Below are 70,667 nucleotides of genomic sequence, written 5' to 3' on the forward strand. Positions count from 1 at the left end.
GTTAAAAGTTCATTAGTAACAACTTTAGTTGACAAAGAACATAATGTTAAAAGTTGTGAAATAAAACAATCGGGTTTTTGTATTTGATAAAATATTGGTTTTGTTTTGGACGTAATCTCATTTCAAAATCCTTTTTGGGATTCAGTTAAACCTCATATAGTTTTGTGACTTATGTCTAAATTTCATTTTGATGGTTATGAACTTGTAAATTGTAATTTTTTATTTATTGATGTGGAAGTAGTGTTCACAATTTCGTTACGGGTACGGAAATTAATTGTTTTGATTAGTTTGCAACCAAAACGAAAGGTACATTAGATTATTTACACACAAAATAATGAAAGCATTTTTGCTCACCACTTTAATCCAAGGTGTACCCTCATCACCTTTCTCAACACATGATACGTGTCTATGAGCATAATCATGATTCCATAAATACAAAGCAGAAAGTTAACTATGATTAGGTCCATACCTTAGGTTAAAGTTATGAGCAAAAATATTTCCCAAAATAATTATATTGATTTTAAAAGTCACAACTGAAAACCACCAAACTTCTCACAATTGAATATCACCGGACTTTTATAAACTCTTTAAAAATCTAAATTGAATATCTCCAAACCATTTTTTTTTGGGGTAAAATATCTCCCAACTTTTAAATTCTATAAAAGTCGTTAAAATTTTGAATTGGATACACCCATTGAACTTTTTTTTTTCTTTCTATGAATAGACCATCGCTTGTATTCATTAAACTAACAACTATAAGCTTAAGTCGTTTTCTTATGCCCGGTAATCCAATACATGAATTCTTTTGAACCATTTCTAACGTTGATATTTATTAATTTAGGGACCAATTTATCACTCATCTAAATTCTCAGAATATAAACCTACAAAAATGTTGAAAGCTGTCTATTTTTTTCTATTTTGCTACATTTATTAGTATTCACAAATGTATTGATTGATCACCCAATTGCCTCATCCTTGAAGTTAAGAAATTAGAGTCAATATTGCTCTGCCCACTTGACCACAACTCCTCAAAGCTTCTACACTCACATCACACAGTCACTGAAAACCCTGTTTCACCTAACAGAAACTCATTATTATTTTGTGCATCATGAAAAGAAAATAGAAAATGCAAAAAAATAAAATAAAAAATACCCCAAGAAAATAGGCAAGCTATACCCAGAAGAGCATGTAATTTAATTACAGAGAAAATGAACAAACCCAATTCAAAAAGATAGAAAAAAAATATATGAAATCAATGTGACAAAACTGGTATCTCCTATACTGCTGGTGGTGGTGGAGAAGGTGTGGGATTATTATTATTATTATTATTATTATTATTATTATTTCCATTGTTCCAGTTCCAGGGCTTCAAGCTCAGAATAACAATCAACGCAATAACCAGCAGCAAAATGATCAAGAAGCAAGTCCACTTGCGGGTGTTTTTCTGGTAAAACCTGGCCTTGTTCAGCTGCTGGGTCCCGCCCCTCACGAACGAGTTGGCCCTCGCCACGTGGCTCTCGATGTCGTCCAGCTGCTCCCCCTGCGCCTGCACCAGCACCGCCATGTCCAGGAACACCTGGTGCAGCTCCTGCAGATTCTTCTCCATGTCCTTTACGGCGTCGTGCCGCTCCTGGATCTCATGGATCGTGTCCAGAACCTGGCCCCTCCCCTGCTCCTGTATAGCCTTCTGCAGAAACGTTTCGCTCTCTCCTGCAAAATTAATTAAAATTCAATCATAAATCAAGCAAGAAAATTTTAAAAAGGGGCAGACGTGGATTAGGCCGGTTGGCAACCGCCGTGAATCCGCCCACTTGCATCAAAGAAATTGTGGAAAGAGCAAAAAACAAGTGACGGATTGCCCTTACCGGTGGAGATGAGGCGGTCGAGGGTTTTCTCATCGGGATTTTCGCCGGAGACGGTGAAGTACCTGCGCTGCACCGTCTCTCTGTACTCGGACGAGATCTTCTGCCTGAGGGAGTTGAAGCTGTCCATGGAGTCCTTGAGCTTCTTGCGGAGGCCGTTGACGACGGAGACCCGGGTCCGATCCGAGGACGAACCGGGTCCGCAGCCGGGGAGGCTTCTGTTGGCGGCGTTGGAGCGGTCAAGAGCCTCGAGGCGGACCTTGAGGACCTTGGCCTTCTTGAGGGCGAGGGTGACGTCGGCGTCCATGCGAGATCGGAGGTCCTTGACAGCCTTGGCGTTGTGGAGCGTTTTGCTGTGCTCGTGAGAGGACTGGAGGTTCTGGTGGAGGCGCTCCAGCTCCTTGAGCTCGTCCTTAACGGACTCCACGTCGCCGAAGAACTTATCGAGGTTGACGCCTCCGGTGCTCGGCGCCGCCGACGACATCTCGATCACGTGATCGTCATTCGTGTTCTGCTCGCTCCGGAACCGCGAAAACGAGCCCGAGAACAAGTCGTTCATGGCTGCTGCTTCTCAAATCCAAAAATCAAAATTGAAATCGAAATCGAAATCCGATTGAATCGATAGTAGAATGGGAGTAAATGGAGAGACGAAATCTCGTGAGGTTTTGAAGAGGAAGGGGCAGAGGGGTGTTTGGTTTGGGTGTAATTAGTCAACGGGGTGTCTGAGTCTTCTTCTGCAGGACGAGAGAAGAGAAGAGACGTAGAGACGTGGACGCGGTGTTGTGGATTTTGTTTCTGAAAATGAAAGAGGTTGTTTCTTAGAAGGTGAACTAACTCTATCTCTCTTTTGATAGAGGAGACCCAGTCCTATCCACGAATCTAATGATGACTTTGTAGCAATTGGGCTTGTTACTTGTTTGGGACTAAAAAACGCGTGAGGGAAAAAGGAAATTGGGAAAATTGGCTTCGATTTATTTGAATGTTAATTGTGATTTTTTTGTGTGGGAACTCCTATCCTAATCACTGGGTAATTAACCGGCTCACGGATTCTAAATATAGAGATTTGAATGACATTATAAGGTTAAATTGTAAGATTCGATTACAATTCAACGATGACAGATTTGAAATAATAAGATATAGTACATTTAAAATGAATTTGAAATTAATATATGCAAGGATTAATTTGAAATGTATTTGTTTTCTTTCTTTTCATTTTTCCTCTTATTAATATATGAGATACATGATTATAGTAGTCTAAATAAACAATTTAACCTCATAATGTCATCCAAATCCCCGATTCGGAATCACTCCATCCAGATGAAGAGCACAAAAAAGAAATTACGCGCACATACGAGACTATGATTTATGTACATAGAGGGATGGCTTGCAAATATCTTCCTAAAACAAGAGACCTGGTGGCGTCTTTATTCGGCATTTGTCTTTCTATGCTGTTTCGTTGTTTGCATAATATAAAAAAACCTCCCATTTTGCTGTTTGCCAAATGGAATGTGATTATAGATGGAACCTACTACAAGCATGGATTGACTTAAAAGGATGCCTGCCTAAATAATATTATTTTAAAATAATTATTTTTGACTTCATATGGTCTCACTTTTGTGGGGAAGGTTGCAATCTTATTTGGTTCTATTTGGTTACTAACTACCAAGACAGTTTTCAAACACAAAAGAACGTATTTTAGGGTTCACAATCAACCCCGTGCGTTACTCCTAAGGAAGTATTTGCACAAGCGCAGCATAAACAGATTCATTTGGCCAAAAACATAAACAATCCGCGGACTAAAAGAAACCTGCGTAAATTTCGCTAAGTAACAAAATACGCATGAAAATGCATAGAGATCATATTTTTCTATTCAAATGGTTACATTCGTGTACAATAATTTGGCAATACACCAATTAAACATTCATTGCTATTATTATTCAGAGAACATAAAATAATTTTATTTCATCTCCTACCTTTCCTAAGCCTTTCATAATATTCCTATTCTGGTGAAAAAGAAAAAGAAGAAAAACAAAAGATACACAAACATAACAATTTACAGGCCAAAGATACATAACATAGTACACCCGTGATTCCTATAATTGAGAATTGAGAAGGAAGCAAAAATGAATGAAAATTTTAATCTGACTGGAGCACTGTAAGGTAATAGGGATATCCCTGGCATTTCCCAGACGATCTTCTATCACGGTTTCCTTGATCATTAGAAACTAAAAGATTCCAATGCAAAACATAGTTTGACAGATCATAAGTCCCGGGAGAGAATACACAAACTTGAAGAGGAATTTCAGTTCTTGACATAGGCTCAAGTTGGACTCTGGTAGAGCTTGACCCAGACCAAATAAACGAGGATGCACTCTCCACCGGCGTTGATTTACTTGTCCGGACTTTAAGGACATCAGACGTCACCTTGATGTCAGTCACTAAGGAGAGGTCATGCCACCCTTCTTGGTTGTCAGAAGACGTGGCCGGTTGAACTGGAGTTGCATCATTTAAATTATCACTAGTACTGGAGTCCAAGGTGTTTATGTGTACAGACGCAACGACATCCGATGAGTTGAATAAAGTCATGCTAAGATTTATTTCACAGAAAGGAGCAGAGAAGTCATGATATATGGTTCGAGGTCCGTCAACTAGCCATGATATAGAACTTGTGCTTGCAGTACTGTACAATTAACGGCCAAAACATATGTCAGCGTAACATAACCTTAAAATAGGAAATAAAAGTTAAGCAAAGAAAGACAGCAAAAGATAGAAAAGGAAAAACAAACAAGATAGTTTTCAGATTCATAATCAAAACCTTTGATATTGAAACAGTACTTGCCTGCAGTGACACGCATGATGAGAAAAAAGATGTGGTGGATCGGAACCCACAGGATTATTGTCATTCTTCAGAGGCCGAGAAATCAATATGAAGTCAACTGTACTGGTGTCTCCCTGATCCACACAGAAAGAAAAAGCTCAATATGGTTAAATGCCAAAAAGCATCAATAATGTACAAAAGCATATTAATGGGTCATATATGTCTGATGCCCAAATCACAATCAACAAGGACTAATTATTATCCAGCACTTTAGTTGCCCTTCAAAACATGGTGATTCAGGAAACAATCAAATCCAAGTAATTTGATCAGTAATATTGAACAGAGAAAGATGTTAGAACCGTTATAGCAAGAATTCTATCAACCTTATGTAAAATTTCTTGGTGCAGTCTTTCACAATGGTGGAAATCTGCCAGGGGAGAGCTAGCTATATCAAAAAGCGGTTCACTACTGCCCTGAGTACCCAATCTCACATCAGTTCCCTGAAGTCGGAAATGAGAAGATATCTCATCTTCAGAAGTTGATGGCTTGCCATGATTCTGAATCCAAAAGGTAATTCATTAGAATAAAAGGGGGAAAAGGAAAATAAGAACTTAAGTTGCTGATGTCAAAACAAATATAATTCTATATATTAGCCAAACCCTCGGGTCTTCTTAACCAGATTGCAATTATTGTGAGGTGTTATGCAAAAATGTAAATCAAATGGCAAGTCATATAGAACAATTATATAAAAAGACAAAACCACAGTATCAGCACCGCACAAACCTTGAGCATAAAGAAACAAGACAACGCTTGATGAGCCATTAAAGATTGTGAAGGAAAGATGGCATCAACAGGTTGAAGTAATGAGATTTCCCATTGGTGCCCAACGGACGACAACTGATGAACCTGGAAACTCTCTGAGCTGGTCTTGTTGACAACATCCATGCGCACAAGGAACTCTTGCAATCTTGATGGACAAGGACTGATTTGGAATGACACATCTAATGAGGGCAATACCTATGAAAATGAATTTTAAAATTAACATATTTGAAGGTAGGCATTCATTTGAAAATATTACATTGATTTACAAAGGAATGTGTAAATCACCAACAAAATAAAACTCAGACCTTCACAATAATAGGAAAACAATCAAATTATACTTAGAAAAGTGAACCATATCAAGAAACTTTCACAATTGATATTGATGCACACACCTGTAAGTTGTAATGCATGCGTAAAGTGCGATATCTCATGGTGCTTGAAATATCTCCCATCTCATAATATATAGTTATGCACAAGGAAATGTTCCCAGGAACAGCTGCCCGAAACCAAAGAGGCCACAATAATGGTGTTTCCCCTTGAATTATCGTGTCCTGAAATAAAGAGATAAAGACCACAAGACCAGAAAATGCCAAGTTAAAGACTCATAATAAATCATCAAAAGATAAACATCACGACAAAATGGTACTGACCTCTGGAAATAGAAACATGGAATGAGAAACGTCAGTATGGTTAGCAGGAACACCAGAATGATCAGAATTTGTCTTTTCTAAGCAAGCAGGAAACTCTGTGTTCAAACTTTCTCGCTTCCCGATATTCAGGAATCTAGGATGACTAATCTTCATTTTCAGATTCTGCAAGCATATTAAGCCATATAAGCACATTAAACACATTGGATGCATCAATGCACAAAGTTAGCCCCTGCATGACATAAAGGCGAGCAGGGTAAATCTGTTGTTCAAGAGCATGAATGTAATAGTGTGTAATCATTACCTCAATGGTATCTACATAACAACGCAACTCAAAGTGATCAAACATAGTTCAAGCCGAATACCTAGACTACATCCTAAATGACAGGAAATAAACTATCCATAAAAGTCAACACTGCAAGATACATTCTACAGAAACATACATGGACAAACCACCTACCAAGGATCATCATTGAGAACATAGAGTGAAAAATAACCCATACCTTCACTGCAAATTCAGATTTGTTCCTCAACTCCAACACAAGATTCCGTAAATCTCCCACATATGCCCTTTTAGGTAGTGGATGAATGACACCCTCAAGCTTTGGTACACTCTGACATTGGAAAGAATATAGTTAGATGGAAAAGATGCCCAAACTTAGTTTACATTGCAAATCTGAAGGTGGAACAAAAAGGAGGGGCGAGGGCAAGCACCTTAACAACTACAAACTTTAAATTATCACTATGAGGATGCTTGGCCTTCTGTACTCGCTTTCTTATCATCTTCACAGGGTTAGTCTCAAATTTATGGAAACCAACAACAAAACCTGACAATTTCCACTTTACACCAACAATTTGTAAAATGCCTTCTACTCTAGGCGTAACCGTTAGTTGCACCTGAAAGTAACAGGAACTGACAATAAGCAGAATTCCATAAGTATTTAAAATTTACCGTGAGGACAATCTTATTAACACTTTGTTTGGCATTACTTTGACAACTCAAATGAAGTACTCACCACAGTTGTTTCACCTCCCCTTAATGAAAAGCCAACATCCGACACAGAAAGTAAAGAATTCTCAAAGTTTACATCCCTGTAAAACTCCAGCAAAAAAATCAATGTTAGCAGGTGCAAACATGATGAGAACCGGAATAGGGATACTGATATAGACAAATAAGAAATTTCTTCAAAGACAAAGGCATGATTGAGGTGTTTTACTACCTGCAAGGCAAAGCCTAATTATCAAAGCATGCAGGAGTATACCTTTGGGCCTCAAAGTTTTAAAATAAGAAATATACACTTGGTTATGGTTTAAGAGCAAACAGGCACACTTATTTTTATGCCCCACCTTTAGAAGTCCATGAGGCAGCCTAGAACCCATTAAAAACATGCAATATAGCATGTTAAAATCATCCCAATATAAGGCCCGAATTTGGCTAAGCCAAAACTCATTTTACAAACACAACAAACCGGTCCATATTAAAAAGCAACCAGTTGTGCAAATGGGGACCAAATATAGAAGCACGCAGTCAGCCGTATTACTGACCGAATTGGAGTTTTTCTACAGGTTGATACTAGTATAGCCAACGGAGAAAAGGAGAGGAAACATCAGATGCCTCACCAATGCCTTAGAAAAGACCGAAAGTAATTAGTAATTATAAACAATTGTGTACGCACCTATGGTTTAATTTAGTAGATTCACCATCATTCTGAAGCCCCACCAACAAGCTATTTGCATCTGCATCATAAAAAAATGATCAGTCTATGATTGTGACAAGGACTTGCTACTTACAAATAATCAATTTAAACGGAAAAATTGGTGTAGTGGTGGTGTTTGAGGGGAAAAAGAGTGAGAGAGAATTACCAGATTGCATTTCATCAGAGTTTTCTGAAAGCTCGCATATTAGGGATACACTAGACAGGAGGAGGGGGATTTGCAACGGATTTTTGAATTCGATATCAACCTTGACAGCTTCTGCGTATGGTGATGAAGAACAAAATATTAGGGTATGTATCTCAATGGAGTGTAAAAGAACCCTACTTACTACAGCTTTTCTTTCTTCCATATGAATGAAAGAAGAATGTGCATCATTACTTAATCACTAGGCAGGCACCAAAGTACATTGTTGACATCGGCAGAGCATACAGTTGCAATGAGCCACAAAGACATACCACTAAGAAGGAGCAGTTTGTTATATAAATCAATCATGCAACTTCATTTAAGATTCAGTCACCTCCATACCTCCTGCAACGCAAACATTCGACTCTTTGTACTTCTTTGGTATAAGCTTCGATTGTAGCTCCAACCAATTAGTTCTGGCAGTTGACAAATTTGGAATCATTTCCTCCTCTAAGGAGACCCATATTTTTTCCTTGACACTTGCCTGGAATGTTTTGGAACAAAATAATGCTAATTACAATCCAAAGTCTAAACCAACTTAAAGAGTCATTCAAGAAAGTCCATGAGAAAGAAATGCTTCTCATCAGCATCAAACAGAAATTGAACAAATACAAAAGGTATGATCACATAATCAGTGACTATGACCATAGCACAAGTTACACGACTTCTCAATAAGTAATCCATGCTCATTAGTGCATCTTACAACGTTTACCACATTTAGAACTTCATATACAGTGCTCTCAAAATTCTTTTATTGAAGTTCCCAGAAAACCAGTTCACAATTTAGAAAAGCTACAAAGAATTATGTATCAGTAAAAATATAAGAAATTGATTTGCAAACCATCAATAGACATTTACCCAACCATGTCGTGTGCGTGTGTGTGTTACAAAATGGTTCTACAAATGAACTGCATCAGCAGAAGAACACTAAAACAGTCAAGCATGTCAAACGACACATTCAGGCAGTTCTATTTGTTGTGTCGTACAGAGTGGCAATCTCTACATCATCGCAGAAGGAACACATAAAGTGACAACAACAGATGTCACAACAAAAATAGATGATGACTTAATAAGTACAACAACATCATTGAATGAATGAATGCACACACCTTGAGAAAGCCTTAAAACATATATGACAAAGCACTCGAGGCTTACAAGAGCTGTCATATTTCCAAGTTCCAACTATTGTTGTTTCACTGAAATGTTGTACCAAACATATTCCTACAGCATCATCCTTATATATATTTTTTCAAAGAGGGTGTAACCCTTATTTACAATAAGAACATCATCCTCATATTCTACAAATAAACTTACAAGCCTACTAATAGCACCAACAAATGAGAGAGAGAAGTAATACAATTATGAAGAAATGAGACAGAGAAAAAGGGGGGGCATTGAATAGAACATTTATAAACTAGAACAAAACTTACAGCTGCAGATGATGCATAGGTCCGATGATCTTCAAAAATGACCCTAAGAGATGAGATATTGATCTCAGGCAATTGAAGCTTTGATACCTCAAATGTTTTCCCTGTTTTCTATATGATCCAAAACCAAAAGAAAGCTCAGTCAGTTTTCAGTAAAAGCTAGCTGAAGGATTACGTTGTAGTCATTTAGATTGCTTAAATTCTTTTTGAGAAATTTAGATTGCTCAATCTCAGAAAAGAACGAAAGCAGAAAGTGCCAACATAAAAGAGTAAAACATAAAATAGGGTAGTCTACTAATTTTTGCTAAAGAAGTTACCCATACTTTTTGTTTCTAACTTGAACAGTTCAATGGATGTCTAGACTGAGATGTTTTTTCCTGTTACCTGTCAGGATCATATTTTAACTTTACAAACGCTTTGGGTATTTGCAGCCTTCTGAAACAGTTAGGAACTACCTAACATCCATGCCCACCATAGTTTGGGATGAGAAGAAAATACCGTATATATTTTTTTAAGTAGTAAATATATGTTAGACATTAACTCATTCTGAATGTAGGTCAAGGAAATAAAAATTCATGCTAAACTAAACTAGACCTAGAGAGCTAGCAAATGAAAGGTAAGTTTGTTTATCAGAGCAAATACAAGTTACTTTAAGGACTTTGCACTTTTACCTTCTCTATCAAGCATAGAATCCAAAGATTACTAGTACTGACCTGAACAATTTGAAGGAAGTCCCTCAGGAATAACTCCTGCGTTGTCTTGGACTGATGACTACAGGCCAGGACCTCCAACACATGATTTGCAGCCAAATCATATAACCCAAGAAGAGCATACCACCTGAATCACAGAAATTGTATGAAAAAACTTTATAGATTGTAAAACAAGAAGTTGGCATACAAAATTATACACAAACTAAAGCTGCATCTAAGTCCATATAACTTACTGTCCAATATGGAAATGAACATGGTCTTTGATATGGCTCCACGTAGTTCCTTTATAAACAGACATGGCACTTCTATAAGTGCGAATTGCATGCTTGATCTGAAGAGCACAAGGCAAAAAGCTAATCTTCAAAAGATACAACACTTAAACAAGTTAAGTTTTGCATAACTTAGAGATATAGCTACCTGATCACATTTCTTGTAACGGTCACCAGAAAGAACAAGATGAAATCCATATTTGTGTAACATAGGTGGTTTGGACAACAAGTAGCAATAAGATGCTTGCTCAAGCATTACAGCAGAATGTAGCGGCTCCTGAGAAAGAATTAGTCAGTAGTAAGAAAACGAGTCTTCATAACTCACTATATTGAAAAATTAACATTACCTCAGTGCAAACACGGAAGTAAACAGTGGCAGCCTCTTTATACTGATATCTTGCCTTCAACATCTCTATCCACCAAAGACCGCACCTTGTTGCGTTTTGCTGACTTGATGGTGCAACTTTCTGTTTGAAAACCAATGACATGTGTAATAGATTACGCAGAGTCCAACCAGAAAGAAGAAAATAAAGCAGGAAATATGGGGGAAGAAGCTGCAAGTGGATATTATAATATAAATCAACAGTACTTCAAAATTTCCTTCCAGAAAACCTGCAGAACAATTCATGCATATGCAAACCTGAGGTGCTCATTCAGAGCAAAGATGGAATTGTAAATGAAGTATGCAGCTTCTTTGTTGGGAGGTTATACACTACGGACGAGAGAGTTGGATTTTAGGTGGATGGGTAGGGTTGGTATCCAATTGATGAGGAGATCGCATATTGGTTGCAAGGCCTTTGAAGGAAGACAAAACTTAGAGGGTTACATTTGATTGTGGAAGGGATAAGTCCCTTGGGTTGGATGGGTTTTCAATGACAGCTTCTCAAGATTGCTGGGTCGTGACTAGAGATGATCTAACTAAAGACTTTGAGTATTTTAAGAGTGGGGTTGTGATGTGAGCACTAATGCCACTAAAATATGCTTGATTCTTAAAACTTCATTGATTCAATTCATGGATAATAGACCTATAAGTTTGGTCACTAGCATCTATATGATTTTAGCTAGAGTTTTATCCTTGAGATTGAGAGAAGCATTCAGTTATGTGATACCTATTTCTCAAGGGCTTTTATTATAGGGTGACAGATCTTGGACGTGGTCTCAGTTGCAAATGAATGGTGGCAGAGCAAAGATGCTTAATCTCAAATGTCAAAGAAAACAATTGGCGATTGATTAGAAAGCAGGGAGAAAAAATACATACTAAATAGGTATTGAAAGCATTTTCCATGCAATACTCTGCCTCCTTTCTTGACTGGTCTGACATGAAATATGCAAGCCCCATCATTTCCTGCAAGAAAATATGAGATAAGTCAGATTTGTTACACCATGAGACCATTCACGAAACGAAATATAAACTTTTCAGAAACGAGAGAAAGAGAGAGATATCAAATGTAAGGATATGTAAGCAGATGGGTAAAATTGAAATCCAAAAAGGAAATTTAAACTTAGGGGGAAAAAACCCAGAAGAAATTAAACACACCTGTACGCCGGCATAGCGTTTCCAGGCTTTATCAAGCTTGTAATCTGTGGAGATTAGACGATAATTTGATAATGCAAGTTCATAATCACGTAGCATGAAGGCATAATCACCCAAAACTCTAATCTGAGATTCATTGGAGTTAAAGGTATACCTAGAACAAGGAATGTAAAACCCATATTAGAAGAATAAAGGGGCATAATTAAGAAACACAGTAACACATCAACAACGGAATAAAATCTCTTGTACAGCATACGTAGGGCCACTGGGAGAGTCCACCACGTCTTCTTTCCCTTTTCTCCACCATAGATTTTTTATTTGGTTCCGAAAACCTTTCCTTGTTGCAGAAACCTGAAAACCATAGAATTGGATAAAAAATATTAATTAATATGTGTGTAAGTGCATATATAAACGAAAGGATTAGACAGACTGTAAACCGGAATGTAAAATACTCCCAAAAACTAAAGGTGATATTATTGAGATACATACCTGCTGATTGAGCACACGAATTTTTTGCTCCATGTAAGGAATAACGTGTTTAGTTGATAAATCTTGCATAAGATCTTTTATCTGTCCCAGTTTGTACAAATTGGATATCATGATCAAAATTCTGACGTAAGCAAAAAATTTGAATTATCAACCTTACATAGGATTGTAAGAACATTAGATAATGAGAAAGAAAAGCACTTTACCTCATTAAAATCGTCAACATTAAGGAAGCAACGAAGAGGTTGACTAGGTAAATCATCAGATTTCTGTCAATAATGATACCGTTAGGTAATATATCTATAGCAAACCAGTGCAGAACAAGGTAAGATCTGAGTACTAGAGAATAGCTTACATAAAGCACCCAGGGATAATCTTGATGTTCAACCACGCCATCTTGAGAAGAATTAATGCATAGTAATTGACAGTCAGAGCCGAAGGTGCTCCTCATTTCAGTTAAAATTTTAGTTGCCCTGCGAAAATAAATAAGACTAACAATATCAATTTTCCATGGCTGTCACCTTTGATTTTCTAAAGTTCCAATTTCTCTTAGAACTCTTATCCATTTTTATCAACATGTTTAACTTGTCAAGCAGAAAAGTTATAAGATTGTTGTTCAAAAAAGAGCAGAAAGAAGTACAAGGACCCATCTTAGGAAAGAGAACAAAACCAACAACAAATTATTCCTTATTTCATGGCTATGCAGATTATTGATTCAATTTCTGGCATGATTAGAAAGCCAGGAAAGATACATACTTCTCCAAAGGGCCATCTTGATTATCATGCACTAGCAAATAATGCTTCAAAATCTTTGGGTCCATTGCCCCACTGGTAAGAAGGGAGGGTAACTTGTTGGTGTTAAAGAGGTCAACAAATCTGTTGATAGGCTGATCATCCTTTGAAGAAACTACTACAAGACCTGCAAGTAAAATCAAACAAGAAAATTACAACTCTATGGCAATTAATATCTCAAAAAAGAAAATATCATATTAAGAACTATGTGTCTATGACTGATAGCGTGGACCATACTTGTTGAGCCTTGTCATTAAATTGTAACTAAATAAGCAAGATAATAGGTACTTCTTAAGTTTCAACACCGTACATGCCACAGGATGATCAAAAGCTTCATGGTCTGAAAAAGACACAGTATGTACAAGCTCTTTGTTGAAAAACTGAAACCATGATGGTAGAACTTCATTTTCAGATCCTGCAAAGGAAAACCATAATCACTGCTAAAACTGCAGATCCGGTAAACTACAAAAATTCATCTCAATTCCAATTAAACAAGTAAAGGCAGATGCATAGGATAGTCTTAGAAACATAAATGCTGAATCATTTCTTTAAAATAAAATAACAACTTTTTAAAATTTAAAAAATTATAATAATCAGGCACAACAAAACTCCCTTGAGATCTCAACCACAAATCTAAATAAGGAATATCACTTACTGGACACTGCATTATTAATTTGAGGCAGGTCAGAGCACAATTCAGAAACATCTTTCTCTGCAGCCTGGGTTATGACTTGTTTCAACCTCTCTTTGGCTACCTAGGTAAGATTAAACAATATATCTCAGGCTCTGACAGTTGAGAACTCCAGAGAAAATTAATATGTTTACACTTTCAAACTTCGAATTAAATGTTTATGAATAGAAGCCTACTAATATCCATTAGTCAAATTAGTAGCCCAGAAAACTTGAGTGAAACTAACTTAAAAATTTTAGGCTTCGGGCATACCCATTAGTCAAAATGGTATTTTCAACTACCCGCACAATCATAGTGCAGCTGAAGTGAAGGTTTATGGTTTCCCAAATTCCAACGAAAATCCTAAATTCAAACGATCTATTTTCTTTCAGTTCCCGCATTTTCACAGCAGCTCAACAAGACAATTAGAAAGTTACCTCCAAATTCGGTTGCCGAATATCCGACTCATAAAACAACCGCAACCCGAACTTCTGAAGTCGGTAAGGTTGATCACTCGCCGTCCGTACGGGCACTGCACCAAAACCAAACAAAAGAGCCTCAATTTCCACCCTAAAAAACCCTAACATACAATTACATATACGTAAATGCAAAACTTAGCAGAAAAGTGAAAAAGAGTGTGGTGTGTTCACCGTCGATGTTGTTGAAGACGCAGAAGGGCCTGAGCATTTGAATGAAGGTGAGTCCGTTCTTGAGGCAAGCTTCTTCAACGAGAGGTGTGCGGAGCACCATGACAACGGGACTGATCTCGTCCAACAGCATTCTGCCAAGTGACGTATTCGCCGGATCCACCATTTTTGTTCCCCTCTGAAATTGGGTGACGACGACGACGACGACGACCCTCTCAACTCGGGCTCAATGACGTCACTGAGCCACTCACCGGGTCGATGCGGCTCGGGGTGAGTCGCGCGGGGTTTGGCTCGCTCAGATCCCGGACGTCGATGGAAGATTAATGAGAGCTGATGAGAAGGAGCGCCTCGTTGCAAAATGAATCTGCATATGAGAAAAGCTACGACTCCGTTTTGTGGGTACAATGGACTGTCGTAAAGAGGTAGCTGTCTGTTTTTAATTTTATTTTAATTTTTTGTATTTGGGTCATGTATGTGGGCTTACTGGATTTAACGGTGGATAAGCCCATGTTAATTTTTAAAGTTACACAAAATCCTTCTTCTTTTTGGTCAAAAAATTTATAGCTTGCACTTGAGCCAATTTTCTATCAGATATCAATTACCAATAATTACTTTTTAGGAAAGACCAAGACCCTAATGCGGGCTACATATTTTTATTTTTTTTGGTAACAATGTGGGCTACATATTTGCTTTCTCTTGTTCGGGAATCTATATATATATCGCAAAAAGCTGATAAAACACTTAAAATATCAAAAAATGCCCTTGGTTAATGCAAACATTAAGAATTGAAATTATTAATTAAATGAGGATAATATGGTAAATTCACACTTTTTCATACTAAAAAAAATTAAAATTAAAAGAAAATTCAGATAATTGATCCTATTTTTATGGAACACAACTACTCATTGTCTTTTTTAATTCTAAAATAAATTTATATTTTTTATAATAAAATAAAAAAATAAAAAAAACCTCGCTTGCGGAGAGGCTAGTTTTTATTTTAAAGGAGAATGAGAAAATACCAAGACCCTAATGTAGGTTTACTTATGAATATCAAAACTTGATGGTTGGTACCTTGTATGGGTAAATTTATAGGCAATGTTCTTTTTGGCCAAAGTATAGGCAAATGCATTTGGATAGCGCTTTTTTGTTTAGACGAAAACTATTTGGAATGAGAGAATGAGAGAATATTAAATAAATCAAATGGCCTATGGGTAATGGGTAATGGAAAGTCAAATGATCTACTTGATCATGCTTGTAAAAACCTAGGCCAACTTTTTCCAATGAAAACTTAAACACCTCCCCCTCTCAAAACTTAAACTCCTTCATGATTATGATTTACGAGTCACAACTACGTGCTGTAATTTACACATGATTAATATAACATATTTAACGATAAAAAGTGAATAAGTACACTAGACATTAAATAAACTATTTAGGGTTTTTTTTGGGATAAAAATATGATAGAATTTTATTAGATCAATAAGAGTAAAAAGTATAAAGAATACATACTGTAAAGAGAGCAATCCCAATAACAATATAGTAACTATGGGTAAAACTTCCCCAATGACTGAAAAACTGAAACAAAGAGAATCACACTTGAAAATAACTTTTCTAAAATGTGTTTCAACCACCATAATTTCCTCAAATTTAGTCCAATGATCAAAGACAACAACTAGTTGCTAACTGGCATGACTATCTTAAAGAGACTAAGAATGCCCAACAACTTCCACTAAGTTTCTAGAATCATGAGACATAAAAACACAGAAAACTCAATAGTTTTTGGACTTTATTAAACAAACTAAACCAAAATAAAATAATTGAAATAACGTCGGCAAAAGAAAAACAAATCACCGCTAATCTTCCTTCTGGGCATGACATAAAGAGCCCGACCTAGTTAATCCAATGCCTCAACGCACCAATGAGCAATGGATCTACCATGACCAAGTAGAAACACCTCAAAGAGCAGCCTTGCAAGATGAGGCACAACCAAAGTCAGTCTATATATGAGACAACAGATCTGCCAAAAGAAGAGTAGATCGACATAGGTTCACTAAAAGCATAAGAACATTAAAGATCTGACGACCCCTTGGAACCAAAGCGTTCTCTCTCTCTTAGCAGTTAGGGTTTTCTTTCATTTTTTTTTAAAATTTTTTTATGAGGGACCTCAATGTTTAAATCTATGTAATGCAAGCCTTCTAATACAATTAAATTTTATTAAGACCTTATCAGTAGAAACCTCAATTCACAAATGTACCCAAAAAAAAACCAAATTGACAAAACCATATTTTTCCCATACTAATTTATTTAGGGAAATTTTTTATTAAAAAAAATAGAGGAAAAAAAAAAGTATTTCTTCGGACGCGTGCCCTTGCACAACAGTACCGTTAGACTCTCCCACCAGCGCGCACACAAACCTTTCCCCAAACTCTCACAAGTGGGAGAAAGAGTGCAGGCCACGTGTTTGTTATAAATGTCAGTGCGCTTCCTCTTGGGCACAAGTAACTTCTCGCTTTCCAGACACCTCCTCGCCGCGCCAAAAATCTTCGCCTTTCGCCCTGGCAGTTCAACCCTCGCCATGTCCAGCCGCCTCAACTTCCGAGGCGGTCGCCGAGGCGGCCCCAACTCCGGCGGAGGCCGCCGCGGAGGCGGTGGCCGAGGCGGAGGAGGGGGCGGTCGTGGAGGTGGCCGCGGCGGTGGCGAACAGCGCTGGTGGGACCCGGTATGGCGAGCCGAGCGCCTGAGGCAACAAGCAGCGGAGGTAAAGTTATGTCTTGTTTTGGTTGATTGAGCTTTGGAGAGTCAGAGTCTTAGTGGTAATAAATATGGTGTGCATTGCAGATGGAAGTGCTTGATGAGAATGAATGGTGGGGAAAGATGGAGCAGATGAAGAACGGGGCGGAGCAGGAGATGGTGATCAAGCGCAATTTTAGTCGCAATGATCAGCAAACCCTATCTGACATGGCTTATCAACTGGGGCTTCACTTGTAAGTAGCCTAACGAGGAATTTTATCAAACAGTTACTGTGCATCTTCGTCTTGTTCATGTTTTTGGTCAAGCATATTGATCTTACAGTCTCATGTTTCTTGTTTCTTACGCTTATGGGAAGAAAGCCATGCGTATAATAAAGGGAAGGCTCTTGTGGTCAGCAAAGTTCCGTTGCCGGATTACCGAGCAGATCTTGATGAGCGTCATGGTTCCACGCAGAAAGAGGTATCACTTGACTTATGCTGCATTGCTACAAATTACAATGCTTTAATACCCAATGGTTTTTTTTTTTGGTGTTCTCTACAGATTAAAATGTCCACGGAGACTGCCGACAGAGTTGGGAGTCTTTTGCGCAGCTCACAGTCACAGGGAGAAGTATCTGTTAATGTGGCTTCTGGGTCTGGCCAGGGAAGCAAACAAACTTCTGCTAGTGTAAATGCAAGCAAACCTGTCTCCCAGTTAGAGCCTGATACTGTAAAGGAGAAAGAGAAACTCAGCCTTCAACTTAAGGAGAGGCAGGAAAAAATGAAGGTACATATTTGAATACCGTACTTTTGAGTTTGGAATTGTACGTTACCATTGTTATATTGTAAAAATGAAAATTATTCCTTTTCTTTTTCTTCTTCTTCCTCTTTTGATTTTTTGTGGGGAAATTTATCCTTGATATTGGTTACTCATGTGCAGGTGAGCAATAGTTTGAAAGCAATGCAGTTGTTTCGAGAAAAGCTTCCTGCATTCAAAATGAAGTCTGAATTTCTTAGAGCTGTGTCAGAAAATCAGGTGCAATCTTTTATCCGCATTCATTTGAAATTCTCTACTTTTAATCAAGAATCTATGCAAGTTGAACTCTCGTAGGAATTGAAATTTGTGATGTTTATTCCAGTCTAAATGAAAAAAGAAAAAGAAAAAAGGTTTTCTCATCATCTGCACAGAGAGAGAAACTACACATATAACGAACAATTTAATGAGCATCATGTATGTTAGTTGCAGAATAGGAGTGCAGTAATTTGGTCTAGTGGTCTCTAGTGGCTTGGCAGACCTGTGATAATTTTTCTTTTCTATTTGATGGTTGGGTACTTTTGACAAAATCTCATGAGGAAATCAGAGGTTCCCGTAAATGTTTTACTAAACAACAGATCCTTTTTCGGGGGATGCCAATTTTTTGCTTATGCTCCTTATTGTTTACAATGCAGGTCTTGGTAGTCTCTGGGGAGACAGGTTGTGGAAAAACAACACAGCTTCCTCAATTTATTCTAGAAGATGAGATTTCACGTCTACATGGTGCTGACTGCAACATAATATGCACACAACCTCGTCGTATTTCTGCTGTGTCTGTTGCAGCTCGTATATCCTCTGAAAGGGGAGAGAATCTTGGTGAAACTGTTGGTTATCAGATCCGCCTGGAATCAAAGCGTTCTGCTCAAACACGACTCCTATTTTGCACCACTGGAGTATTACTTCGACAGTTGGTAATACAATTTTTCTGATATGTTTCCGACACCTGGTTTAGAATTGTACACTGGATGTTAGAAACATTTGTTAGTAAAAATACCCTCCCAAAACCATGTTGTTTTAAGAAATGCGTATCCCTCTCTCCTTTTTCTTCTTCTTCTAGAAAACCTATCATTTTAGGGAAAGTCTTCTTTCAAGTCTCAAACCCTGTCATTTATACTCTAATATGTTGATTTTTTTTTTTAAACACAATAAATTATTAATTGGCACGAATTTTTATTTAAAGTATATTTTACTTGATCATAAATTCAAACAACACCTAGAGTGTTGAAAATTTTACTTTTATAGTTTTCTAAGTAATTTTAATAATATTGTTGATGTGCTTATACACTCTGAGTTGCCTTTTTACACTCTATAACTATGTGCACATGTTTTTCATGCCAAGCTTGTACTCCAAAGGCACCAAAATTTTATGTGTACTAGTTTTACCTAAAAGCTTTATCATTATGGTAATGTACAGGGATTCTTACTGATACTTGTAAGCTACACTATCTGAACATCTTTTATGTTTCTTATGTTTGATGTTGACCTACAGGTTCAAGACCCCATGCTAACTGGCGTGGGCCATTTGCTAGTGGATGAAATCCATGAAAGAGGCATGAACGAGGACTTTTTACTAATAATTTTGCGTGACCTTCTTCCTCGGCGTCCAGATCTACGATTAATTCTAATGAGTGCCACCATCAATGCGGACTTGTTCTCCAAATACTTTGGAAATTCCCCAACAATACATATACCAGTATAATCATCTTCCTTTTAATAAACTTGTATCATTGGGATTTTTCAAATTATCTGTTGTTTTAAATGTATTCTTGTTGACAAATGGCAGGGATTAACTTTCCCTGTGGCAGAATTATTTCTAGAAGACATTCTAGAGAAAACTCGTTATATTGTCAAGTCAGAGTTTGACAACTTGGAAGGGGGAAATTCCAGGAGAAGAAGGAGACAGCAAGATTCCAAGAAGGATCCTTTAACTGAATTATTTGAGGCAATCCAGCATTCCCTATCATTCTAAATATCATTTTCGTTCCCATTGAAATCTACCTGCTTATACTGAATAACATAGACTTATAATCAATAATGTATAAGGCTTTTAAACTTTAGCTTCAGCAGTTCCTACATTAATATTTTTAAAAGTATTTATGAGGATAGTGCTTTGGCCATGCAGGATGTTGATATTGATGCTCACTACAGAAATTACAGCACATCTACAAGAAAGTCTCTTGAAGTGTGGTCTGGTTCACAGCTTGACTTGGGTCTGGTAAAGAACTTGCCTTATCACTAGCATGGTTTTTTAGTTTTTTTTTGCTTTGAAGAATTATGCTGCACATTGTGTTGCATCTGACTCTCTAATGAGCATGCTTTCATGCTGACAGAATTTTGTTTGTATGATTGTCCAGTTACTTTCATTTTTTATTTAAATAATGAATTCCTTTCCTGTTTTGAAAATGGATAACATAAATTAGCATAAAAAAACATATTGGTAGGTGGAGGCAACAATTGAACATATATGTCGCCATGAGAGAGATGGAGCAATTCTTGTTTTCCTTACAGGCTGGGATGACATTTCAAAGTTACTTGACAAAATTAAGGGAAATAGATTCCTCGGAGATCCTACAAAGTATATGGTTCTTCCCCTGCATGGGTCCATGCCTACCATCAATCAACGCGAAATCTTTGATCGTCCTCCCCTCAACAAAAGGTAAGCATAGAGTGTTGTAAAATTCTACCTGTATTCAGGAATTGGAATTTTTCATTTGATCTTACCTTCTATATATGATTATTTATCCTTACCCTAGTATGTGCTTCGGTTCTGGTACCGAATGAAAATGTAATTCGTGCTTTTGTTGTTTGCTAACATGTTGATGATCGCTATTCACTACCCTGCATAATCCATGGTGTTATAATTTATTAACCTCTCCTTCCCCCTGTTTTATTTCACCTATTTTTCCAAATACTAAATTTCCTCAAATCTATTTCTTAGAAAAATTGTGCTGGCTACAAACATAGCGGAGAGTAGTATCACCATAGATGATGTTGTGTATGTCATAGACTGTGGAAAGGCAAAGGAAACCAGTTATGATGCTTTAAACAAGTTGGCTTGTCTATTACCATCGTGGATTTCAAAGGCTTCAGCACATCAGGTATAATTTACTACCAGAAGTAACTGAATTCAAGGTCTTACCTGTATGTCAAACTTGTTGAGACTCTACCAAGCTGGATCCATTTATGGTTTGTCAAAATAAACATTTTATTAAATTTTATTGCTTTGGTGATGATTCCAGAGGCGAGGGCGTGCTGGCCGTGTGCAGCCTGGAGTTTGTTACAGACTATATCCAAAAATGATCCATGATGCAATGCTCCAATATCAGTTACCTGAAATTCTCCGAACACCTTTGCAAGAGCTATGCCTCCACATCAAAAGTTTGCAGCTTGGAGCTGTTGGGTCTTTTTTGGCGAAGGCACTTCAGCCACCAGATCCTCTTGCTGTTCAAAATGCAATCGAACTTCTCAAAACCATTGGAGCTTTAGATGACATAGAGGGGCTTACTCCGCTTGGTATGTATCAGTTATGCAAGTCTCTACTGAATATCAGCTCTGGTAGTTGACTGACAAATCTTACATGACAGGTCACCATCTTTGCACACTACCATTGGATCCAAACATTGGGAAGATGCTTCTAATGGGTTCTATCTTTCAATGCCTGAATCCTGCCTTAACAATTGCAGCTGCCCTTGCTCATCGTGACCCTTTTGTCCTACCAATAAATAGGAAAGAGGATGCTGATGCTGCAAAACGATCCTTTGCTGGTGATTCATTCAGGTAAAGCTCGTTAAGCTGAGCCACATTGCTGAATTTTACAAGGTTTATCTTGTACCTCTTGCTTATTTTATTTATCTATTTTATGTAGTGATCACATAGCTCTTGTCAAGGCTTTTGAAGGATGGAAAGAAGCCAAACATAACGGATCAGGAAAAACATTCTGTTGGGATAACTTTTTATCCCCGGTAACCTTGCAGATGATGGAGGATATGAGGATCCAGTTTCTAGATCTATTATCGAATATTGGCTTTCTTGACAAATCCAGGGGTGCTCACGTAAGCTCTTTAGATTTTAAGGGCCCCTTTGGTAACATTTTTGTGTTCTATTTTTTTTTTTTGGATTGAAGATAGGGAGTTGGGAGGGAGAGAGAAGAAAGAGTTAGGTGTGAGAAACAGGAAATATATATAGAAGGACATTTAAGTAAAAACTGAAACAACTAGCAAAATGTTTTTAGTTTTCAGTTTTAATTCATCTATTCGCCCTCCATCTCTTTATCATTTCTCTTATTTCTCTCATCTAAAACAAAAAAACAAAAAATAAAACTGTAACCAAATGAACTCCGAGTTTTTTTCCTTGTAAAAGTGCTATTTTCCTTTTAATTATGATCTTGTTGATGCTGCACTTATTCAACTGTTATTCTTTCTCAATCCACCTTCCAAGTGATGTGCTAAAGTGGCCTCTGCCTTAACTAAATATAACATGTGCATGCAGGCTTACAATCAATACAGCCATGACCTGGAGATGGTGTGTGCAATCCTCTGTGCTGGGCTCTATCCGAATGTTGTGCAGTGTAAAAGAAGAGGAAAGCGGACAGCATTCTATACTAAAGAAGTTGGTAAAATTGATATCCATCCTGCATCGGTCAATGCTGGGGTTCATTTATTCCCTCTCCCTTACATGGTTTATAGTGAAAAAGTGAAGACAACCAACATTTTCATTCGAGACTCTACAAATATATCAGATTATGCTTTACTTCTGTTTGGTGGTAGTCTTATCCCTAGCAAGACTGGTGAAGGTATTGAGATGCTTGGAGGTTACCTTCATTTCTCTGCATCAAAGAGTGTTTTAGAATTAATTCGGGTAATGCCTCTCAAGATCTTATGTTAAATTTGTCATTTCTAGTATGGCAGCTGCTCCTACCCTATTTTATTTAGATAATCAAAACAATGTCTTGAATAGTTGTCTTTGGTTATCGATTCTTGCAGAAATTGCGTGGTGAACTTGACAAGATTCTAAACAGGAAGATTGAAAACCCAGGATTGGACGTCTCAAGTGAGGGAAAGGGAGTGGTTTCGGCTGTGGTTGAGTTATTGCATAGTCAAAATGTACGATATTAAATCATTTGTCTCTTATGGATTGTCACAGGTTTGGAGTCAACTCATTTTTCTTTACAATAGAAGATAGTGTGTTGCAGTAAAATTTTGTCCCTTATTATGTAATGCTGTTCGCGGTGTGAATGTACCCTCTTGATAAGTTATCTTTGTTGACAAGGTTTAAAATGATGTTTTTAGTTTAATAAATTTCTAGTAAAAATAGGAGGTTAGCAATAAACAATTGTTAATAACTACTTTCATTTTAAATCTAAATGACTCTTAATATTGGATTAAGTCAATCATTACCTGAATATGTTGTTATTATATTGTTTTTTATATACTTAAATAAGCATTTACTTTTAATGTTGTGCAATTTTTTATGGGTTCGGATTCTCTGCTCTGATAGGATCTACATGACTTTATTATTTACATCTCCGAGCCTAATCGAGTCCTTAGTATTCCAAAGATGGATTTTAGCCTTCAAACCCTTATATTCAAGTCATAACGTGGTTCAATAATATCAACGTGATTCGATATATATATATTTATATGTTGAGGCTGTTTTTTTCAATATGAAAGAAGAAAAGCGACAGAAACGAGAAATTATAGAATAGGACTGTATCTCCATGTCAGCTTGTGATACTCCCATTCAAAATTTGCCATGTGTTATTTTTTATATTAAAAAACATAAGTTTTTACAGCTGGATTTAAAACTTCTTTTTTATATTCATAATAAAACTAAAGAAAAAATAAATCGAAAAAGACAGAAAAGGACAAAGAAGACGCCGGAAACCACCTCACACCCGACCCAACCCCTTACCCAGCACTGCCGCCCCTCCCTCTCCTAACTGTCTCTCTAAAAATGCAAGGTGTCTTGAACCCGTGGAATACCACCTGCAAGATAACATAAGCATTGAAAATGAGTCCAATTTTATTCAATTACCATTAACACCCATCTCTCACCTAAACCTTTTTCAGATCTGATTGCATCTGTCAACAAATGAGTGAGGCCTTCAAAAAGAAGAAATATAGATGGGTCTTTGGTAGCCACCAAAAGGGGGAGAAACAAGGATTGGGATATGGTTAATTTATTGAATTGCGTGAGAGAGAGAGAGAGAGAGGGAGGAAGTAAGAAAGAGAGACACTGGAAGAGAAAGAGAGGGAGGGGCGGTGGCCAAGGGGAGGCTGCGCAGGGTAAGAGAATGGATCAGGGTGGGTGATTATGTCTCTTTCCTGATTTTTTATTTTCTTAATTTTATTTCAAAAGATAATAATGGGTTTCTTTTCCAACTATAAAAAAAAGCTTTATTTATTTTGAAAAATGACACATGGCAAATTTTGAATGGGAGTATCACAAGCTGACATGGTGGTACAGTCCTATTCTATAATTTCTCGACAGAAACATCCTCAGCCCTCGGTTAGTTAGCCGCAATTATGGCCAAGCAGCAGCAAGAGAAAACATGGACAGCCGCACCTGCCAAGTTTCACACATGTTAAGGTAACCAAGGCCTGACATGTGGCCACCACATGGTTGCACACACACCCCTTGGGGGCAGTGGCGGATCCAGGATTCTCGGGCGAAGGGGTCACAGTGTAAAAGGTTCAAAAATTTTTTAGAAGAAAATAACACTATAAAAACAGAAGAATAGTACTTTCCATCCATTGTATAAAACGAGGTTTCTTTTAAAAACATTGCATTATAGCTTCATAAATTATTATTATTTTAAAAATAATTTTAGGCACTTTTGTTAATGTCTTATATAAAAGGGAATATCATTTTTTATAAAGAATAAAGGCTTTTTATCACAAATGGTCCTTGACGTTTATGAAATTATCACGAATGGTCCTTGAGGTTTTTTTGTGACACTAATAGTCCTTAACGTTTGAACTTTTTATCACAAATGGTCCTTGCTGTCAAAAATTCTGTTAAGTGTATGATGTGGAAGATAAGTGGAGCCCACATGTACAATCATATCGTGACATGTGGATTAAATAAATAAATAAATAATTTTTTTTTTATGAAAATCCATTAAAAAACCATTTAGCCTCTCTCTCTCTCTCTACTCTCTAAATGGTTTTTTTAATGGATTTTCATAATAAAAAATTATTTATTTATTTATTTAATCCACATGTCACGATGTGATTGTACATGTGGGCTCCACTTATCTTCCACATCATACACATAACAGAATTTTTGACGGCAAGGACCATTTGTGATAAAAAGTCCAAACGTTAAGGACTATTAGTGTCACAAAAAAACCTCAAGGACCATTCATGATAATTTCGTAAACGTCAAGGACCATTTGTGATAAAAAGCCAAGAATAAAATTATAATGTATAGAGACTACAATTATCTTTTAAAAAAGATACTTCAATCACAACTAAAACGCCGTGGTTTTGGTACGAGCCATGCTTGAACCAGTTGAAAATTAACCACCAGTTTAATGACCTTGTCCCCTCTATAAAAAGGAAGGCCCTTTCCAGTGAAAACAAAAGATAAAATTCGCCATGTTACATTAATTACACTAGCCTCTTCGCACACGTTTCCACCCTGTGAGAGGTTTTTTTAAAAAAAATTAAAATTTATTTTTGAATTAAAAAAGATAATGGGTAGTTGTGTTCCATAAAAATAGGCCATTATCTTATTTTTCTTTTAATTTTAATTTTTTTTAAATATGAAAAAGTGTGAATTTACCATATTATCCTCATTTAATTAATAATTTCAATTCTTAATGTTTGCATTAATCAAGGGCATTTTCTGGTATTTTGAATGTTTCACCGTTCTCTGCCTTTTGCTTTATATATATAGATTAACTAAAGAAAAGAGAGTTTTTTGAATAAGCTAGCTGTCGAGTCAAGTGTGCATGTATTCGTACAAGGATTTTTCCAATTCTTCCAAGAATACGAGGGTTCTAGCACCAACGATATAAACAAAGGATTGTTTCGAAAACTGATTATAATTTAGGGTCTAACCAAAATAGACCCATACAACTAAAATACTCTAGACAATAACCCATCTATTTTATTACATTTAAATAAAACCCAATTTTGAATTGGATGCCAAAGTGTTCATAAATTATGACATATTTACAAATCATGCCATCAACCCCTCTTTGTTGCTGAACATTTTTCTTCTTAAAAAAATCTCTTAAAGTTAGGATTTCAATAATGTTTTTAACTAGGCATTCAACGTGGTTTCTATTTTTTTTAATCCATCAATTTCCTCGAGGAGTCACAATTTGAACCCGTGCATTAATTAGGGTTGATTATTTCTCTTTTTTCTATTGGGGAGTTTGTTAGCATAAATGATATATTGGTCTCTTTGATAGTTGTGTAACAATTTTTGTATACTTAATATATCTAACATATCTAGGTACATTATAATTTTCCAATATACGTAGATAGGTACTTTATTTAATATACAAAAATATAGGTATATTATTTATATAAATAAAAAAAGGTTCATTGTTGAATATGGTCCATTATAAGCAAATATACGTAAATAGGTACATTATTTAGTGTACAAAAATATAGGTACATTATTTATAAGAAAAAAATAGGTGCATTATTGAAACAATAATAATAGGTACATTATTTATAAGAAAATATAGTTATACAAAATATTTGTAGGTAAATTAATGTTCCTAAAACAAATTAATTTCAAATCCATAACAATTATTAAATTTGAAATTTTGATATAAATAAAAGGAAATAACTAACCAATTAATATGAAATTGAAACAAAATATGATCAGGTTGTCGAATTTGGGAAAACATAATAGGTATATTAGAACCAATCAATTTCAAAAACATACGACACTAATTACACACCAAGTTTTAATTATATATAAAATAAATAAATAAAACTGACCCACAAAACTTATGCAAAATTGAAACACCATTATGACAATGAATAGCAAACAATTTGTTGGAAAAAAAAAACGTTAAAATGCAATTAGGGTAATTTAGGAATTGAAAAAATATAACATTTAATATGTTAAGCTTGATTAGGTAACTTGCTTTGGTGGATCCTAGTCATTGGGTTTTACTTATAAAAATTGGGTTTAATTTATAGAAAAATACCCAATTTTTTAAAATAAAACCCGATGACTAGGATCCAAGTAAGCAAGATACCTAATCTAGCTTAAAATCTGATTTATTATATTTTTAAGATTCCAAAACTACTTATATTTACAAGTTAACGTGTTATGTGGGGGTGTAACTAATGACGCACGTTGAATTTGGAAAGATCTTCGAATGGTTGTAATGGATGTAGGAATTAATTTAGAAACTGATTTGAAATTAAATATTAAATTCAACATTAACATATTAGTAATCTACATGTGATTAATGTTTTGGTTTATTTAATAAATTTTTGTTGTTGTTTTCCTTTTGTGCATTATACTACTAGTAATCTATTTCTAAACGGGGAGGGTTCGGGTTGGGGATTAAAATACTATCCCCACCCCTCCCCGAACACCATACCCAAAAAATTCCCCGTACCCGTCCCCATACCCGTTTTTTGTCCTTCATACCCGACCCATTAGGGTCGAATCCCCGCGAAGACCCTTACCTGCGGGGAAAATTGCCATCCCTACACCTTTGGCCTAAAGGTGGCTCCGCCCCTGGGCGCGCGGCTGTACTATTTTAAAAAAAGAATTAGGGAAGAACGAGTATAGCCGGATGGCTATACTATTTCTTTTAAAATCGGCTATACTATTTCTTTTAAAAAAATTAGGAAAAACCCGAGTATAGCCGTTCGGCGGTACTATTTAAAAAAACCAAATACAGGTAAAAAAATTTGAGTATAGCCATGTGGCTGTACATTCATTCATTCATAGTTAGTAAAATACGGAACGGGAAAAAATACTAATAAAATACGTACGTATTTCATTCGGCAAAATTTTTGCAAATTACAACTCAAATGTTCGGCCACTATATTTTTGTTAATATATATTAGTTTCATTCAATAATATGTGAGAATTATGTGTATAATACATGAATTTTGTGTGTCTTATTGAAATTTTTGTACAAAAAATATGTGTATTAAACATGACAAATACATACGTACCTGTATAATACGAGTATTGTACGTTTGCTTTTTTAAAAATGTGAACTTTACTGAGTCTTTAAGACATGTGCAGAACACAAATGTATTAATGAAAATTACATACGTATGTGTATAATACATTATTAAAGATGAAAGTGCTAAATTGTTAATTACTTTCATTTGTAATTATGTTTTAATTATTATTTCTTTAGTGAATAAATAAATATTTTAGTTAACTTCATAAATTATATTACTTAATAAATGGCAATTATTTTTTTAATTTAATAAAAATTTTAAATATTAATTATTTACTAAGTAAATAATAATTAAAACATAACTACTAAATAAAGTAATTCAAAAAGAGAAATCAGGACTGGGCTATTTAAAGGGGATAGCCGCGCGGCTATGCTCTGAAAATATTCTATTTAATGGGTATAGCCGCTCAGCTATACTCTAAAAATATTATATTTAAAGAGTATAGCCGTGCGGCGATACCGTTAAAATTCTATTTATAGCGTATTACATTAGGTCATCTTCTTCGCGTTTAGCACCGCAATCTCGTGAACCAGATCCAGCCAAATCTTCTTCGCTTAGTTTACCACATGGTGCCTCCTAAAGCTCTCGGAGATGAAGGATCCGCCCAGGCGCCCAGGCCCGCCCAGGGCGCGCCTAGGCGGCCGCGTAGGCCGATTACCGCAAGCTCGTCGACCAGATCCAGCCAAATCTTCTTCGCTTAGTTTACCACATGGTGCCGCCTAAAGCTGTTGGAGATGAAGCATCCTCCCAGGCGCCCAGACCCGCCTAGACGCCCAGACCCGCCCAGGCCGCGCCTAGGCGGCCGCCTAGGCCGATTTTTCGAACGCTAGCAGCATATGCATGTGTATGGTATTAAAAAACCAGTTGGTAGGAAATGGAAGGTGATGAATGATTCTGACACAGACAATGTACCCTATGAATGTAAAGTATGCTTCCGTTTGTGGCTGTAAGGTAAATAGAGCCAGACTGGTTGTAGATGACCTGAAAACCACTACCCTCAGTGTGTGTTGACCAATAGACATAATTAGGAGTATCCAATGAGAAATTTTTTGTATAAAGCGAGAGTGCTCCATCAAATTGTAGTGCAAACTGGAACCTCCCTCGTGAGTAGTTTGACGCCGTGTGGCTAGCGTGGAGTGTGTTGTTTAGTTTTAGAGTCTGTGTTGGTAGGATTGTATCAGTTGGTTGATCAATACTCTCCCACAAATTGTTTGAATTTCTATTGGCCAGAACGAAATTTCCTGTGTCAAGCATGGCTGCATAGGCAACTCCAGTACCACCAAAGTCAGCAATCCTTTTTTGTTTGCCAGTTGCAGTATCATTGAGCATCAACTGGCCATGTGCAGTGAGTTCAACTGTGGATCCTTGTTGCACTAGAATTTTGCCATTGGCTGACCAGACAAATGGCTAGTATGAAGCCACCATCACTACCAATCTTTTGGAAACCGAAAGCGAATTTCCCAGATGGTGAGCACCAGACAGAGTTATTGCTGTCCTTTGCAGTGAGGGATGAGCCCAAAGATATGTTGTAAGTTTGAGCAAATGATTGAAAATGGCGGTATCTGTAGAAGGAGAAGTTGAAAGAAAAAAAGGATATGGTAGTTCAAAAGCCATGGTACATAATTAAGGAGTTAATGGTGGAACTGCTGATGAGCATCATTTGCTATATCTTTATATAATGCCATCATCTGTGGAGTCACCTACAGTACCTCAAGATCATCGACAATCCATGCAATATGTTTTAACTGAATGTGTTATTCTCTGGTTTGCTGCCCACATAAGTTTGCTAAAATGACAAACAAATGCAGTCCTCCCTTGATATACACAAAAAATTCAAATGTTCTATGATATGATTTCTCTTGCTGTTCGAATTGAATCTTTGTTCGGCGTACTAAGAATCTGTTTAACTAAATAATGATTTCATTCAAATACACGGTGTATGGACAGATATGGAGATTTGTCTTTTTGGGTCATTCCACACATATTTTTCATTGTTTTCAAAGCTTTCTGTCTGTGTCCTTGTTAGCCTCCTTCATGTGCAATGAACTTTGTCGCTATTGGTTCTTTAAAATATCAAATGATTTAAGGATAAGTGGAAACAAAACTCCCTAAATAGTGAGGGTAAGAAAGAGTTAGCATTCACAGCAGTGAGGGATGAGCCTAGAGATATATTCTTGTAAGTTAGATGAGTTTCCTATGAAGCCATTATGAACATCTTTTGCATTGTGTATGCCAATATTATCAAATGATTTGTTTGGCATCTTAGCGGCAATTTCTTGTTTTTAGGAAAATTGATGCTTTGTTCGGCATATTGACAAACTCTTTTATTAAAAAATTATTTCCCACAACTATTATACATATATGAATAATATATAGATAGTGCTTCCTGTTTAGTTTGACTAACTTTGTTAGAACATATAAACCAGATAGCATGGAGATTTGGCTTTATACTTTGATAATTTTACAAGTCTTTTCCAGTCTTTTATATTGCGAAAGTCTTAAGAATAGTCATGTCCCGTAAGGCTAGGCATAAGCCTTTGAAGACTTTCACGGTGTGTATAAGAAAATTGTGAAGAAAAAAAAAATATTCGTACTGTAAAAGAATAATAATAAAAAAAAGCCATTCAACCATAATAATCAACCAAAAAATTCTGGCATTTGTTACTAGTGTGCAGCAGATATTCACATTTTTTCATAAATGCAAATAAATTAGATCACAAATTTCTTGTCACTCGAGGTTGGTTAGTCAGTGCCATGGTTGACATGATGTACAGATATTTAAATGGATATGAGAAGTCTCTTTCAGCTAAGTATTCTCCAATGTCCAAAACATGTTTAAACGGTTGTCATTATGCTCCTAATAGCAGTACAATTTCACTGGTATTACGAGGACTCACGAAAAAAAGCCATCACTTACATTGAAGATATAATGAGGATGGATTTGGTGGGATTGAGACTTCAATAGTTCCGTCAAGCATCTGCGTAACATTCTTCATGGTAGGTCTTAGTGATGGATCCTCTTGAATGCACCAAAACGCTGTCATCAAATACATTTCCATCTTCTTCATGTCATCCTTTGCCTCATCATCATCATTCTCCAGTAACAGGTACAGTTTATTTTGCTTATAGCAATCATATGCCCAATCTGCTAGTATCATTTGATCTTCATCCTCTAACTTTGCTTCATAATTAATGCTTCCTGCAGCAAATAATCTCTAATAGCAAAATTCCATAAACATCCACCTTCACTGTGACAGGAGAGCTTTTGAACCATTCCGGGGCCACATGCCCTTTTGTTCCCTTGAATCTAGTAGTGGTTCGCATCTGGTCGATTTTCAAAAGCTTGGCTACGCCAAAGTCAGCAATTCTTGCAGTGAAAGAGTCATCTAGAAGAATATTTTGAGGCTTAATGTCACAATGTATGATTTGGCTGCTAAACTCCTCATGTAAATACAAGAGCCCTCGTGCAGTGCCCAAGGCAATTTCCTTTCTTTGGTTCAAGCTTGGCCTTGACTCTCCAAAGAGCAAGCTTTCTAGAGAACCAATGCTCATAAACTCGTATACAAGAATTCGGTGTTGCCCCTCACTGCAGAACCCTAGTAGTTGGACTAGATTTCGGTGACTTGTTCTGCCAATCGAACACGCTTCAGCTCTGAATTTCAAATCATTTTCTCCAACCATAGTGTCCAATCTTTTGACAGCCACACATTTCCATCTTCGGATGCTAAAACTCCTTGGAAAACTGTTGCGAAAGCGCCACGTCCTAGTTCTTCCATGAATCCGTTAGTAGCTACTTTCAGCTCCATGTAAGAAACATTTCAGATTAATGCCTTGAGTGACCGGGTAAAGCATACTCACCTTTGCTTTTCTATAATTGATAATGCGAAAAACGAGCAAATAGGTTATGAATAGTAAGACGAAGCTCAGAAAAGCCGAACTACCTAGGAGCACCGGTCCAACGGCGATGAAAACTGAATTACCATCCTTTCTTGTATTTGTATAATTCTTTCCTTGTTTTGATTAAAGCTTTTGCACCAACAGTAGGGTCGGCCCTCCCATTTATGAGAGGAATTCCTTTCTTCCAACAGCTATCTTCTTTGAAGATGACAACGGCACAGAAACAGTCATCAAGGCAATTCTGCCTGCACCAATCCTCGTAGTATGTGCAAGAAGAAAAGAAACAATACAATATGAAATCATTAGGACTCGAAACAAAAAGATCTCGGGGCAAGTTCTTTTTCGGTACTTTTTGACGCTTTTATCTGTCACTGCACTCGTTAGGACTTTTTCATGTACAATATGAACTTCGTTACTAATGGATTGTGTGAGGTCTATAAGCATAGGTGTTGTTGTGTGATGTGTTTTAATACTTTTAAGATGCCTGAAGTAAGAACAAGACATATCGTGGAACTTCTGTCTTTCTGAGGCGTACAAGTATGCATTCACAATCACAACACACAATTAAGCTACAAGATGTCCTAAATCAAATATAGACTTTCTAAATCAAATTTATCCAATAGAAATAACATATAGAAACCATTATCTTAATACATGCAAGAAGAAAAGAAACAATACAAAAAACTGAAATCACTCACCACCACCATTAAGCGAACATCTAGAATGAAATGTTCACATTAAAAATCTAATGAAAACCCAAGTCATAACACCAAGTTGCTGGCTTTGAATCCATCATGATCAAACGCATAAAAAAGAAAAAAAAATTGGTATCAATCAATTCTAATTGTGATCACTTAGATAGAACATATAATGAGAATGGATTTGGTGGGACTAAATCCATCCTCATTAAACTTTGGCATTGAAAGTTTCATCCAAGAGGATGTCATGGTGGTATCCTAGTAGCTTGACTAAATTTTTGTGATTTGTGCCGCCGCCAATCGCGCTTACTTCAGCCTTGAATTCGAAATCATTTTCTTTGACATAAATCTTTATTCGTATTTTACTAACTATTAAAGAATGTGAGAGGCTAAGATTACTTCTTCCTTGTCATAACAAAAATAGTAAATTGAGTTTAGACCCATAAAATTCATTTTTAATCACATACAACCCTTTCCTTTATTTTTCTATTTAAAATACCCAATTTTTCAAATAAAACCCGATGACTAGGATCCAAGTAAGCAAGATACCTAATCTAGCTTAAAATCTGATTTATTATATTTTTAAGATTCCAAAACTACCCCTATTTACAAGTTAACATGTTATGTGGGGGTATAACTAATGACACACGTTGAATTTGGAAAGATCTTTGAATGGTTGTAATGGATGTAGGAATTAATTTAGAAACTTATTTGAAATTAAATATTAAATTCAACATTAACGTATTAGTAATCTACATGTGATTAATGTTTTGGTTTATTTAATAAATTTTTGTTGTTGTTTTCCTTTTATGCATTATACTACTAGTAATCTATTTTATTATAATTTTATGAATAATAGTGTACATTCTAATTATGTTGAAAAATATTTTGATAATCTATTTATTGTTTGTTTTAAGAAAAATATATTTGTTTAAATGAACCTTTTTTTTTCTCTAAGTAATGTACCCTTTTTTCTCTGAATAAAGTACCTATTATGTGTTTTATGAAAAAGATTTTTTTTTAAATGAACCTATTTTCTCTCTCCAAATAATGTACCTATATTTTCTATAAATTATTGTGTACCTATTTTTAATTTATGAAAAATGTATGGAAATTTCAATTACAAAGTAAATGACTTAGTTTTTTTTAAATTTTTTGGTAAATAATATACCTATATTTTATTTAAATAATATATTTATATTTTTATACGTATATATTTATATTTATATTTTTCATAGGTACATTATTGGATATGTAATTTACATATTTTTTTTTTTGGGTTTGCAATTTTAAGGGGCGATATGTGAGAGGGAATGACAACCAAGAGAAATGGGTTGATTGATATGCTATTAATAGGGAGTATTAATTACAATTATGGCAGTTAATGAAATGCTTGAAATAAATTATAAATAAAAGGGTTATTCGTAGCAATGGTCCCTCAACTATACCCGTAGTTACACTTTGGTCCCTCAATTCAATTATTAGTTGCAGGGGTCACTCAACTAGGTGCTATGTTGCACGAGTAGTCCCTCCGTCAAACTCTGTTAAATTTTCTGTCAAAAATGAGGGTAAGTTTGGAAATTCATCCACAACCCCTCCCTCTCCTCCACAACCCTCCCTTTCTCTCTCTGAGCCTGGGCCTGCCTTCACCTCTCTGGTGCTTATCGGAGATGAGTTTGCTTCTGCCTTCAGTACAGTAAGAACTAAGAACAGAACCATGGCGTTAGTTTGCAGAGTTTTGTCAGCAGCGAGGAGGAGTTTACAATCCAAGGCTTTGGCAATTTCTAGTAGCTCTCAGCGATGGTTGAGTAACCAAACAATTTTGCTTCAGAGGTTGGTTGAGGAACCCAATTCATGCATCAAAAGCATACTTGGTTCCGAGGAATTCTCTGCCCTCCAAAGCTCTGATTTTTCCTGGGAAACCCTCCTCACTTCTCTCGCGTCTTCTTCCTCGCCTGATAAATCTCGCTTGGTAATAATCACCCATCAATTGCGATAGTTGTAGCCCTACCACCATTAATCCCAATTCCAACCACCTTCTGGTTACCATAAAACCCAACCACCCTCTTTCTCTCAGTGACTCACTCTCTTACTTGTGAAATACAAGTAAAAACACAGAGCAAGCAAACCCCAACTCGAAAGCTCTAACTCACTGAGTCAGGCATGCCGGTGGCCTCCACATCTCTCGCTTCCCAACTCTCTGGCCCTAAATCCATCTCCTCTTACTCCGGTCTGCGACGATCGTGACCTTCGAGAGGTTGAGAGGGAAGAGGGGTTGGTGGGTTATGCTGGTCTGAATTTTTTGGTGTCGGCAAGGATTGGGTCGGCAAGGATTGGGTGCAGCAATGGAGGGTTGTGGATGAAATTCCGAATTTATCCTTACTTTTGACAGAAAATTTAACAGATTTGACGGAAGGACTACTGGTGCAACATAGCACCTAGTTGAGTGACCCCTGCAACTAATAATTGAATTGAGGGACCAAAGTGTAACTACGGGTATAGTTTAGGGACCATTGGTGCGATTAACCCTAAATAAAATATGAAGTATAATGGCAATGATGTAAAAACATAGGAATACTACGACCTCTTATATCCTACTAGTCATTTAAATTTGAAATTGGGTTTTACACATAGATTTATAAAGTGATGGGTATATGTCTAGGAAATAGAAAATGTAGGGATCTATATTGGAGAAACCCGGAAAAAAAAGCAGGCCACGTGTAAAATAGTATAGCCGCACGGCTGTACACTTTACTAAGAAAAATACAGAGCAGCCCACGTGTAAAATAGTATAGCCGTTCGGCTATGCCGTTTAAAAACTCAGTATAGCCGCGCGGCTATACTATTTTTAAATATCAAAAAGAGGACCCCAACGATTAGGCGCCACGTGTGAACGCAAGTCTATTTTTTAACACGGAGTATAGCCGTTCGGCTGTACTATTTTTTTTCCCCCAAAAAGGAAGACCCCTTTGTGATCAGGCGCCACGTGTACAAAATATGTGTAGCCTATGTATAGCCGTCCGGCTATCCTATTTTTTATTATAAAAAAGCGTAGTATAGTCGGACGGCGATACTGTTCAAATACATTATATTTAAAAGGTACAGCCACACGGCTATACGATTTAATAAATAATAAAAAAGAAAAAGAAAAAGGACCCTCCTAGTTGCATTAGTTTGTACTTTATAGATATTAATTTGGTAGTTACAACATATCCAAAGTTGATATTAATCTTCCACTATATATTATTTTAATATATTTTTTATAACATACGTTATTCTTATTCAATAATATGTGAGAATTATTTGTATAATACTTGAATTTTGTGTGTCTTACTGAAAATTTTGTAAAAAATACATGTATTAAACGTTAGAAATATGTACGTACATGTACATTACAACTATTGTACGTTTGCTTTTTAAAAAATGTGAGACGTGTATAGAACACAAATGTATTACTGAAAAATAGATACGTACATATGTATGTATATATATGTAAAAGACTATAGATGCTCGTCTATACTATTTATTAAAGATAATTTTATAAATAAATAAAAGAACCTGTAAAGCTGCCCTGCTATACTATTTTTAAAAAGAATTATAAAAATCGAGTATAGCCGATCGGCTGTACTATTTACTAGAAAAAAAAAAGCAGCCCACGTGTAAAATAGTATAGCCGCATGGCCGTACTCTTTACTAAGGAAAAAAATAGCAGCTCAAGTGTAAAATAGTATCACCGTGCGGCTATACTGTTTAAAAAATATTTAAAAACTGAGTATAGCAGCACGGCTAAACTATTTTAAAATATAAAAAAGGAGGACCCCAACAATTAGGCGCCACATGTCAACACAAGTCTATTTTTAAAAAAAATATTAAAAACACGAAGTATAGCCGTTCGGCGGTACTATTTTTTCAAAAAAAGATGACCCTCTTGTGAATAGGTGCCACCTGTGCAAAACACGTATAGCCGTCTGGCATTATTATAAAAAGAAGGTAGTATAGCCGCACGGCTATACGGTTTAAATACATTATTTAAACGTTATAGCCGCACGGCTATACTATTTAATAAATAATGATAAAAAAAGAAAAAAGGACCCTCCTAGTTGCATTAGTTTGTACTTTATAGATATTAATTTGCTAGTTTCAACATATCCAATGTAGATATTAATCTTCCACTATATATATATATATTTTTTATAACATAAGTTATTCTTATTCAATAATATGTGGGAATTATTTGTATAATGTGTGAATTTTGCGTGTCTTACTGAAAATTTTTGTAAAAAAATACATGTATTGATCCTTAGAAATACGTCCGTACATGTACAATACAACTATTGTACGTTTGCCTTTTAAAAAAGGTGAGACGTGTATAGAACACAAATGTATTATTGAAAGATACGTACGTACCCACAAGCCACCCAAGACCCATCTTTTGATTAATTAATTAAATATATTAATAAACCATTGACCCAACTAAATAGGCATTTAACCATATAGGCCATACCCACAAGCCACTCAATTGGGCCACTTGCATAGCCAATACAAACTATTCTTTCCAAGAGTAAGTCTTATAAAGACTTCCAGGGAACTCTAGTGTTCCAATGTGGGAACTCAAACATGTTTGCCATGCCTTGCAAAACCAACAAAACTAAATTACGTTACTGCACGCATTATTTGTCGAAGAGAATTGCATGCTGAGTTGGAGTGTTCTTGGTAATTGCTTCACTCTTCAAACAACACTTTCGTCAATTTATTCTAGAAGATGACATTTCACGTTTACATGGTGCTGACTGCAACATAATATGCACACAACCTCGTCGTATTTCTGCTGTGTCTGTTGCAGCTCGTATATCCTCTGAAAGGGAAGAGAATCTTGGTGAAACTGTTGGTTATCAGATCCGCCTGGAATCAAAACTTTCTTGTTGACAAATGTATAATCATCTTCCTTTTAATAAACTTGTATAATTGGGATTTTCAAATTATATGTTGTTTTAAATGTATTCTTGTTGACAAATGACAGGATTAACTTTCCCTGTGGAAGAATTATTTCTAGAAGACATTCTAGAGAGAACTCGTTATATTGTCAAGTCAGAGTTTGACAACTTGGAAGGGGGAAATTCCAGGAGAAGGAGACAGCAAGATTCCAAAAAGGATCCTTTAACTGAATTATTTGAGGCATTCCAGCAGTCCCTACCATTCTAAATATCATTTTCATTCCCATTGAAATCTACCTCTTATATTGCATAACATAGACTTATAATCAATGAATGCATAAGGCTTTTAAACTTGAGCTTCAGCAGTTCCAACATTAATAATTTTTTGAAGTATTTATGAGGATAGTGCTTTGGCCATGCAGGACGTTGATATTGATTCAAGAAGGTCTCTCGAAGCGTGGTCTTGTTCACAGCTTTACTTGGGTCTGGTAAAGAACTTGCTTTATCACTAGCATGGTAAAGAAATTACAGCACATCTACAAGAAATTACAGCTATCTTTGCACACTACCTGTTTGGATGTGGTCTCCAAATCCAAGCTAAGTCAAGTGGTCTCCAAATCCATACTTCAGAAAAACGAAGGCAGGGGGCACTACCATGGTTGGATGATCTTCAATTTTGGATATGTTATAAACAAAACAATTTCGAGCAAATTTCGTGAAGCAATCACAACCATCCGAGAATCACATATTAAAATCAAATGCAGAAACCGAGTCTGCAGAAACCCACCAGCCATGGCTGAACACAAAAGTTGCAAACCCGTTTTGAGGCATCAGGAAAATTCAGAAAAATCTACAAACTTCACAGACTTTAGTTCTCAAGTAGACGAACAACTTTCATGAAGGAAGTTTTCTGATCGGAGCTTCCGAAATATGACTTCTGGATTTCTACAAGTGGCGGAGTTTAAAGACAGGAAAGCATTAACATTGGGAGGATTTCCAAGACATCGGGTAGTTCGTGCCTAGAGCTCCGGAAAGCATTAATATTGGGAAGATTTCCAAGACATCGGGTAGTTCGCTCCTAGAGCTCTGGAAGGCATTAAAATCGGGAGGATTTTCAAGAAAGAGTTAGTTGTATGGCCAAACCCATGAGCTGAGGAAAGCTCTATAAATAGCTCATCAGAAGAAGAGAAGAGGACCTCCGACTGAACACACAAAATCTATCTTTTTATCCTGTACTTTTCAATTCATAGTCTAGGATTTTATCTTTCAAGCTTTTCAGATTATCCAAGTTCTTCGTTTTCCTAGTGTAAGCTTACTTTCTTGCAATTTAATTTCAATTGTCTTTACATTCAAGTTTAATTCAAGTCTTTATCACTTTAATCTATTTAATCGCATTTACATTTCTGTCATTTCGTTTACTGCATTTACATTCACTGCACTTATCACAAAAATCCTAAAAATAGTCATACAAAGCTCAATCATCCTTGACCTCAAGGAAGAAAAAGAACCTAGGTCAAGAGGAGATTCCTTGCTTGGTCGATCAATCGTTTGATTAAAAGTCAGAAGCGCAAACACACTCACACGATCTTTCCATCCAAGCCATCAAGTGGCTTGGTGGTGGCACGCCTACGCATCTTAAGAGAAGAAGGACCAAAAACTCCTTTCATCGGCCTACCCGGCCGAAAAGAGGGAAACACTACCATTGGATCCAAACATTAGGAAGATGCTTCTAATGGGTTCTATCTTTCGACGCCTGAATCCTGCCTTAACAATTGCAGCTGCCCTTGCTCATCGTGACCCTTTTGTCCTACCAATAAATAGAAAAGAGGATGCTGATGCTGCAAAACAATACTCAGTTTTATTTAAAGACTAGTATCGCCGTGCGGTTCTTAAAAAAAAGTAGTACTCAGGTCCTTTTTTTTTTTTAAAGACTAGTATCGCCTCGGTTGTTCCTAAATTTGTTTTAAAAATAGTATAGCCGGACGGCTATACTCGGTTTTTTTAATAATGTTTTCGATGACAGGGTTTAAAATGGCGTTTAGTTTAACAAATTTCTAGTAAAAATAGGAAGTAAACAATAAACAATTGTTAATAACTATTTTCATTTTAAATCTAAACTACTCTTAATATTGGATTTAGTCAATCATTACCTTAATGTGTTGTTATTATACTGTTTTTTATATACTTAAATAATTATTAACTTTTAATGTTGTGCAATTTTTTATGGGTTCGGATCTTCTCTGTTAGGATATGCTCTTCTTTTATTATTTACATGTTTGAGCTTAATTGAGTCCTTATTATTCCAAAAATGGATTTTAGCCTCCAAACCCTAAATCCAAGTCAAACGTGAATCAATAATACCAACTACTTTTTGGAGTTTGAAGGAAATACATGAACTTGAGTCACACATTGGAAAAGAAAAGAAAGTCTCTACTCCTTATAAGTAGGAGTCTTCCCACACATGCTATATGGAGGGTGTATTCAATTGAGATTTTAATGGATTGTTTTGAAGCTTAAAAGTACAGCGGTATTCAATTAGGATTTTTAAGTAATCAATAAAAGTCTGGTGGTATTCAATTAGTATTTTTAAATAATCAATACAAATCCGGTGATATTCAATTATGACTTTTAAAAGATAAGAAAAAGTACTGTAGTATTAAAAAAACTTACTGATTTTAATGTATTTCATTAAATGGTGTATTGTGTGAGACTTTTGATTGTGTGATATACATACCAAATCACATAACAAATCACACCCTCCTACTGATTTTAACAAACTTACTAATACTAATGCTCTGCAGAATAAGAGATTATGAGAAGGATGAGGCATGCAACTTTTAAGGGTGGTGGTGAGCATACACCTTTGGTTAATGTGGTGAGCAAAAATACTCTCATAGAAATATAAAGTAAAATCTTGTAATTGTAATCTATTAAAATCATTAGTAAAATTCTAAGTGAATAAAATCATAAGTAAAATCATGTAATTGCAATATATTAAAATCATATAATTACAAATCTAGTTGAAATCCATTATATTAAAATCATGTAATTACAATATGTTAAAATCTCAATTGAATACAGCCCTATAAGTGGAGTGGAACTTGGGCCTCACCTTTTGATTGGGCTTTGATTATATATACATAATAATTAATATTTAATAATTGTAGACTCGGATTTGGGTTAGTCCATTTTTGGAATAATAAAATATATTCAGAAATTAAAAATAATTTTAAAGTCCAAATAATTTCTTAGCCTTGTTTTTAATTACTTTAATCCTAACCGGAAATAAGTCACTCATTTCTAACACATTCATACTTAATAAATTTTCACTAAATTATCATGAATGGTGTAACTTGTACAAATTTGTTTCATTTTCCAATTCAGTTTGATCTGTTCGTTTCTAGCTATTTACTCAATCACAAATTTTTTTTCTGGAACTGAGGGAAAATTAGTAAATTAGGAGTTGCAGAAACTAATCAATTGCATCCCAAATCGAAGCTTAAAATTTGATTTACTAGGCCTAAAGCTACTTGTTAAAGCCCATTTGGCTAGTTTCTTTTTGTTTATTTGTCGTTTTGGGCTTTTGCCCCCAATCCCACCCAAAAATTAAAAGAATTAAAATCAAGTATTCAAGAACTCCATCTCCTAATTCAAATAGGGTTACGAGAAAAAAAAACCGCAATACAAAACGATAAAAAGTCGTAAAACCCCTTCCCTTTCCTCCCTATTTTCTGTTTAATTCATTTTTTTTTTGTCAGACCTATTTTCTCTCTCTCTGTCAGGTTGGTGACACTGTGACAAGCCTGAAAAACCCCCCCTTCTTTGCAAAGAAAGAAACTTGAAAAACCCCTTAAAGCGTTTACCTTAGTTCCAGAGAACCTCCAAAACCCTAGAATTCAAATCGACGAGACCGAAGTCCATGTTTTCTTGGCGACGCCGATTTTAGCACCAGAAATTCACAGAATGGGTCGGCCCGAGCCTTGTGTATTGTTCGCCCAAACCTTCGTTCACCCCCATCTCGACGAATACGTCGACGAGGTTACTCTCTCACAAATTTTCAACTTTCAGTTGCTTTTGCGGTTAATTTAATGCCTGTGTTCTAATTAATTTACGAATTTTGATTTATTAGTAAATCTTACTTTGTATGAATTGCTAAATTTATAGTTGAATGTTACTCATTCGAAGTGGATTTTCGTTGCTAGGTATTGTTTGCTGAGCCCATCGTCATCACTGCTTGCGAGTTTCTTGAACAGAACGTGTCGTTTGCTTCTCAAACAGTAACACTTCTTGGGTAAGTGGCATTACTAATTTTGCAATTGTTTCAGCTTTCCTTTACTTTTGTTTGTGAATTTTAGAATATTATGATAAAGATCATGTAGCTTAGGCCTGAACATCACCATGCAGGCCATTATATTCGGCATTCACTTAAGCCTGTTATAAATATCACATTTTTAGCTCCATCTGGTTAGTTTCATTTAGGAGTGGTAAATACCACAGCCGGGTCAGTTGGTGAATTATTCTTGAGGCTTCTATCCGATTTTTTGTTAAAGACAAAATTGGCACAATTCTAATGAATACATGGCATGGTGGTTATTTATGTTTTACACTGTTAATATACATGGTGCATTATGTATCCTGGTCGTTGATATCACTTACAGTTGTTTTTTAGGGTTTGTGTTTTATGTGAAGTAGTGAAGTTTTCATAGATAAGTGTCATGTCGGTTAAAAGGTAGAAATTCCACAAGGCTTACATTAGTGCAGTTACAATTATACTTTATTTTATAAGGTCAGGTTAAAACTTCCAAATCGCATTTCAATTGGTTGGTTGACGAACTGTGTTTACCCTTTTTCAACCCAACCCAATTGATTTGGAACACTACAATACGGAGTAAAGTACAACTACAAGTGCTTGTTTGAAAAATACTCATGGGAGAGTCAACACTTATGGTAATGTTGACTGCAGGATGCCTAATATATGTCTTTCACTCTCATGGTGTATTATGTGCAAACTAGGAGCAGAGGATTTTGGCCATTTATTTCGCCATTGCTTGTTTGCATTTAGATTGTGGCACAGTATCTTTCACGAGGGAAGATGAGTTGGGTCATTATTTTGGGGAATATTTGTGTATTGACAACTTTTTGGGTGGTTTGGCTTGAAAGGGATGCTAGAATTTTTGAAGAAAAGATGGATTAAGAGGTGTCGGCATTGGGGAATAGATCATAGAGTGAGGGTTTTGTTGATAAATTTATTGAGCTGCTCCCACGCACACAGACCAAAAGATCTTTGTTGTCCTGGACTGGACAAGTATGTAGAGGCCTTTGGGGGACTGGGGAGGGAGTCTCAATTTCTCAATCAATCATTGGAATGTGTTTTCTGTGTTAGTTACAAGTTGTATGAAAAATAGAATGAAACTGGTGGTTTAAAGATGGTGGACTTCTTGTCCAGTGCTGGATATTATATTTGTAATCTTTCTGACTTTTAAAAATAAAATTTCTCTTGGTATTAATTATACTGGGGCTCTTACCACTTGAAATGCTAAATTGGATTTGAACTCTTGGTATTAATTTTGTTTGCTTTTAATGTCAGATGATGCATGATAGATGTTGCATTGGTATTGATATTCTGAAGTGCTATTGTTGTTTGCAGGGCGACTTCACCTCCTTCATTTGCATTGGAGGTATTTGTTCAATGTGAGGGGGAGACAAAGTTCAGGCGCCTCTGTCAGCCTTTCCTCTATTCTCCTTCTTCATCAAATGTGCTAGAAGTAGAGGTAATTATCATATTACACCTGATTATGTTTCCTCTTGTATTATTTCTGCTCCTTAACAATTTTAAGGTGAACGCTTTAATGCACTTACATCTAGACTGTTTTAGAGCTCAAGTGAGGAGCTATCTGAGAAAGCCCTATCTATATTTAGATGTCAGTGTTCAGTAATACCTTGTCTTATCTCATTTCTTAATTTCCTTTCCAATTTTTATATATAACATACTTCTTTGTGGAGGATAAGTTTCTACACTTGCGTTATACTAAAATATCAGAATTTAGCAAGTTAGGAATAGGTGAGCCTAGTTGTTAATGTTGATGGACCGCTTCCATATCTAATGCTATAGTTCTATATATATATGTGCATATGTACACGGACACACAACGTTTATTTGTTCTGTTGGCTATTCTCACAGGAGTCATTACTTGTCTGCAGGCTGTTGTAACTAATCATCTGGTTGTAAGGGGCAGCTACCGCAGTCTGAGTTTAGTAATATATGGAAACACAGCAGAAGATCTGGGGCAATTCAACATTGAATTTGATGATAGCTCTATAACTAATCTTGTTAGCTCAGCTGTGGGAAAGCTTGAAGATCTCCCTCTGGCTTTACATTCAACTAATCTGACAATTGAGGATTCCATATCAGCTTTGAGTACTCTATCTCTACCTGTTGTGGCATCAGATATATCTGTTGAAGCTAAGCAATTATTACAACTGATGTTGAAGGTTTGTGAGTTGCCCAATCTAGGGGATGGATTGCATAAAATTGTCAGCACTGTAGTATCAGCTGCCACTTCTTATGTCACCTGCTCTTGGGGAAGATCCAGTGATTGTGAAGAGTTGAACAATGTTCTTAGTGAGGCAAGAACAGAGCTTATTGAGCTCTATAAAGTGTATAAACAAGAATCGGGGAATGCATTAGGTGAATCATTGGCAGACAGTGGACTTTTTGAGTCTGAGGCTGATTTAGTAAATTCCAAACAGTTGGTGGATGTGTTAAGTCAGTACTTTTGTTTTAATAGGGACTTCGTAAGTGATGGACATCACCAACTTCCACAGGTGATTAAATGACAATTTCCATCACTTGTATACTTTTTCACAGATTGAAAATCCAACAGATAGAAACAAAGACATGTTCTCTGTCTCTATCTCTATCTCTCTATCTCTCTCTCCCTCCCTCCCTCCCTCCTCCTGTCTTCCTGTATGTGTATTGAATGTGATTCATTTCTAATATTGTATCTTGAATTTCAGAATACAAATGTCATGCTGGGGTTGAGTGTAGCTCTTCTTTTGTGCTCTGGAAGAGAGAGCTGCTTTCACTTTGTGAGTGGTGGGGGAATGGAGCAGCTTGTACATGTTTTTTGTCGTGATGAGCAGATTTCTACCGCTACTACATTGCTGCTACTTGGAGTTGTTGAGCAGGCTACTCAACATTCTTTCGGGTGTGAAGGATTTTTAGGTTGGTGGCCACGTGAAGATGAAAACAAGCTATCTGGTGTCAGCGATGGTTATAGTAAATTGTTGAATCTGTTATTGCAAAAACAGCGTCATGATGTTGCTTCTTGTGCAACTTATGTCCTTCATCGCTTAAGATTTTATGAGGTTGCTTCAAGATTCGAGGTATACTACCAATTTGGTGACATTGTTTGTGGTTTCACATGTGGTCCTGCGACCTAAACTAAGTGGTTTCTTATGGTAATTCCATTCTTTGCAGTGTGAAGTTTTGTCGGTATTGGGAGGTCTCTCTACTGTTGGTAGGGTCACAAGTGATACTTTGGACATGCTTATCTGTGCAAAGTCACAACTTAAAAAGCTGTTGGTCAGTAGTCATCTTTGTTGCTTTTGTTTTCAGTTATATATGGAACCTTTTTATATATATATATATATATATTTTTTTTTTCCACTTTAGGTGTCACACCAAAATTGCATTTTAGTTTTTAGTTCATATTTATTGACAATTATTAATGCAGAAATTGATAAATTCACGTGGTCCAATTGAAGATCCTTCTCCAGTTGCCCGTGCAACCAAATCATTGATTCTTGGTCAAACAGAAGGTGTGCTGTCATATAAAGCATCCAATAATCTGATTACTGCATCAAATTGTTGTTTCTCAAATTGGGATATCGACTTGCATTTGCTGGCTCTTCTCAAGGTAAATTTCCGTCTTTGTTCTTTCTTACCCCTCCTGCATGTGTTGTGTTTCCAATATATTTTGTGTAATCTCTTTGATGTTCATCCTGTTACTGCTCGATTGTTACTATATTCTGAATTGCCATGACCTTTATTATTATTATTATTATTTTTGTTATTCTTTTAAAAAGAGTGAAAGTCTATGTAAAATTTTATGCTGGCTGTCAACTTAGTGCAACCCTCCTTTGTTTAGGCTTCGGACCAACTGTGTTAAGATTAAAAATTAAGCTCTTCATAACATTGGTAGACCAAATAGATAGGTAGAAGAAAGGAGACTAAGTATATGTTAGTAGGGATGCAATGGAGAGTATGGCTTTGGACAGATCTGAGCAGTAGAGGAGAGTCCATGTTGAAGAACCTAACTCCCCAAGACTTAGTTGAGTTTAGTGGTTTATGTATTATATGCCAATGAACATAAGGTTCCTGAAGGCCTGCACGAACCCAGAGGGAAGAGAGAGAGAGAGAGAGAGAGAGAGAGAGAGACATGAAATGACCTTTTTCGTTGTTGAAAAGAAACGATATATTATTGCAAAGCAACAAAAAGAACAACAGAAAACGAGGCCAAGACAGCCACAAGAAAAACAAGCAAAGAACGGCAACGCTACAAAATTGCAGCATTCCAGTATTCCGGTCCAATAAAATGAATCTAAAATCTATTTCCTTAAATTCTGGGGACGTAGAAGCCCACAAGGACGCCAAAAAACGAATCCTATACCATAGTTGGTCAGTCTCATCCCCATTAGAGTCCTAAAAAATTCTCCTATTTATTTTCCCCCACACTACCCAAAAAACTGCCATTAGCACACAATAACCCAGCACCACTCCCCTCCTTTTTCCTCCAAAAAAAATTCAAACGATCCCAAATGACTATCGAGGTCAAAGAATCTTTTAAATTAAAATTTATTTTCTGACGATGCCCCCCAAATCCCGCATTTGATAACTCATAGTTCACCCGTCATCTTCTTCAAACTCACATACTCTCACACTCACACTCATCTTCCATTGTTGAAACAAAGTGAACCGTAACAAGCTCATTAGAGGTTCAAAATCTCACAATTTGATGAATTTTTTTTTAATTTTTGACAAATGAAACATTAAATATGCTTTTCGTAGCCTCCAAATGAAGTATGGGCTGACAATTTAAAAAGTTCGTTAAATTTTTTTGGATTTTTAGTTCTTCATTTTTGTGTTTTCATTCGGTGCACTAGAAGCGAATAATTGAGGAACACTCGGTATGTTTTCAGTAGTGTCCCACTTAAATTTGCATATATTTTCAGCAGAACCTCACTGTATGGTTTCAAATTTCAATGCCAATTTTTATCAAAAATCGTTTTCCGCTGGAGTAGATGATGGGAGTTCTTGGGTTGGGTTGGTGCCTGGGTATTTGATTGTTGTGTTTTCTCACTTTTGGGGAGGGTGTAATCAGAATAATTTGGCACTTCTTTCTTGTTTAATTCTATGTATTGAAATTTATGTTGCAATTGATATTTTAACTTTTTTGTTCTGCGCATAATATTTGAAATATCTTGTTATCAGGAGAGGGGATTTCTACCTCTATCAGTTGCAATATTGTCATCATCCATATTGCGTTCAGAAGTGGGACGTGCTATGGACGTATTTGTGGATATTGCATCATCAATTGGGGCCATACTACTTTCCCTTCTTTTTTGTCGCTCAGGTCTCTTTAATGCTTTGTTACTATCAACCTTGTTATATTTATCAGATCCAGATCATTGTTAATGACATTGCATGTTATTTTATTCAGGCCTAATTTTCCTCCTACATCACCCTGAACTTTCTGCAACAATAATACATGCCCTAAGGGGTGCTAATAATGTGAATAAGGATGCGTGTCTTCCTCTTCGATATGCGTCTGTTTCAATATCCAAAGGATTCTTTTGTGCTCCACAGGAAGTTGGAATGATTGTTGGGACCCATTTGAGGGTGGTTCGTTCCTTTGGCTCCTGTTGGTTTTTCAATCTTTATTGCATACCTTCAGCCAAAATATCAATTTTCTAATGCTTTGGTGCAGGTTAATGCCATAGACCGTTTGCTTACTGCATCCCCAAACTCAGAAGAATTTTTATGGGTGTTGTGGGAACTATGTGCTCTTGCAAGGTGAAACTGAATTTCTTTTGTTGATTGTGGACTATTAATACAATATTAATGGTCTTAACCACTATTCTGTTATGATTTGCAGGTCTGACTGTGGAAGACAGGCACTATTGGCTTTGGGATATTTTCCAGAGGTATTGAATTGATGAATGTGCTATCTGAAAACCATATGTGATATACAATGCATGACCATAGAAGTAGTTTCTGTTTAATGCTTGAGAGATGCAGGTAGAATTGGATTGGAAGATTTCAAATCTGGGGATGTTGGTTGGTATTTTATGCATAAATTGCTCAATGGAAGTTTAGCAAAACTTGACATTTGGTTTGCATTGGAAGAAAGTGAAAAAAAATAAGTTTTCTGGATCAACAAAATCACTAGTATATGGATTACAACTAATTTGTCTCTTGGCCATTTCAAATCCGAATCTGTTTAAAAAGATTGTATCTAGAGAACTTTTGGTTCTTCCAACCAATTTAAACTAACTTAACTTTAAAATTCAAATCTCTTCTGTTACATCCTTGAATAAAAAACCAAATACAACCTTTTGCATACATGTGGAACTTGTCTTAGTATTATTCTTATTCATTTGGTAAGTAATTGGCTAAGCTTTATATTGGATTCAAAATTTCTCATATGTATCACATTAAATGGTTTGAAGTTTGTTTTGTTTTACTGGTATGGTTAGATGTTCATTGGCTGGTGCAGTTTTTGAACTTAGGCCTCTGGTACCATGCCAAAGAGGGTTTACCACCTAACCTAGGCGGCATTAATGTAGGGCAATTTTTGTTTAGTATAGACTTATAATTAATTACAAATGTAGGTCTGTATGGTGCCTTTACAAGTAGCTAATTCTAAATATTTGGTATCTGAAAATCTTTCTGTATGTGCCCTTGATATTCTTATTGTTAGATTATATTTTATGGATACATGCTTCAGCTTATTGACAAATGATTAACTATTTTGTAGGCTGTTAAAATTTTGATTGAAGCATTACATTCTGCCAAGGAACAAGAGCCAGTTGCTAAAAATAGTGGTTGTGCACTTGTCCTTTGTCTAAATCTGAAATTTTACAATTATACCTTTTAGTTATGCATTTACTCAAATAAAATTCTGCATTTCAGGAGCCTCGCCGCTAAATATTGCAATATTTCATTCAGCTGCTGAGATTTTTGAAGTTATTGTTTCTGATTCAACTGCATCTTCTCTTGGATCTTGGATTGGACATGTTATGGAGCTCCATAGGGCTTTACATTCCTCTTCTCCAGGGTCAAATAGGAAAGATGCCCCCACACGGCTGTTGGAATGGATAGATGCTGGTGTAATATATCATAAAAATGGGGCTACAGGTCTTATACGGTATGCTGCTGTATTAGCTTCCGGAGGAGACGCCCACTTGACTTCAACCATCCCACTAGTGTCAGATTTGGCAGATGTAGAGAATGTTATTGGAGATTCTTCCGGTGGTTCTGATGCTAATGTTATGGAAAATCTTGGAAAGTTTATTTCTGACAAGAGTTTTGATGGTGTGATTCTTCGTGACTCTTCAGTAGCACAGTTGACAACAGCATTTCGCATTTTAGCATTCATTTCAGAGAACTCAGTATGTAGTTTTGTATTGTTTTAATTTATCATTAGAATGCACTTTTATCATGCTCATTGTTGTTTTCTTGATGTAGACTGTTGCTGCTACCCTATATGATGAAGGTGTTATAGCAATAATCTATGCAGTTCTGGTCAATTGTAGGTTCATGCTTGAGAGGTCCTCGAACAGCTATGGTACGTGATTTGGAAATAGTTGCTTTCATAGATTGATTTGTATGTATAAACTATAAAACCAAAAAAATTCAACAGTAATTCCCATAAAAAGGTTACATCACTAGAGATAGCAACTTTTAGAACATTCCCGGGCCTTCTACTGTAGAGAGAACAAAACCTGTGTAGTGAATTTAGACTGGAATTTTTAGTAGACTTTACCAGGTCTGCTTGTTCTCAGTATAGTATATCTTCCATAGATCATAAAGTTTAAACCTCTTTGCCATTGTACCTAGTAGGTGGCATGCTATCGTGCACACTCGTTTCTCACTACCACTGTGTACAGTTTTAGGAATTTCATGTTGTACAATATTCTGATATTTTAGAAGGCGCATTTTATTTCTGAATTTTGGAAAAATTGCTTTTTTGTTTTGTCTTGAACAGATTACCTTGTTGATGAGGGCACAGAATGCAATTCTACATCAGATTTACTGTTGGAACGAAATCGTGAGCAAAGTTTAGTTGATCTTGTGGTTCCTACACTTGTGTTGTTGATCAATTTATTGCAGAAATTGCAGGTTTGCTTCATTTAGTTCCTAGTGTATATACGATTGAGTTTTTATGGAAGTTTTGTTTGAATGAGAGCGGCGTTTGATACTGCAGCAAAGTTGTGTTTGTCAAATGATTACAATCTAATCTTGATGCTCACAAAATCCATATTCGATGGATAATCATATGATTAACAAACTGTCAAATGGCATTTTTATTTCATTCTACCCATGAGTTGTAGAAAGAGGGAAAGTTTGTCCTTCTATGTAGGTCATGGGATAGCTGTGTTTGGATAATGAAACTACAGGCAATTGTTTAGATTATGTAATAGCTGTAGGATGTGTCCAGTATTGGCCATGAATCTAACTAAATTTAGAGAAAGGATTCTTGGACTGGAGTCCTTTAGATAATCACAATTAACAAACTATTACATGGAATTTTCATTTCATCCTACCCATGACTTGTAGTAAAAAGGGAATGTTTGATGGTTCAACAATCTTTCTGTTTTTAGATCTGGGGATTGTGTGAACTAGACACGATCTTTTAATTTGGAGGTCATTTGGGGCTTTAGTAATGGTTGTATTTGTAGAATGTATGCTTTCATCAGCTGTCTGTTAAAATGTGGTCCCTTGACTGCTGTCTGTAGGAAGTACAAGAGCAGCACAGAAATACTAAATTATTGAATGTCCTTCTACGATTGCACCGAGAAGTAAGGTATGTCATCCTTGTTTTCTTCTTCCTTAGACGTGTTAGTTTTATTCATATGAAATTTGACTGAATTTATTCAATTGTAGTCCAAAATTAGCTGCATGTGCAGCAGACTTATCCTCTCCTTATCCTGATTCTGCGCTCGGTTTTGGAGCTATCTGCCATCTTCTTGTGTCCGCACTTGCTTGTTGGCCAGTCTATGGCTGGACTCCTGGCCTTTTCCACTCCCTCCTTGCTAATGTTCAAGTTACTTCCTCACTGGCCTTGGGTCCAAAGGAAACATGCAGTTTGCTTTGTCTTCTGGTATGCTAGATCTCTTCTCCTTTATTTTCTTTTTGGGATTATCACGTAGAACTTTCTTCATAAGTGAGCTAGTGAGAGATTCAAGTATATTTTATAAGGAGCTTGACTTAGAGCTAGCTAAGGTTTTCCTCGAGCAGGATTATGAAAGACATCAGTGATTTAGCATGCCAGCCCCTTATAATTCTACAATGGCCACTTCAACAAATTTATTTATTTATTTTATTTTTATAAATCTAGTTTATACAAGTACTTGACTGCTGACGTCTTGTCTAAATTGCTATTTTTGTTGATTTATGTATATTTGATTGTATAGATTAGCTGCTGATTAGTTGTATTTAGCATAATTTTAGGGTCATTCACAGGAGTTGACTTTTAGCCTTTATTTCCTTCCTTATTTGTAACTAGCTGTTTACTATTTAAATCTTCCTAAGGGAGAAGAATACATAGCTTTATTCCTACATCTCTAGAAAATTCTACATCGTATCAAAGCGGGATGATTGACTGGGCCTAATTACTGGGTCTGTACTGAGTACGTGGTATTCACATGCTGAGCTCAATTTACTGAGAGCGAACTACCCTTAAAAAAAAGATTAATGACTGATGTGGAATCGGTTGCACATGTAGCCCACTCTGTGGTGGTCCCACTTGAGGGGGCGAGTGGTTCCATTACTAGTAACACCGATGCCTTTTGCGATAAAAACCTCACTCCTGTTGTGCTAACAAGTGGTTAAGTTGGGGCCTGTCAATGTTGGACCAATTAGTAGTGGGCCGCTTGCCTCTCTCTCTGAAATCTTTAACAATTTTGATATCATTAACGATTATTAACCACTTGTAGTTTATCGTTTCTGATACTTTTTGATTATTGAGTTGGTAAATGTGGCATACTTTGCCTAAATCATCAGATATGTTCAAATTGCAACCTTTGTGGACTGCCATATGATGTATCTAACATGTTTTAACCTTTTTCTTCATGTTTTCTCTTTCCTTATTGTAATGGAAGAATGATTTATTTCCGGAAGAAGGGGCATGGCTTTGGAAAAATGGGATGCCCTTGTTGAGTGCCCTTAGAAAGCTGTCTGTTGGGACTGTTTTGGGTCCTCAGAAGGAGAGAGAGGTCAATTGGTATTTGCATCCTGTGCATCTGGAGAAGCTTCTTAGCCAGTTGATGCCACATCTTGACAAAGTTGCCCAGATTATCCAACATTATGCTATCTCTGTATGTGACGTCTTTAAATGAAGTTAACTGCTATTTTACTTTTCTTTTCTTGTTTGAACTACTGAGAGAAGAGTAGGCAGTGCAACTATTCTCAATAAATACTTGCTGCCAATGTCATCTTGCATTACTAATGAGATCACTTTAAACAGGCACTGGTGGTCATTCAAGACATGCTTCGAGTCTTTATTATTCGCATTGCTTGCCAAAAAGCTGAAAGTTGTTCAATACTTGTGCGACCCATATTCTCATGGATTCTTGATCATGCTTATGACTTTTCTTCTCCATCAGATGTGGATGCTTATAAGGCAAGTTTGTGGCCACTGTTAAAGTTTTATAGTTTGTCTAATTTGGTACACCTAAATGTTTAATATTTCTTTGTCTCACTCTCTCCCTCTCTCTCTCTCTTCAGGTTTGTAGATATCTTGATTTCCTTGCTAGCTTATTGGAGCATCCACGTGCCAAGGTTTCCATTTTCTTTTTTTGGTTTATTTTGTTCCCCTCCATCGTTTTGTCTAGTAAAGAAGCATGGGATTTTACTTAATTTTGATTTCTCCTTCCCCAGGCACTATTGTTAAAGGAGGGTGTGATTCAGATGCTAACTAGAGTGCTGGATAGGTGTTTAGCTGCCACTGATACAGATCGAGTAGAGATTCTAGATGGTAGAAGTTCAGCTAAATTTGGATTCGGTTTGCTTAATTGGTCCCTCCCTGTGTTCAAGTCCTTCTCACTGATTTTTACTTCTCAAGCATCTCTACACCATGCTGGGGAAAATGATCTGTGAGTGGATAAGATGCATATTTATTTATTTATTCCTTTTAATTGAGATGATACAACTTGTGTATGCTAAACTAGTTCACTGGTTTAATAGGCACACATTTGAAAATCTGAGTACTGAAGATTGCACAATCATTTTAAAATATCTCCTCAGATTTTTTCAGGTAATTTGCTCCTTCCTATGTTGTATCTCAAGTTCAATTAGAGTATGTTGGTTAATACTGTGATAGTTCTCTTGGAGCTAATTTCGGCATATGAAATGCACTTGAGGACAAAGGTGTTGGTAAATTCACCAAGGACTTGATTGAATTGCACCTTCACCAGGGATTATTGTTATTTATTATTATTATTTTCTTTTGGAGTGTGGGGTTGAGGCAGTGGGTCTAGAAAGGTAAAAATAAGAAATTTGCTTGAGCACAAACTAGTCAAATGCTTCACATTCTGACGCATGCAAATTGAGCATTGAAGATATATTAGTTTTTGGAACTTCCTTCTGATGATTTTACGCCTTTGTGGAATTATTAATGTGGAAAGTGACTAAATTAACTTCACCTTATAAAACATTCATTCAGATCACTTCTATCTAGAGGGGGTAAAAGTTTTATTTTTATCCTTTTTATCCTAAAGATGCAACCAAAATCACCCGAAACCCATAGCCGATGAAAGCAACCAGTAAAAGATTTGGAACTCCTTATTTGCTTAGTTGATTCTAACTGAGGGTACCCACATTTTCCAGGTTCTACCGGTTGGAAAAGAATTACTTGCGTGTCTTACTGCTTTTAAAGAATTGGGTTATTGTAGTGAAGGTCGAAGAGCTTTAGCAGCCACTTTTGATTGTGTCTCCTCTGTTGTTGATGATCGTGAAAAGGATGGCAATGGAAATTATAGTCTTCCTAATGAATATGAATGGAGAAAGAGTCCCCCATTGTTATGTTGCTTTAAAAACTTGTTAAGATCAGTTGACTCAAAAGATGGTTTGTCAAGTTATACAATCGAGGCTATCAATGCATTGTCTATGGGATCTTTCAGCTTCTGCCTTGATGGGGAAAGGTGACTTCTCTTGCCTTATTGGTTATTTTGTTGATTTAGCCAAATCATGTTTTTAGTTTAGACTTGTTATGTGTTTCAAGTTGTTGAACATTGTCATCCTTTTTTCCTTTGATTGATTTTATAATTATTGGATATTTGGTCTTTTGTAAAAAAAAACAAATTTGGATATTCGTTGCAGTTTATTTTATAGTTTCAAATACTTGCCGGACTTCAGAGCTATAAAAGATGACTGTTCCTTAAAGATAGTTGTGTTTTTGTTTTTGGAGTATGTTGTTGTACACTGAGCCTAGATGGTGCTAGATAATCTCGCCGGCCTTATTTTGACTGATCATCTCAGGGTTCTCGCGAAGCATTGGTGAATTGTTGTACCATTCAACATGGTTTTTTGAGTTTAGTCATGCAACAAGAGCATTCATTGGAACTAGGAGTAGTGGCTGTCCTGGACTAGCTAGCTTTATGAATTTGAAATCATGCAAGTCTCTTTCTATTATATTGCTTGTGGTACTGGCTGCCAATATGCTTTTACTTTGAGTTTCTTTATAATGTTATTTTTCTTATGTAAACCTAGCTTATTCTAGAACCATTATATCTTAAAATTTATTTTTTTCATTACCTTTTCATTATGAGTCTGCCACCTTACTTGAACAGGATCTGTGCTATAGGTTGTACCTCTGTGTCCTTGAGTTCTGAAGTAACGTTTTATTGGTTCCTTGGATCTCTCTATGTGGATGTGCCTTAATACATTTTGGCTGTGACTTCTTCTGTTCCATGCCTGCATTTTTCTTAACCTTTACCATAAGTATCCACATAATTGGTTAGACTTATGGTTTGCTTCTGTATTAGATTGAATCCAGATAGGGTTGTTGCAGTGAAATTCCTGTTTGGCATTCCTGATGATATAGGTGAAGAAGATAGTGTTCCTCATGAAAACTTAAGCTACATTCATGAATTGACCTCTATGCTGAAGATCATAGCCGCTGACCATGTAGCTGACTCTGATACTCAAACCCCTCTGTGTCAGGTATAACTGATACTGATTCATTCTTTCATAGATTGCAGTCTCCCAAATTGTTTGCATAATATCTGACATCGTCGTCATCAATGCACAGGTTTTAGAATCTGTGAAATCATTAATACTGCTGTTGCAAAAACCTAGTTCTTCATTGAAGGTGGATGATGTATTTTCTAGTGATTTTGTTCCTCTGCCACTAAATATTATAGTTTCTTCAAAGATCCATATAATGTCAGATGGTGGGGCTGAAATGGCTGACGATTATCTTTACCAAGGAGCACTAGGAGACAAATTTCAGTGGGAGTGTCCCGAAACATTACCAGATAGATTGTCACAATCAAATCTTTCTGTTAAGAGGAAAATGCCATCACTTGATGGCCCAAATAGGCGTGCTAGAGGAGAAAATTCCCCGGCTGAGACCCCAAATCAAAATGTGTTTTCACGAGGATTGGGTTCAACTACTGCCTCGTCTGGCCCTACTCGTAGGGATACCTTTAGGCAGCGCAAACCAAATACCAGCAGACCTCCTTCCATGCATGTTGATGACTATGTTGCGAGAGAAAGAAATGATGGTGTTTCTAACTCTAATGTAATAGCAGTACAGCGAGTGGGATCTACTGGTGGGAGACCTCCGTCAATTCATGTGGATGAATTTATGGCCAGGCAAAGGGAACGCCAGAATCCAGTGTCACCTGTAGTTGGGGATGCAGCAGTACAGGTGAAGAGTGCGGCTCCTGTGAACGATACAGCTATGGAGAAGTTCAACAAACCTAAACAATTGAAAGCGGATCTTGATGATGATCTTCAGGGAATTGACATAGTATTTGACGGTGAGGAGTCTGAACCTGATGACAAATTGCCCTTTCCTCAGCCGGATGATAATCTGCAGCAGCCTGCTCCTGTCATTGTTGAGCAAAGTTCTCCCCACTCTATTGTTGCAGAGACAGAGAGTGATATTCATGACTTGGCCACTCCATCAGCATCTAATATGGATGAGAACACACAAAGTGAATTTTCTTCCAGGATGTCAGTTTCGCGCCCTGAAATTCCATTGACTCGAGAACCTAGTGTTTCTTCAGATAAAAAGTACTATGAGCATTCTGATGACCCGAAGAATGCTACACTACTCAAGACTTCTAGTGGTTTTGATTCTGCAACAGCAGCAAATAGTCCCAGATTCCCTGTTTTTGCTTATAATAATTCTTCAGCATCTTCGGTACAATTACCAGTTGATTCTAGGATGACTCCACAAAATTTCTTTCCAAAGAATAGTCCACAACATGCTGGTAATGCGCCTGTAGCTACTGGATCTCCAGGATTTTTTGACCAGAGATTTCTTCCAAATCAACCTCCTTTACCTCCCATGCCACCTCCTTCAACAGCTGTGATATCTCAGACATCTGAGTCAGTTCCAAGTCAATCATCCCCTTTTGTGAACTCTCTGACTGATGTACAGCAGCAGCTTCCAACAGCCTTCCAGGTAAGTTTTATAAGCAATTTTCTTCACATTTCTCATTCAGCTGTCTCTTGTTGGTTTATCTGCAATTATGTAATCTCTTGATTGTTTGTCATTGCAGATTCGTTCAGATTATCTTTCTGCGTTCAATAATGGTTCTACATCTTCAAGAAATTCTGGCTCTTCTCCCAATGGGGCCGCCAGGCCACCACCACCACTTCCTCCTACACCACCCCCATTTTCTTCTAGTCCATATAATTTAACGTCCAATAGAACTATTTCGCAGTCTTCAGTATATAACCAGACAAGTGTGGGAGCAACTGAACTTCCTCAGAGCTCTACTGCACTCTCAAATGATGCTCGGTTAGGTGGTCTTTCTGCTTCAGGGGCCAGAGTAAATACCTATTCGCCACCTTCCTTAGTGCCACACATGGTTTTCAGGCCAGGTTCTAATTCTATGAGTCTTTATGGAAGCATACCAACTCAACTGCAAGGCGACAATGCAAGTATTTTGCAGAATCTATCTATTCCTCAGGCAATTCATTCCCTTGCTCAGTTGCAGCCACTGCAACCCCCACAGCTTCCACGCCCTCCGCAACCACCCCAACATCTTAGGCCACCTTTACAAGCTTCACAACAGTTGGAACAAGGTGTATCTTTGCAGAGCCAAGTTCAAATGCATCCACTGCAGATTCTGCAACAGCCACAGGTTTCACCTATGCATGCCTACTATCAATCCCAACAACAAGAGTTTGTTCATGTACAGCAGCAACAGCAAGTTGACCATTCTCAACTGCAAGCAATGCATCAATCAGGGGATGCTTCATCCCAACAGCAACAAGATCCGGGAATGTCATTACATGAATACTTCAAGTCTCCAGAAGCTATTCAGGTATTTGTTACTTAGGATCCTTTGCAGAGCGAAAAGACATTTTATGATTTTCGAATTTGACTTTCAATTTTAAAAGACCCCCTCTGCCCATCTAAGATGCAAAAATGCATCAGTGGAAAACATCAATTTTGGAGCTTCTTCAAAAAGACCTTTCAAGAAAAACTTCTATGAAAGATGTTTTTGGAGAAGCTCCGCCATCTTGACCCTTGTTCTTTCTGCCAAAGGCTTTCAGATGTATTTGATTGGTATGGCCTTGGTCCATTCTAATTATTTGTTTTCCTTTCATGGCAGTCTTTATTGAGTGACCGAGATAAACTTTGTCAGCTTTTGGAGCAGCATCCAAAGTTAATGCAGATGCTTCAGGTATATGTTCTTTTACGCGTTGCAGCCTGCTAGTTCTTCAAAGAACTGGCCTTGTTGCAAGGTTTAGAAACATTTCTGATTTAATCTCGGAGGCTGCTATTCTAACCCACTGGATTTTGTGATTTAACAGGAGAAGTTGGGCCAGCTATGACGGAATGACTTGGACCTATAAATTGATAATCGAAGTCTTGCATCCCCAATGCATATGTTTGCAGGAGTTTAACCTTTTGTCCCCTGAAATTTTGTATTGATAATGTACTCTAAAATGTGTATATTAATATTCTTTCCATCTTTATAGTGTAATATTGAATTGTAAAAAAAAGTGTTAATATTGCTTTCTGTTAATGTAATTTCTGGCCGCGCTAATTAGCTGCAAATGTGTTTGATCTGTAGGTCGAAGGTGTATTTATTCTATAATGCCTCCTTTTCTTCCTCATTATGTGCCTCATGTCTCCTTTGTATTTTCTTTTTCTCAATTTCTCAATAGCGTATTTATTTTAAACCAATATAAGTATTTGGCGCTGTGTGTTTTGCTTTTCGCAGTCACCAAAATGCCTGACAAACTTGTATTGGTTTCCTTCCAAATTGTCTTTTCATCATGTGTTTTTCTGCATGATCGTCTTCTATCTAGGACGACTAATATAAAACTCTCAAGCCCAGGATCCAAGAAGCCCATGATCCAAGAGATCCTCTCCAAGTTTAATTGTATGTATAAGTTAACCACCCACCGCCCAAGAGACATTCCTACTATAAGAAATTCTAGGCCTTGAGAACAGATGCCAGGGATACAAAATATGAGGGTTGCTAGCTCTTCATTTTCGTGATCATCCTTCAAGGATCAGTTCCTACAAAAACTGCTTAGCCATTTGATTAACAATGTAATAATTAAACGTTAGTCAGAACATAGGTTTGTCTACGCAGTCGGTAATAGTTTCGATTGTTGGAAGATCGTCGATCATCGCATGATTGGAACAGGATCGGAGAGGGTAGAAATGTAGGCTACATCCCCATTGTAGCGTACATCGCCCTTAGAGAATCTTGACAAACATGATTCTCTCGCATAAAAGAGATAAAAGACATAAAAGAGTGAATCCACGGATTTTCCTCCTTACAAAGATGAGCCCAAAAATCATAAACAAAAAAAATGACGAACAAAACTTGAAAATAGACCAACAGGTCTCGATCGTACAGGCTGCCATAGTTCATGAGGAATTTGAATGCCCATTTAACGAGGAGGGGTTTTAGTTCTACTTGCATTGCATGGGTAAATGCAGGACATTACCAACCAAGCACTTCAGTTAATTATTTAATTGAATGGTACAATTAATTATTTAATAATCAACGGAGGCTGTCTGCTCCTGAAAGGATCCTGAAATTAGTAATGACTATTCCGAGGTTTTTGCGTCCTGCTTCGCCCTCACAAGTCATGAAAATCGCACCAATATCCTTGTGCTACGTGTGGCCAACACCGACACCCTCTATCAGCCTACGGGGCTGTGACACACAATCATATACCCTAACCCTACCCTAACGTCCTTGACGCCACCAAAACCTCATGTGCACGTACGGGCTGCATCAACAGTCAACATTTCCATCACAAAAACTTCATCCCTACTCTACAATACAATCAGATGCCAACTCAAAGCAAGTTACTGTTTGATACGTATGTATAAACTTTTCTTTTTCTTGTATGCGTGTGTTTAATGAATTATTTTTGTATATGTGATATTAATATGTAAGTAAAGAGAAATGACTCCGGTACTTAAAACAAACTAGTAATCGGTGAAGATGAAAGAAGACTTCTTATTTCTAATATGGAAAAAACTCTCAACACACAACATCATGTGTGGCGTGACTTGATCTCTTATTGAAACTGCAACAATATTTTAATAGACTTAGAGTATCTAATTCAAATCAATTGATCGGAGTAAAACGGAAGACAATAATTATATTTGGTAAAATCACACCTTTACATTATCGATGTGAGAGAGTATTTCAACACACTGATCACTGCTAGAATGCAATGTGCACGGGGTGGTGTACTATACACTTCTTTCTTAATTATACTCTATCCCATATAAGTGTATTGAAAGTACTATCACATTTACATATGCAGCCCCACTGAGCATTCTCTCTCTTTCTCTGCCCAACTCTGCAAGAGAGAGAGTAGGGTGTGTGGGAGATTTTGATGAAGCCTATGCGGACTTGGGTCACAATTGGTGATGGAGAGAGCAGGATGGAAGCCAAACGATGATCACCATCAGATAACTCCAAATTGTCCCCGGTGTGGTTGTTCCAACACCAAATTTTGTTACTACAACAACTATAGCTTAACTCAACCAAGGTACTTCTGCAAGGGCTGTAGGAGGTACTGGACCAAGGGTGGGTCTCTCAGGAACGTCCCGGTAGGAGGCGGCTGCCGGAAAAACAGAAGAGGGTCCAAGTCCTTAAGGCTATCTACCACAGCCACAGCCACAGCCACAGAAGGTCATGTTCATCAATCTAGTAAGAGTGCTACTAATTTGGGTAGTTATGGGAGTGCTGTTCACAATTCATATGGCACCAATGTAATTATGAACAACTCATTGGGTGATTCCACAAGCTCCTCAGTAAGTCAAGATGGTTCAAGTATTGATCTTGCACTTGTTTATGCAAATTTCTTGAACCAAAAGCCAGACGATTCGAATAGCACTGGATCTGATCATCAGCTGCCAGAATTACCTAGTGAATTCGATCCGGCTGCTCTAGATTTTTCAAGCATGGCATTGAACATGAACAATGCAAGCTCAGGAGGGAACACTATTAGTAGCATTCAATTAATGGAAGATCATCAAAATGGTCTTGTTGGGTCACTTGGATGCCACACTGAAAATTGTAGCACCAATGATCTCATGTACTTTGGTGGATTGGACCCATTAATTCATCATCATGAGAAGCATCATCATCAAATTCAAGATGCAAGTGATTTTGGGTTGCCACCAATATTGCCAGTAGGCCAAGAGGAGGCATTGTGGTCTACTTCTCAAATAATGGCTCATACAAGTCGTCCTATGCAATCTGCTGCTACACCACTACTAGGAGGAGGGCCAGAAGCTCATGATCCAAACCTCTTAATTGGTAGTTGTTGGAGCCCATTTGATTTGCCTTGTAATGAAAATTTCTCCAGGACATGATGACAACATTGATGTTCTTTTCTTAATTTGTTATCTTGCTTTCATATACTATGAATATAATTAGTTACATATGCATAGATCGAATAGATTGGAAATTGAGAATCACCATGTAATAATATCTATAATTATGCTCCTAGCTATTACTTATTTGTCCTTTTTAATTTTTGTTAATTCCATTTACAAGGCGGTACGAAATTCGTGTATTTCATTCAAAACCCCAACTGCCCTTCTGGATTTAGTGAGTAGAGAACACACTAAAGATTGAGGTACTTCTCTCTCTCTCACAGACAGTCGCAGAGAGGATTTTGTAGCCAGTTTCCTACTCTAGGGTATATTTTCTTTTTCCAAATCCATGGAAGCTTCTTCTATAAAGCTCGAAGCTTCTATTAATTAGTCTCGTAGAAGCTTCTGTTAATCAAGCTTAAGTAGGCTTATATATAGACCATTCATTTAACATAAATTAACCATAGAAATTCTCTCCCGGAGCTCTTTCATTTTCTTGGTCTTTCTGCTTAGAGATTTGGCAGTTGAGATTTCTTGAGGTCTAAAACCACTACCATGAAGCTGCTTAACCACTCATTCAATCCCCAAGGAGGAAAATTAGTGTCAACACCCTATAATAATGAAAATTAATTATTAATATATTTGGTCAAGATCAAGGACTGTGAAGATTGATAGAGTCCAAGTGGCGCCTCTGCCGGTTTTCAAAGGATGCATGGTTTCGTGGTTCCAAGGGAGGGAGGGAAAAGTACTCAGTCTACTTGTTGTGCCGTTTATAATTGTCATTTGGATTAAAAAGCAAAGAATATGAAAACGTCAAATTCATTGGACGCACATCTGGTGTGGCTGAAAACCATGCATAGCCCAGGTTTGAAAATCTCTTGGAACAAGTCCCTGAATAATCTATTTTATTATTGATGAGTGTAATTAGTGGAGGTTGGCAAGGTTTAGGTTAGAGATTTTGGGGGGATATACATGAAATTTAGTGCAACACATGATCCCAGAAACGCCCATGATCCAAGATATATATAACTAACTTCCACAAATCATCTTCCAGCCGACAAACATCTAGTATAAAGTGCCTGCAAAGTTTGATCAAATCATATATATTGATCAATAATAAAAAGATTAGTGGTCCCTTAATACCAAATCTATCTTATTAATTACATTATCAAGTTAATTACCAATTAAAAAACTGGACGTTATGAATACAAAATGCTGCAAACCCCCTAGCTCTATAACCCGGTCATTGCCACAAATACTATTAAGAGATGTAACCAAACAGACCGCAAGAAACTCAAAATCCACTTGTTGTGGTGATGCTGGTGGAAGTATAATGACCACATATGTCGATACTCTCTATGTTTAATTCGGGTGGACAGATAAATACTACGTGACCTAATTTTTTATATGTACAAATTGACGGCTCGCTATTGTTCAAGATCCACAAAAAATGAATGGTTGATATTTATTTGGGTAATTAATCATAGCAAAGCTCCTCAATTAATAATCTAATAGCATAATATAATACGTATAATAAATATATGTACGAAAAATAAATCAATAGAGAAAATTAAAAACACCACCTAGTCAAAATCAAATGCATGTCACTTATTATTATATTAGTTTTCATGCCTTACGTTAGATTAATTTACAGGTTGCTCATCTACCACGTAATCGATCATATATGATCTTGGTGTACGACGTGAAAATTGGATTATCCAATTTGAAAAAAAAAACGATATGGAGGAGACAGCATGGTTGCCCATCATATTCATGATATCACATTAAAAATGTCGGGCTAACTTTGGATCAGATATCATCTGACGATACAGAGCCAGGTTGTGAAATCTGTACCCTACATGTGGAGGCTCAGGATTGGCAGGGATTTATGATGAAATTATGAGTTGACTAGGGGAGGGGTGGTGGTGGTGTTCATTTTCTTGAGAGTTGAATCTCACATAGCACCACATGTTTGCTTTTTTGGGCATAAAATTCGTAACACTTTTGCTTTTGTGTTTGTCGATATAATTCAATCTGATCTTATGTAGTCAGTTTCATGGGAAATTTCTTTAATGGCGCCGCACACACCATGTGCTGCGGTAAGGTCCCAGCCGCAATTTGATTTTACTAGATGGAGGAGGAAGTTTCCTTTCTCTTCTCTTTTATATACTAGAAGGTAATAGGCCCTTCTGGATTTTGTACATACATCACATCATGCCACTGTCCACATTTTGATGATATTAAAAACATTATGGCGAGCATTATTATTGCACTCTTGACCGAGATGATGTGTGAGATATTATTGTATAATAATCGAATCGCGTGTTATAACATAGATAAACTATGAATGTAATATTTTATAATATAATAAATATGAATATATACGTGTACACGAATCAGCAATATAATATATAATGTTAGGAATTCTATAGATTAAATTAATATTGTTCTGTTTAATTATAATGCAAAGTCAAATACAAAATGTTGTACTTGTTTTGCTAAAAAGGAAAGCTGTACCCTGTACCTAAAAAGAATTAATAATCCCATTGTTTATCCGTATTAGGTATAATTGCAGGAATATAGAAAGTACACAGTATAGAATTCGGTCCACAAAGTTGGGCAAATTAAATTGTATAACACACTTGCAAGGAAGATATGACTATTTTCTGTGGCTGGCTGGCTGGCTTTTTTGAGGAAGAAAGTCTAGGTCTATAGCTAGTAGGTGCTGGTGCTGGTGCTGGTGCTGGACCAGTTCTCAATCAATTTGCATGAACAAGGTGACCCAGAAACTGCTAAAATTAAAAATTAAAAAGAAAGCAAAAGATTTCGATTTCTCATAACCAATTCAAATTCGAAACGAAGAATTTCCAGAACATTGAAATGATCTGGAAAATATATGTAATCTCAGTCCAAATATATATCGAGCAATTAACTTCAGAAGGACCAATTAGACCATGAACCAAAATAGAAATGTGCAAGGAGGCCATAGATAATAATTAAGAGTGGCAAGAACCAGAACAAAATCCATACGAATGTGATCAAACATTTAAGGGACTTGCCCGTTAATCTGTATATATATTTTTATCATAACCAACCATCCAATTATGTACACAAAAATGGAAAATTACTGAAAATATATAAAGAAAGCCACACTTCTTTCTCAATCTCTATGAAGGATAAGAAGAAACCAAACTGCTTGGTATACAAGTAGAGTTCTTCCATGTCCTTGCATGCAATTTCAAGATCTCTCTGGCCTTCTCCTTGGTCTTGCTCCCACTGTCCACTTGAAGCACCAAGCACAGCTTTGCCACAACACCCAGTTGCATCATCTCCAGCAAAACACTCGGGGTCGCCGAGAACTTGCAAATGGAGAACAAAATCCTCACAGCCCTCTCGCTCCCCACCTTCGAAACTCTCATTATCTTCTTCGAAATTACCGCGAGGCCTGCCCCGTGGTTCAGCAGGTCTGCACGGCCTTCTGCGCAGGCGCATATCATGTCAAGAACCATCAGTGTCATTTCCAAGGTCCTCCTGTCTGCAGATGTATCAAGGAGAAGCTCGATCAAGACATTAACCGCCCCGGCTTCGACTGCCTTGATTCGGTTTCGTCCCCAAGGGCAGAGCTTGATGAGCAGCTGCAATGTGGCTTTTGAGGCCTGCTGTGAGATCTGATTATTCAAGACCTGAACGACTTCGATGAAGAATTCAGGTCTTATGTTTATCATCTTCATGGGGTCGTCAGCCACCTCGAACATTGATCTGAATAACATCACTGCATAAGCTCGAGACTCGTAGCTTCCACGTTGCATGAGCTTGATCAGGGCCTCGATAAATTCCCCTTCTTTGCCTACAAGTGTTTTGAGTGCGTCTTCGCTGAGATTGAGGTTGTAGAGGATGCTCAAAGCTTCTTCGCTTTCAACATTGTTGTTGTTTTTGACGTTGTTGATGATCATGGAAGACAAGAACTCGCTTGCGCCGGCAGCTTCGATGCTTCTCTTGTTGGCTTCACTGTGGGACGCCATGGACCGGATCTCTCTAAGGCAATTCGACAAGCACTGTGGAGACTTTTTGGCTTCTCTGAAGAGCTTGGCGATCTGGGTTTTGCTGACAGGTGGCTTCGGAGTAGGGATCCGCTCGATGCCGTGAGAAGCGTTCATGGTGCACCAAGCTTGGAGCAGCCGGCGGAGAGTATGGTTTGGGGTGATGTCAGAGTCCGAAACCACTTGTTTGGTGACGGGGCAGGTGTTGTTCTTGCTCAAGAATAGCCATTTCTCGATGCTCTCCCGGTCGTAGGTTATCCCGGTTGTAATTGTGACGGGGTCTTTCATGATTTCTAGAGAAATGGGGCAGATGAAAAATGAAGGAACATCAATTTCTTGATCCATTTGATGGAAAAAGAGCGAAAACACAGAAGAGAAAAAACTGGTGGAAATCAAAACTAAGAAGGTTTTACTTAGGATTATGAACAGGGATCAAAAGAATTAGAGGAGGTTTTGTGTGTAGAGTGTTTGATGATTGATTTGATGATGAAGGTGTTTGATATAGTTGTGAAATGGTTTGAATAAGTTTATGAGGTTATGAGAAAGGGGTTGAGTTTTTATTTATATATATGTGGAGATGGGGAGGAAAGTGAGAGATTTTCAAAATGAGAAAGTCAAAACACGGGAAATATGAGCGTTGAGAGAGAGTAGAGAGAGAGTAGAGAGAGAGAGGAAGATGAAGATGAAGATGAAGACTTTTCCAAGTTATTGAAAGGCTCAAGTTTGATGAATTTTACCAAGTCATTAAGTATGGATGGGATGGTGGGGTTCAGGGGCTAAATTAAAGTGCACAAGGTGAAATGCACATGCAAATAAATACAAAATTTTGGGCAAAGATGCATTAGGAATTTCCAAACCCCCCCTTTGACTTTCTCTATGCAGAAAAAGAAAAACACGACATAATAATTTTCCCCTTTTTTCTTTATGGCTCGTGCCAATTTAAATTCTGCTTGCCGACAAAAGGTGATGGGTGTGGGGGCTATTTGGTAATGCCCTCTCACTCCGTTGGTTTACTTGGCCATTTGGGTTGTTGCCGCTGCCCACACATCCCATTTGTTTTGACCAACACAATTGTCTCTCTTGGGTCTTATGGCACGTGGAGGAAATATGGGCCGTTTGATTTGCATGTGAAGTACGTTGATCTGGCTCATGAGAGAGAGAGAGAGAGAGAGAGAGAGAGAGAGGTGAATAATTTTGTGTAAGTCAACCAAATTATCTGATTGAAAGTTACTAAAGTATTGTGCTTCATTATGAAAGTTACTAAAGGGACCGGTTGGTTTCATTCACTATGATTTGCACTCATTACTAGAGATGGTAAAAACTACAAATTAACCAAGTAACCAATAACGGCTAGATTCTTTTTATAAAAATAAAAAAATTTATATCTTTAGCGATACAACAAGGGGTAAAAGAGAATAAACTTATTGTGGATCATAATTTTATTACCAAACAATAGGAAGAAAAAAAAAAAGAAAAAAAAAAAGAGGTCCACTTACTAGACAAAGTGCTATGATAGCATGAATGAACTCTGAGATTTCACACACCAAAATAAATTAACAATGAAGGGAGTAGTTCAATTTTTTATAAGTTTATGTTAGGTTTCTTAAATTTTCAATATGGGACAACCCTTCACTTTATATTCTCACACACTTCAGGTGATCCATGACCTTCACCATTGTACCTCACCATCCTTCACTATTGATACAATTGGATTTAGAAAGAGCCGATCTACATAACATGGTTAACATTGCGACCAATCATGATTGAAAAATTGTCACCTGAACGACCATTGAAACCCACTCTTTTTCTTGTTGAAGAATATAAAGTCTCACATCGAAAACTTGACTCAATAAAATACAACATATAATTAGTGGTTACACTCATAAAAGCACTGAGGCTTTTGTGATAAACCCTCCCACCTACTGGGTTTTGTGTATGTGGTTAATTTGGAGACAAAATCGGTGTTGCTAAATAGTGGGCCGTTGGTCAGTATCTTTGAAATTTAATATGGTATCATATCAAAGTGGTTAATTGACTGGGCCAGAAGTACTGAGCATTTACCATTATCCCTTACCCAATATATAGTGTTCACATGTTGGACTTGAATGTTTACCCTTACTCTTTATCCAATACGTGATGTTCACGTGTTGAGCTTGAATGTTTGACTTCGATGTGTACTTGTCTCCACATGTGGCCCACTATGTGTTGATCCCACGTGAGGGGGTGTGTTGACGAATATAAAGTCCAACATTATAAACTTGACTAAATAAAATACAACATATAATGAGTGATTACACTCCTAATAGCATTGAGGCTTTTTGTAATAAAACCCCACACCTACCATGCTTTGTAGGTGGTTAAGTTAGGGACAACGTTGTTGTTAGTAGTGAACCGCTTGTCCGTCTCTCTGAAATTTAACATTTCTTATGTGAAATCTTGTGTGAGAATGTGGCCCAGGAGTGCAAATCTTAATAATAAAAACTATGATAATGAGTTTTATGATTATTAAGATATAATCAAAACTTAAACAATAATCATTCAGATAATGAGTTTTATTATTGGTTGAGATATAATCAAATGTTAACAATAATAGTTTTGATAATGAGTTTTATGATATATTCTTGCTTACACCAGTTATATATAATTTCTCTAAAACTCTCTCTCTCTCTCTCTCTTTCTCTCACATTCAAATTCAACCCCTCACATACTAGTCATGCATGCGACTAATTTTATGAGAAAGAGGTTGTAGACCATATGTGTGGTGTGGAGTATTAGTTCATCGGCAAGACTAGCAGATCATATGTGTGGTGTGGATAGCGCATCTCCTTTAATTGCCTAACCCCTAAAAAAAAAACTATTGATGAAAGATACCTCCTAGTTGACTTGTGTATTAATTGAATACACTTTTTAAAGTTTGATTTAGGTTTTTTTTTTTTTTTTTTATAGCTGTGTTTGTGTATTTTTATATTGGAATACTGTAACAATGACATTTTCTAACGCCGTACTCTTATGAAAAACCAATATCCTATTAAAAATATGAAATATTATGTATATACGAACGCCAGCTAATGACGCAAGAGGTTTTTATATCCAGTTGTGTGATAAAAATGTGGCAAGAATATTCGCATGGCTACATTTGTTGCAGCAAGAATTCCCAAACATAGTATGGATTTCAATTTTCGAATCTTGTCCAACATGATCAGACCAAAATACAACACGCACACGACACGCACGTACGTGGTTTGCTTATTGGAATGATTATGTGTTCAAACCTCTTGTACACGACACACAAACTCACACTCCTATTCAAAAGATTGTCACATATGATTTTTTTCTCTCACGTGCCCAAATACCACTACTACTTTTGGTAAGTGGAAATAAAAGTAGAATTAATATTATTATGCAGTGGCAAACGTGTGCCCGCAGCGTTAGGGCCGCCAGCCACAACTCAACTCTTCTCAACTCAAAGTCTCAGGGGCTTATCCATCCACAACCATAAATGGCCTTTGAGAGGCTGAGAATGAGAGGCGTTTTCAAACTTTTCATATTCATTCTTGTGGTCCTGTATGGATGTGGGCGCACATCGCATGTTTGCTGACCGCCAAGAGCCGTGTTAACTTTATCCACACTCCATATGGCCACTTGTTGAGGAATTTTTCGGCACGAGTTGTAACACCGTCACGTCTTGTTAGCATTTTATTTTGACGCATAAATTCGTTATTATTATGAGGAAGTGAAGAAATATCTCATATTAGAAAAGTTATAAATATTTGTTTTATAAAGAGTTGGCATACGTACTCATTGCCAATTTATTTTGGGCTTATCTGTGAAGCTCAACGGTCATACATGCCCTACGTTACTCTCTTTTCCCCCGCCCCCCTCCCCCCATTTTTTTTAAAAAATGTCATCTCTAGTTATAGGAATAAATGTAATCCAGAGCTATAATTTTAGCCCTCCAAAATATTACTTTTTTAAAGAATAGTGTAAGACTAAATTTTTTCATGCACGGCTATATTTTAGGGCTTTCCATATTTTATTATTTTGGGAAAAACTACAATGCAACACTCATACATTCCACTACTATTTATTGTTTAAATAAATTAAACTACTATTTAAACAACAACAATTTTGAAAAAAAAAAGTTTCAAAAGGTTATGACCTCTCAACTTGTTTATTTAAAAAAATTTATATACATTTAAAACGTAAAAAGAGAAAGAAAAAAGTTAACGTTTCAAATTTTTTATATATATAAAAAAAAAATGAATTTAAATACATTTAAAAGGTTAAAAGAAAAAAAAAAATAACGGTGCGTTGACGTCATTGCGCCTTTAATATCAACCTTTGAATTGCATTTGCATGAGATGTTCCCTGTGCACACATGATACTTTCTCTTCTTAGACAGCACATACGCTGGGCCTACAAATTTTTTTGGCCTAGGCTACAGCTGGGCTAAATGTGGCGTGATTGGAGGGCTAAAGGGATGAATGTATCCCTCAATATTTGGCCAATTTTCTTTTAGCTCATGACTAGAGATGAATTTTGCATATTTTAAGGGCTACATATAGCATATGGCCCCTGGAGATGGCCTAAACTCCTATTCATACCTCATGTTATTTTGGGTAAATAGTAATAGAAAGCTTGTTAATAATTTTAGTATATGGCCCTCCAACCCATGAGTACATGAAGAAATGAAAAGTACATTTGGCTATAATTTTCTACCAACTATTTTCCGTGAAGCAAGTTATCATTTTTCAGCCAAGAGAGGAGTTTGAATATATTCAAAAGTCAACCTTATAAGCTATTGCCAGCGCTACACGTGAGCGGGTCGTATAAGGTAGCTAGATGTATGATGTATCAGTACATCATCGACTGAAGAGTAAGTGGGTAATTATGTATCACATGGGAGGCGACTTTGAATTTCAAACAATCATCGCCGACTTTGATTAGTGTATTTGCTGGTTGCATGTCTTAGGACGTATTCTATTCATTGTCCAAATTACGAAAAGTCAGTGTTTTGAATACCTCATTACCCGCAACTAATATGATGTCTGGCTCTGGCTCTGGCTGGCTGCCCCTGATGATGTGATTGTACGCATCTTTGTATTGGATTGAAGAGGGGGTCATTATCTTGGTTTCTGCCTCTAATTGACTAATTGATGATGATTTAGTTGTACTTGTGGATGAGATAGGAAAAATAAGAAAATTTTGTATATGTCCGGGATAGAGCCATTTTGATGAAAGTAATAAAAGAAATTGCATATACATGACCCCAAATCTTGAATCTTCTTCTGTTCAATTCCATCTATTGGTGTAATATTTTGCATGTTAGCATTTGTTGACTTTTTACGACGTGATCAAGGGCGGAATCATGAATTTTCAATGGGTGGGCAAGCTAAATTTTTTAGCTTAAACTCTAATGATCTTTTTCTTTTTTTCCATTGACTAATTTTCAATAAATTTTATAAGACAAATA

General features: G+C 36.7%; 6 protein-coding genes and 1 pseudogene across 9 annotated transcripts; 3 read left to right on the forward strand and 4 right to left on the reverse strand.

The window, feature by feature from the left end:
* Positions 1-1,149: 1,149 nt before the first annotated feature.
* Positions 1,150-2,718, reverse strand: LOC110774203 (syntaxin-121). The gene is made up of 2 exons (XM_021978748.2): positions 1,866-2,718; positions 1,150-1,710 (listed from the first exon to the last, which is right to left on the reverse strand). The coding sequence occupies exons 1-2, from the start codon at positions 2,419-2,421 to the stop codon at positions 1,277-1,279; spliced, it is 990 nt and encodes a 329-aa protein (XP_021834440.1). The 5' UTR covers positions 2,422-2,718; the 3' UTR covers positions 1,150-1,276.
* Positions 2,719-3,684: 966 nt separating this feature from the next.
* On the reverse strand, positions 3,685-14,992 carry LOC110774201 (Tetratricopeptide repeat (TPR)-like superfamily protein). 2 transcript variants are annotated; one of them, XM_021978744.2, is made up of 28 exons: positions 14,587-14,992; positions 14,374-14,468; positions 13,922-14,021; positions 13,577-13,681; positions 13,231-13,393; positions 12,830-12,947; positions 12,681-12,743; positions 12,478-12,558; positions 12,245-12,339; positions 11,992-12,142; positions 11,713-11,799; positions 10,802-10,921; positions 10,603-10,731; positions 10,419-10,516; positions 10,189-10,312; positions 9,479-9,586; positions 8,391-8,532; positions 8,013-8,123; positions 7,826-7,886; positions 7,166-7,241; positions 6,864-7,046; positions 6,653-6,763; positions 6,153-6,314; positions 5,895-6,053; positions 5,464-5,697; positions 5,064-5,237; positions 4,702-4,814; positions 3,685-4,542 (listed from the first exon to the last, which is right to left on the reverse strand). In XM_021978744.2, exons 1-28 carry the CDS (start codon positions 14,747-14,749, stop codon positions 3,999-4,001), a joined length of 3,870 nt encoding a protein of 1,289 aa, XP_021834436.1. In that variant the 5' UTR covers positions 14,750-14,992; the 3' UTR covers positions 3,685-3,998. The 2 variants fall into 2 exon arrangements, with proteins under 2 accessions (XP_021834436.1, XP_021834437.1); XM_021978745.2 differs by lacking the exons at positions 13,577-13,681; positions 13,922-14,021; positions 14,374-14,468; positions 14,587-14,992 and having other exon boundaries at positions 12,478-12,598; positions 13,231-13,371.
* A 2,001-nt stretch (positions 14,993-16,993) lies between these two features.
* Positions 16,994-23,403, forward strand: LOC110774202 (RNA helicase family protein). Of its 2 annotated transcripts, XM_021978746.2 has the most exons (16): positions 16,994-17,341; positions 17,422-17,567; positions 17,694-17,793; positions 17,875-18,099; positions 18,253-18,348; positions 18,762-19,037; positions 19,616-19,819; positions 19,910-20,068; positions 20,249-20,341; positions 20,568-20,782; positions 21,065-21,224; positions 21,366-21,639; positions 21,711-21,903; positions 21,992-22,178; positions 22,615-22,983; positions 23,109-23,403. In XM_021978746.2, exons 1-16 carry the CDS (start codon positions 17,054-17,056, stop codon positions 23,238-23,240), a joined length of 3,117 nt encoding a protein of 1,038 aa, XP_021834438.2. In that variant the 5' UTR covers positions 16,994-17,053; the 3' UTR covers positions 23,241-23,403. The 2 variants fall into 2 exon arrangements, with proteins under 2 accessions (XP_021834438.2, XP_021834439.1); XM_021978747.2 differs by lacking the exon at positions 16,994-17,341 and having other exon boundaries at positions 17,426-17,567; positions 17,690-17,793.
* A 7,807-nt stretch (positions 23,404-31,210) lies between these two features.
* LOC110774205 (G-type lectin S-receptor-like serine/threonine-protein kinase LECRK3) lies at positions 31,211-35,112 on the reverse strand (annotated as a pseudogene).
* A 6,451-nt stretch (positions 35,113-41,563) lies between these two features.
* On the forward strand, positions 41,564-58,414 carry EMB2016 (mRNA methyltransferase EMB2016). 2 transcript variants are annotated; one of them, XM_088243882.1, is made up of 28 exons: positions 41,564-41,868; positions 42,033-42,121; positions 43,478-43,601; positions 44,032-44,655; positions 44,848-45,216; positions 45,311-45,415; positions 45,567-45,749; positions 47,324-47,465; positions 47,553-47,734; positions 47,820-47,905; positions 47,988-48,036; positions 48,870-48,936; positions 49,025-49,503; positions 49,580-49,679; positions 50,100-50,233; positions 50,851-50,918; positions 50,999-51,215; positions 52,216-52,431; positions 52,581-52,736; positions 52,841-52,894; positions 52,994-53,208; positions 53,300-53,369; positions 53,942-54,255; positions 55,099-55,276; positions 55,365-56,747; positions 56,845-57,615; positions 57,907-57,978; positions 58,109-58,414. In XM_088243882.1, exons 1-28 carry the CDS (start codon positions 41,794-41,796, stop codon positions 58,127-58,129), a joined length of 6,543 nt encoding a protein of 2,180 aa, XP_088100008.1. In that variant the 5' UTR covers positions 41,564-41,793; the 3' UTR covers positions 58,130-58,414. The 2 variants fall into 2 exon arrangements, with proteins under 2 accessions (XP_088100008.1, XP_088100009.1); XM_088243883.1 differs by having other exon boundaries at positions 48,870-48,933.
* Positions 58,415-60,116: 1,702 nt separating this feature from the next.
* LOC110763808 (Dof-type zinc finger DNA-binding family protein) lies at positions 60,117-61,151 on the forward strand. Its single transcript, XM_021966676.2, has one exon. The coding sequence runs from the start codon at positions 60,201-60,203 to the stop codon at positions 61,149-61,151; it is 951 nt and encodes a 316-aa protein (XP_021822368.2). The 5' UTR covers positions 60,117-60,200.
* Positions 61,152-64,189: 3,038 nt separating this feature from the next.
* LOC110763807 (E3 ubiquitin-protein ligase PUB23-like) lies at positions 64,190-65,739 on the reverse strand. Its single transcript, XM_021966675.2, has one exon. The coding sequence runs from the start codon at positions 65,537-65,539 to the stop codon at positions 64,322-64,324; it is 1,218 nt and encodes a 405-aa protein (XP_021822367.1). The 5' UTR covers positions 65,540-65,739; the 3' UTR covers positions 64,190-64,321.
* Positions 65,740-70,667: the final 4,928 nt, after the last annotated feature.

This window comes from Prunus avium, chromosome 7, assembly GCF_965620075.1.
Source record: "Prunus avium chromosome 7, drPruAviu1.hap1.1, whole genome shotgun sequence".
Classification (NCBI taxonomy): domain Eukaryota; kingdom Viridiplantae; phylum Streptophyta; class Magnoliopsida; order Rosales; family Rosaceae; genus Prunus; species Prunus avium.

Excerpts from the sequence above, each read along its gene's own strand:
- LOC110774203 (XM_021978748.2), bottom strand. The coding sequence starts at position 2,421 with ATGAACGACTTGTTCTCGGGCTCGTTTTCGCGGTTCCGGAGCGAGCAG. Across the intron at positions 1,711-1,865 it reads CGACCGCCTCATCTCCACCG|GAGAGAGCGAAACGTTTCTG; the intron begins GTAAGGGCAATC and ends TTAATTTTGCAG.
- LOC110774201 (XM_021978744.2), bottom strand. The coding sequence starts at position 14,749 with ATGGTGGATCCGGCGAATACGTCACTTGGCAGAATGCTGTTGGACGAG. Across the intron at positions 12,744-12,829 it reads ATTATCCCTGGGTGCTTTAT|AAATCTGATGATTTACCTAG; the intron begins GTAAGCTATTCT and ends CATTATTGACAG. Across the intron at positions 10,922-11,712 it reads ATGCTTTCAATACCTATTTA|AAAGTTGCACCATCAAGTCA; the intron begins GTATGTATTTTT and ends GTTTTCAAACAG.
- LOC110774202 (XM_021978746.2), top strand. The coding sequence starts at position 17,054 with ATGTCAGTGCGCTTCCTCTTGGGCACAAGTAACTTCTCGCTTTCCAGA. Across the intron at positions 18,349-18,761 it reads GAGCTGTGTCAGAAAATCAG|GTCTTGGTAGTCTCTGGGGA; the intron begins GTGCAATCTTTT and ends TTTACAATGCAG. Across the intron at positions 20,342-20,567 it reads CACAGCTTGACTTGGGTCTG|GTGGAGGCAACAATTGAACA; the intron begins GTAAAGAACTTG and ends ACATATTGGTAG.
- EMB2016 (XM_088243882.1), top strand. The coding sequence starts at position 41,794 with ATGGGTCGGCCCGAGCCTTGTGTATTGTTCGCCCAAACCTTCGTTCAC. Across the intron at positions 43,602-44,031 it reads CAAATGTGCTAGAAGTAGAG|GCTGTTGTAACTAATCATCT; the intron begins GTAATTATCATA and ends ACTTGTCTGCAG. Across the intron at positions 56,748-56,844 it reads AGCTTCCAACAGCCTTCCAG|ATTCGTTCAGATTATCTTTC; the intron begins GTAAGTTTTATA and ends TTGTCATTGCAG.
- LOC110763808 (XM_021966676.2), top strand. The coding sequence starts at position 60,201 with ATGGAGAGAGCAGGATGGAAGCCAAACGATGATCACCATCAGATAACT.
- LOC110763807 (XM_021966675.2), bottom strand. The coding sequence starts at position 65,539 with ATGGATCAAGAAATTGATGTTCCTTCATTTTTCATCTGCCCCATTTCT.